This window comes from Argopecten irradians, chromosome 13 (genome assembly GCF_041381155.1).
Source record: "Argopecten irradians isolate NY chromosome 13, Ai_NY, whole genome shotgun sequence".
In the NCBI taxonomy this organism is placed as follows: domain Eukaryota; kingdom Metazoa; phylum Mollusca; class Bivalvia; order Pectinida; family Pectinidae; genus Argopecten; species Argopecten irradians.
Window position 1 is genome coordinate 37480339 of NC_091146.1, and position 72089 is coordinate 37552427.

At 35.7% G+C, this 72089-nt stretch overlaps 1 protein-coding gene across 1 annotated transcript; it reads right to left on the bottom strand.

The window, feature by feature from the left end:
- Positions 1-3719: 3719 nt before the first annotated feature.
- LOC138305860 (protogenin B-like) lies at positions 3720-52150 on the bottom strand. Its single transcript, XM_069246123.1, has 12 exons — positions 52031-52150; positions 49975-50118; positions 49191-49340; positions 39342-39530; positions 31205-31324; positions 29882-30076; positions 26269-26527; positions 23479-23606; positions 15671-15838; positions 10642-10812; positions 4979-5093; positions 3720-3723 (listed from the first exon to the last, which is right to left on the bottom strand). The coding sequence occupies exons 1-12, from the start codon at positions 52062-52064 to the stop codon at positions 3720-3722; spliced, it is 1677 nt and encodes a 558-aa protein (XP_069102224.1). The 5' UTR covers positions 52065-52150.
- Positions 52151-72089: the final 19939 nt, after the last annotated feature.

The window sequence follows — 72089 nt, forward strand, 5'->3', positions numbered from 1 at the left end:
GAACTGGTTCCGAGTTCCGTTTTACTTAAACGGAACTGGGAGATAGGAGTTGATCGAAAACTGAATTAAAGTAGATTCATCACTAGTAACCCATGAAAAAAGACAACTGGCAACATTTCTCATATGTCTTAGGCATATAGAATGATTTTATCTAAATAGATAGAAAATTTCCTTAAACGGAACTCGGAACTGGTTCCGAGTTCCGTTTTACTTAAACGGAACTCGGAAATGGGAGTTGATCGAAAACTAAATTAAAGTGGATTCATCACTAGTAACCCATGAAAAAAGACAACAGGCAACATTTCTCATATGTCTTAGGCATATAGAATGATTTTATCTAAATAGATAGAAAATTTCCTTAAACGGAACTCGGAACTGGTTCCGAGTTCCGTTTTACTTAAACGGAACTGGGAAATGGGAGTTGATCGAAAACTGAATTAAAGTGGATTCATCACTAGTAACCCATGAAAAAAAAGACAACAGGCAACATTTCTCATATGTCTTAGGCATATAGAATGATTTTATCTAAAATGATAGAAAATTTCCTTAAACGGAACTCGGAACTGGTTCCGAGTTCCGTTTTACTTAAACGGAACTGGGAAATGGAAGTCGATCGAAAACTAAATTAAAGTGGATTTACCACTAGTAACCCATTAAAAAAGACAACAGGCAACATTTCTCATATGTCTTTGGCATATTGAATGATTTTATCTAAAATGATAGAAAATTTCCTTAAACGGAACTCGGAACTGGTTCCGAGTTCCGTTTTACTTAAACGGAACTCGGACATGGCAGTTGATCGAAAACTGAATTAAAGTGGATTCATCACTAGTAACCCATGAAAAAAAAGACAACAGGCAACATTTCTCATATGTCTTAGGCATATAGAATGATTTCATCTAAATAGATAGAAAATTTCCTTAAACGGAACTCGGAACTGGTTCCGAGTTCCGTTTTACTTAAACGGAACTGGGAAATAGGAGTTGATCGAAAACTAAATTAAAGTGGATTCATCACTAGTAACCCATGAAAAAAGACAACAGGCAACATTTCTCATATGTCTTAGGCATATAGAATGATTTTATCTAAAATGATAGAAAATTTCCTTAAACGGAACTCGGAACTGGTTCCGAGTTCCGTTTTACTTAAACGGAACTGGGAAATGGAAGTCGATCGAAAACTAAATTAAAGTGGATTTGCCACTAGTAACCCATGAAAAATGACAACAGGCAACATTATTCATATGTCTTAGGCATATTGAATGATTTTATCTAAAATGATAGAAAATTTCCTTAAACGGAACTCGGAACTGGTTCCGAGTTCCGTTTTACTTAAACGGAACTGGGAAATAGGAGTTGATCGAAAACTGAATTAAAGTGGATTCATCACTAGTAACCCATGAAAAAAGACAACAGGCAACATTTCTCATATGTCTTAGGCATATAGAATGATTTTATCTAAAATGATAGAAAATTTCCTTAAACGGAACTCGGAACTGGTTCCGAGTTCCGTTTTACTTAAACGGAACTCGGAAATGGGAGTTGATCGAAAACTGAATTAAAGTGGATTCATCACTAGTAACCCATGAAAAAAGACAACTGGCAACATTTCTCATATGTCTTAGGCATATAGAATGATTTTATCTAAATAGATAGAAAATTTCCTTAAACGGAACTCGGAACTGGTTCCGAGTTCCGTTTTACTTAAACGGAACTGGGAAATGGGAGTTGATCGAAAACTGAATTAAAGTGGATTCATCACTAGTAACCCATGAAAAAAGACAACTGGCAACATTTCTCATATGTCTTAGGCATATAGAATGATTTTATCTAAATAGATAGAAAATTTCCTTAAACGGAACTCGGAACTGGTTCCGAGTTCCGTTTTACTTAAACGGAACTGGGAAATGGAAGTCGATCGAAAACTAAATTAAAGTGGATTTGCCACTATTAACCCATGAAAAAATGACAACTGGCAACATTTCTCATATGTCTTAGGCATATAGAATGATTTTATCTAAAATGATAGAAAATTTCCTTAAACGGAACTCGGAACTGGTTCCGAGTTCCGTTTTACTTAAACGGAACTGGAAATGGAGTTGATCGAAAACTGAATTAAAGTGGATTCATCACTAGTAACCCATGAAAAAAAGACAACAGGCAACATTTCTCATATGTCTTAGGCATATAGAATGATTTTATCTAAAATGATAGAAAATTTCCTTAAACGGAACTCGGAACTGGTTCCGAGTTCCGTTTTACTTAAACGGAACTGGGAAATGGAAGTCGATCGAAAACTAAATTAAAGTGGATTTGCCACTAGTAACCCATGAAAAATGACAACTGGCAACATTTCTCATATGTCTTAGGCATATTGAATGATTTTATCTAAAATGATAGAAAATTTCCTTAAACGGAACTCGGAACTGGTTCCGAGTTCCGTTTTACTTAAACGGAACTGGGAAATGGAAGTCGATCGAAAACTAAATTAAAGTGGATTTGCCACTAGTAACCCATGAAAAATGACAACAGGCAACATTTCTCATATGTCTTAGGCATATTGAATGATTTTATCTAAAATGATAGAAAATTTCCTTAAACGGAACTCGGAACTGGTTCCGAGTTCCGTTTTACTTAAACGGAACTGGGAAATAGGAGTTGATCGAAAACTAAATTAAAGTGGATTCATCACTAGTAACCCATGAAAAAAGACAACAGGCAACATTTCTCATATGTCTTAGGCATATAGAATGATTTCATCTAAATAGATAGAAAATTTCCTTAAACGGAACTCGGAACTGGTTCCGAGTTCCGTTTTACTTAAACGGAACTGGGAGATAGGAGTTGATCGAAAACTGAATTAAAGTGGATTCATCACTAGTAACCCATGAAAAAAGACAACTGGCAACATTTCTCATATGTCTTAGGCATATAGAATGATTTTATCTAAAATGATAGAAAATTTCCTTAAACGGAACTCGGAACTGGTTCCGAGTTCCGTTTTACTTAAACGGAACTGGGAAATGGAAGTCGATCGAAAACTAAATTAAAGTGGATTTGCCACTAGTAACCCATGAAAAAAGACAACAGGCAACATTATTCATATGTCTTAGGCATATTGAATGATTTTATCTAAAATGATAGAAAATTTCCTTAAACGGAACTCGGAACTGGTTCCGAGTTCCGTTTTACTTAAACGGAACTGGGAAATAGGTGTTGATCGAAAACTAAATTAAAGTGGATTCATCACTAGTAACCCATGAAAAAAGACAACAGGCAACATTTCTCATATGTCTTAGGCATATAGAATGATTTTATCTAAAATGATAGAAAATTTCCTTAAACGGAACTCGGAACTGGTTCCGAGTTCCGTTTTACTTAAACGGAAATAGATGTTATTTGAAAACGTATTTAAACTAGCTCTATCACAAATTATCCATGAAAAAAACACAACAGAAAACATTTGTAATATGTTCAAATTACATAAATTGAATTTTTTTTTAAAATTTTGTTTAAAAAACAAAATCCTTAACAGCAAACCACTTGGTGACAAATAGATATTTACTCATTTATCAATAGATATTTACTCATTTATCAATTGATATTCACTCATTTATCAATAGATATTTACGCATTTATCAATAGATATTTATTCCTTTTATCAATGGATATTTACTCCTTTATCAATAGACATTTACTCATTTATCAATAGATATTTACTCATCTATCAATTGATATTCACTCATTTATCAATAGATATTTACTCCTTTATCAATAGACATTTACTCATATATCAATAGACGTTTACTCATTTATCAATAGATATTTACTCATTTATCAATTGAGTTTTGTTTTAATTTGTTTCAGCATAGTTAGACAGTTTTGTTTTAGCAGAGTTAGATAGTTTTGTTTAAGCAGACTTAGACAGTTTTGTTTTAGCAGACTTCAACAGTTTTGTTTTAGCAGAGTTAGACAGTTTTGTTTTAGCAGACTTCAAAAGTTTTGTTTTAGCAGAGTTAGACAGTTTTGTTTTAGCAGAGTTGAAAGTTTTGTTTTAGCAGAGTTAGATAGTTTTGTTTTAGCAGAATTAGATAGTTTTTGTTTTATTAGAGTTAGACAGTTTTGTTTTAGCAGACTAAGATAGTTTTGTTTTAGCAGAGTAAGATAGTATTGTTTTAGCTGAGTTAGATAGTTTTGTTTTAGCAGAATTAGATAGTTTTTGTTTTAGCAGAGTTAGACAGTTTTGCTTTAGCAGAGTTAGACAGTTTTGTTTTAGCAGACTTCGACAGTTTTGTTTTAACAGACTTAGATAGATTTGTTTTAGCAGAGTTAGATATAGATAGATTTGTTTAAGCAGACTTAGACAGTTTTGTTTTAGCAGACTTAGATAGTTTTGCTTTAGCAGAGTGAGACAGTTTTGTTTTAGCAGAGTTAGATTGTTTTGTTTTAGCAGAGTTAGACAGTTTTGTTTTAGCAGAGTTAGATAGTTTTGTTTTAGCAGAGTAAGATAGTTTTGTTTTAGCAGAGTAAGATAGTTTTGTTTTAGCAGAGTGAGACAGTTTTGTTATAGCAGAGTTAGACAGTTTTGTTATAGCAGAGTAAGATCGTTTTGTTTTAGCAGAGTGAGACAGTTTTGTTATAGCAGAGTTAGACAGTTTTGTTATAGCAGAGTAAGATAGTTTTGTTTTAGTAGAGTAAGATAGTTTTGTTTTAGCAGACTTGGACAGTTTTGTTTTAGCAGACTAAGATAATTTTTTGTTTTAGCAGAGTGAGACAGTTTTGTTTTAGCAGAGTTAGATTGTTTTGTTTTAGCAGAGTTAGACAGTTTTGTTATAGCAGAGTAAGATAGTTTTGTTTTAGCAGAGTAAGATAGTTTTGTTTTAGCAGAGTGAGACAGTTTTGTTTTAGCAGAGTTAGATAGTTTTGTTTTAGCAGACTTAAGACAGTTTTGTTTTAGCAGACTTAGATATGTGACAAACCTCTGTTTAAGGAGAACAACAATAATACAGATGATGATGCTTGATAGACCCACACTACATCCGATGATAATCCCAAGCTTCTGGTCAGGAACACCTCCAAGGGGCGATTCTGTACCTAAAACAAACACAACTGTCTATAACACACCTTGATGTAAATACCTGTATGAAACACAAATTATATTACACACCTGTATATAACACAGCTGTATGTAATATACCTGTATATTACACACCTGTATATAACACACCTGTATGTAATATACCTTTATATTACACACCTGTATATAACACACCTGTATGTAACATAGCTGTATATTACTCACCTATATATAACTCATCTATATACAATACACCTGTATATAACTAACCGATATATAGCACACCTGTATGTAACATATACCTGTATATTACACACATATACACCTGTATATAACACATCTGTATATATAACACACCTGTACATTACACATCTGTATATATAACACACCTGAATATATAACACACCTGTATATATAACACATCTGTATATATAACATGTCTGTATATTACACACCTGTATATTACACACTTTACACTCCTTTACCTGTATTAACACACTGTGTATATATAACACACCTGTTATTTTACACCTGTATTTTCACACCTTTATATTACACACCTGTATATTACACACCTTAAACACACCTATATATACACACCTGTATATATAACACACCTGTATATATAACACACCTGTATATATAACACACCTGTATTTTACACACCTTTGCACATATAACACACCTGTATATATAACACACCTGTATATATAACACACCTGTATATAACACACCTGTATATATAACACACCTGTATATATAACACACCTGTATATAACACACCTGTATATATAACACACCTGTATATATAACACACCTGTATATATAACACACCTGTATATATAACACACCTGTATATATAACACACCTGTATATATAACACACCTGTATATATAACACACCTGTATATATAACACACCTGTATATAACACACCTGTATATATACACACCTGTATATATAACACACCTGTATATATAACACACCTGTATATATAACACACCTGTATATATAACACACCTGTATATATAACACACCTGTATATAACACACCTGATATATAACACACCTGTATATATAACACACCTGTATATATAACACACCTGTATATATAACACACCTGTATATAACACACCTGTATATATAACACACCTGTATATATATAACACACCTGTATATTAAACACCTGTATATAACACATCTGTATATATAACACACCTGCATATAACATACCTGTATATAACACACCTGTATATAACACACCTGTATATATAACACACTGTATATATAACACACCTGTATATATAACACACCTGTATATATAACACACCTGTATATATAACACACCTGTATATAATACAATACCTGTATATATAACACACCTGTATATATAACACACCTGTATATATAACACACCTGTATATATATAACACACCTGTATATATAACACACCTGTATATATAACACACCTGTATATATAACACACCTGTATATAACACACCTGTATATATAACACACTGTATATATAACACACCTGTATATAAACACACCTGTATATATAACACACCTGTATATACACACACACCTGTATATATAACACACCTGTATATATAACACACCTGTATATATAACACACCTGTATATATAACACACCTGCATATAAACACACCTGTATATATAACACACCTGTATATATAACACACCTGTATATATAACACACCTGTATATATAACACACCTGTATATATATAACACACCTGTATATATAACACACCTGCATATAACAACACACATATACACACTGTATATATAACACACCTGTATATATAACACACCTGTATATAACACACCTGAATAATAATTCACCTGTATATATAACACACCTGTATATAACACACTTGTATATATAACACACCTGTAATATATATAACACACCTGTATATTAACACCTGTATATATCATACATCAGTATATAACACACCTGTATATATAACACACCTGTAATAACACACCTGTATATAACACACCTGTATATATAACACACCTGTATATATAACACACCTGTATATAACACACCTGTATATATAACACACCTGTATATATAACACACCTGTATATATAACACACCTGTATATATAACACACCTGTATATATAACACACCTGTATATATAACACACCTGTATATATAACACACCTGTATATAACACACCTGTATATAACACACTGTATATATAACACACCTGTATATATAACACACCTGTATATATAACACACCTGTATATATAACACACCTGTATATAACACACCTGTATATAACAACTGTATATATAACACACCTGTATATAACACACCTGCATATATAACACACCTGTATATAACACACCTGTGTATAACACAACTGTATATATAACACACCTGTATATAACACACCTGCATATATAACACACCTGTATATATAACACACCTGTATATATAACACACCTGTATATAACACACCTGTATATATAACACACCTGTATATATAACACACCTGTATATAATACACCTGTATATAACACACACCTGTATATAACACACCTGTATATAACACACCTGTATATAACACACCTGTATATATAACACACCTGTACATAACACTTCTGTATAAAACACACTTGTATATATAACATACCTGTATATAACACACCTGTATATATAACACACCCGTATATATAACACACCTGTATATATAATACACCTGTATATATCACACCTGTATATTACACACCTGTATATATAACATACCTGTATATAACACACCTGTATATATACCACACCTATATATATAACACACTTGCATATAACACACCTGTATATAACACACCTGTATGTTACACACCTGAATATAACACACCTGTATATATAACACACCTGTATATATAAAAAACCTGTATATATAACACACCTGTATATATAACACACCTATATAATTATATAACACACCTATATATATAACACACCTGTATATATAACACACCTGTATATAACACATCTGTATATATAATACACCTGTATATACAGTGTATAATACACCTGTATATATAACACACCTGTATATATAACACACCTGTATATATAACACACCTATATAATTATATAACAAACATATATATATATAACACACCTGTATATATACACACCTGTATATATAACACACCTGTATATATAACACACCTGTATATATAAAACACCTGTATATATAACACACTTGTATATATAACACACCTGTATATATAACACACCTGTATATATAACACACCTGTATATAACACACCTGTGAATATAACACACCTGTATATATATAACACCTGTATATTACACACCTGTATATAACACACCTGTATATATATCACACCTGTATATAACACACCTGTATATATTACCTGTATGAGGATGTTTGGGGAGATCAGTCATGACCTGTATGAGGATGTTTAGGAGATCAGACATTACCTGAATGAGGATGCTTGGGAGATTAGACACTACCTTATGAGGATGTTTGGGGAGATCAGTCATTACCTGTATGAGGATGTTTGGGAGATCAGTAATTACCTGTATGAGGATGTTTGGGAGATCAGTCATTACCTGTATGAGGATGTTTGGGAGATCAGTCATTACCTGTATGAGGATGTTTGGGGAGATCAGACATTACCTGTATGAGGATGTTTGGGAGATCAGTCATTACCTGTATGAGGATGTTTGGGAGATCAGTCATTACCTGTATGAGGATGTTTGGGAGATCGGTCATTACCTGTATGAGGATATTTGGGGAGATCAGACATTACCTGTATGAGGATGTTTGGGAGATCAGTCATTACCTGTATGAGGATGTTTGGGAGATCAGACATTACCTGTATGAGGATGTTTGGGAGATCAGACATTACCTTATGAGGACGTTTGCGAGATCAGACATTACCTGTATTAGGATGTTTGGGAGATCAGACATTATCGGTATGAGGATGTATGGGAGATCAGACATTACCTGTATGAGGATGTTTAGGGAGATCAGACATTACCTGTATGAGGATGTTTTGGAGATCAGACATTACCTGTATGAGGATGTTTGGGATATCAGACATTACCTGTATGAGGATGTTTGGGGAGATCAGTCATTACCTGTATGAGGATGTTTGGGGAGATCAGACTTTGCCTGTATGAGGATGTTTGGGAGATCAGACATTACCTGTATTAGGATGTTTGGGAGACGAGACATTACCTGTATGAGGATGTTTTGGGAGATCAGACATTACCTGTATGAGGATGTTTGGGGAGATCAGACATTACTGATGAGGATGTTTGGGGAGATCAGACATTACCTGTATGAGGATGTTTGGGGAGATCAGACATTACCTGTATGAGGATGTTTGGGGGGAGATCAGTCATTAGCTGTATGAGGATGTTTTGGAGATCAGACATTACCTGTATGAGGATGTTTTGGGGAGATCAGTCATTAGCTGTATGAGGATGTTTTGGAGATCAGACATTACCTGTATGAGGATGTTTTGGAGATCAGACATTAATTGTATGAGGATGTTTTGGAGATCAGACATTACCTGTATGAGGATGTTTGGGGAGATCAGACATTACCTGTATGAGGATGTTTGGGGAGATCAGACATTACCTGTATGAGGATGTTTGGGAGATCAGACATTACCTGTATGAGGTGTTTGTGGGAGATCAGACATTACCTGTATGAGGATGTATGGGAGACCAGACATTACCTGTATGAGGATGTTTTGGGAGATCAGACATTTACCTGTATGAGGATGTTTGGGGAGATCAGACATTACCTGTATGAGGATGTTTGGGGAGATCAGACATTACCTGTATGAGGATGTTTTGGGAGATCAGACATTACCTGTATGAGGATGTTTGGGGAGATCAGTCATTAGCTGTATGAGGATGTTTTGGAGATCAGACATTACCTGTATGAGGATGTTTTGGAGATCAGACATTACCTGTATGAGGATGTTTTGGAGATCAGACATTACCTGTATGAGGATGTTTGGGGAGATCAGACATTACCTGTATGAGGATGTTTGGGGAGATCAGACATTACCTGTATGAGGATGTTTGGGGAGATCAGTCATTACCTGTATGAGGATGTTTTGGAGATCAAACATTACCTGTATGAGGATGTATGGGAGATCAGTCATTAGCTGTATGAGGATGTATGGGAGATCAGTCATTACCTGTATGAGGATGTTTTGGGAGATCAGACATTACCTGTATGAGGATGTTTGGGGAGATCAGACATTACCTGTATGAGGATGTTTGGGGAGATCAGTCATTACCTGTATGAGGATGTTTGGGGAGATCAGACATTACCTGTATGAGGATGTTTGGGGAGACCAGACATTACCTGTATGAGGATGTTTGGGGAGATCAGACATTACCTGTATGAGGATGTTTGGGGAGATCAGACATTACCTGTATGAGGATGTTTGGGGAGATCAGTCATTACCTGTATGAGGATGTTTGGGGAGATCAGACATTATCTGTATGAGGATGTTTGGAGAGATCAGACATTACCTGTATGAGGATGTTTGGGCAGACTGTCTGGACTACAGTCTAAGGAGCAGCCCTTCAGTATAACTTGTATAACTGGAGACGAAGGCCCTGACCCAGCTCGTGTACACGCCTTCAGTTTAAAATAGTAGGTGTCATCAGACAAGTCACGGATTACAGCTGACGTTGAGCTTCCTGTATATAAAACTTCACATTACAGAGATATTGGATTAAGTCTGTAGGGTCTCCCAAATCATCGCATTAGTTAACATACATATCTTAACGCAGTCAAATTTTAGTGCAAAAATTGTACATTAGCATTTATTATCACAGATTCAGTGTTTCAATACCAGAAATATCCTATAATTTATTATCACAGATTCAGTGATTCAATACCAGAAATATCCTATAATTTATTAGCAAAGATTCAGTGATTCAATACCAGAAATATCCTATAATTTATTAGCACAGATTCAGTGTTTCAATACCAGAAATATCCTATAATTTATTAGCACAGATTCAGTGATTCAATACCAGAAATATCCTATAATTTATTAGCACAGATTCAGTGATTCAATACCAGAAATATCCTATAATTTATTAGCACAGATTCAGTGATTCAATACCAGAAATATCCTATAATTTATTAGCACAGATTCAGTGTTTCAATACCAGAAATACCCTATAATTTATGAGCACAGATTCAGTGATTCAATATCAGAAATCCCCTATAATTTATTAGCACGGATTCAGTGATTTAATACCAGAAATACCCTATAATTTATTAGCACAGATTCAATGGTTCAATACCAGAAATGCCCTATAATTTATTAGCACAGATTCAGTGAATCAATTCCAGAAATTCTTTTATAGAATTTAGTGCTGTATGTGAATTAGCTCTTCAAAAGAGAGCACGAAAAATGCTGAAATAAAATTCATACCTGACAATTAAGTACATTAATTTTACAGTATCATCAGAAAGTTTTAGCTTTTTTTATCTTAAGATTGAGTTAAAATATGAAGCAAATGCATCCAAAGAAAATAATTTGCCATGTGCTCCCCTTATTTCTCACATCTCGGACATATCGTGTGATACCCAGATTTTCTACCTCATCTGGTACTTGATTTTTAGTGGAATTTTTACCTCATTCATGTAAAAGTCCATGCAAACGACATAAAACTCTGTAGTCCGCTAAACCTGCCTATATTATTAGGCTTTTTTAATTATTTTTTTTTTGCCTAATATATAGTCAGCTCGCAGTACCTCTTAAAAATGTGAAATCGTAGGCCAGATTTGGCCTACGCTACGTCAGCGGTATATTTCTAATATATCGTCCATGCAATGCCGGGAAAACATACACATACCTATATATTGGGATCTTATGTACTCCACTGCCCCCATGTTACATCCCATTTATGAAATTAAACAACTCTGCACAATGAAATACATCCAAGACCCTTCTATTTCACACATTTGTAATGGCCGACGTATACACATTTAGTAGAGCAAACGGCAGCCGATCAACTTCGCTTCCGGTTTTATTTTTAACAAGAGGCCCATGGGCCTTAACGGTCATCTGACTCATGGCACAAAAAAAAAATCTCAGTATAAAGTATTGGTTAACGATTAATATAAACAATACAAGGAACTCCTTAGTTGAATATGTAAGTTTCTGAAATAGGTAAATGTCATTTGTTGAACAAACTTGGTAGCCCTTCATCCATATATGGTTGTAACCAATTCAAGGATTAATATAAGGAGGACTCAGGAGTCAGATTTTAAAGCCAAATTTCAGCAAAGCTCCCATTTTGGACCTACGTCGTACTATTCCAATGGGTCTTACCTAGGTCCTTTATGAAATGTGATTGTCCTTACCTAAAGTTCCCCGTTCTGAATCAATTAAAACCCCTATTGACCAATTTTCATTGAGATCGGAGACTGAAAACAGGAAGTTGGCCAACGGCCATCTTGGAATACCAAAATCTTTACGAAAATGTTTGCATGTTGTTCGGCATCAATTAAAACCCCTATAGACCAATTTTCATTGAAATCGGAGACTGAAACCTTTAAAACAGGAAGTGGGCCAGCGGCCATCTTGGAATACCAAAATCTTTATGAAAATGTTTGCATGTTGTTCGGCATCAATAAAAAACCCTATAGACCAATTTTCATTGAAATCGGAGACTGAAACCTTAAAACAGGAAGTGGGCCAGCGGCCATCTTGGAATACCAAAATCTTTACGAAAATGTTTGCATGTTGTTCGGCATCAATTAAAACCCCTATAGACCAATGTTCATACAGATCGGAGACCGAAACCTGAAAACAGGAAGTGGGCCAGCTAAAATTAAGAAAATTTGCCCTTTTGGGGCCCCACCTCTTAGCCGCTAGGGGGCAGACCAGACTTATTTACATAAAATATATTGTGTTTCCCCAATGATGTTTCACACTAAATATGGATAAAATTCATCCAAGGATGAAGGAGGAGTAGGATTTTAAAGCTAAAATTAAGAAAATTTCCCCATTTGGGGCCCCACCCCTCAGCACCTAGGGGTCGAACCAGACTCATTTATATAAAATATGATTGTCCGTCCCCAATGATGTTTCACACCAAATATGGATGAAATCCATCCAAGGATGAAGGAGGAGTAGTATTTTAAAGCTAAAATTAAGAAAAATTACCCTTTTGGGGCACCAACCCTCCGCCCCTAGGGGTCCGTCCAGGCTCATTTATATTAAATATGATTGTCCATCCCCAATGATGTATCACTACAAATATGGATGAAATCCATCCAAGGATGAAGGAGGAGTAGGTTTTCAAAGCTAAAATTAAGAAAATTTGCCCTTTTGGGGGCCCCACCCCTCAGCCCATAGGGGTCGGACCACGCTCATTTATATAATATATGATTGTCCATCCCCAATGATGTTTTACAACAAATGTAGATGAAATCCATTCAAGGATTAAGGAGGAGTAGGATTTTAAAGCTAAAATTAAGAAAATTTTCCCTTTTGGGCCCAAACCCCTCAGCCCCTATGGGTCGGACCAGACTCATTGATATAAAATATGATTGTCCGTCCCTAATGATGTTTCACACCAAATATGGATGAAATCCATCCAAGGATGAAGGAGGAGTAGGATTTTAAAGCTAAAATTAAGAAAAATTGCCCTTTTGGGGCCCCACCCCTCGGCCCCTAGGGGTCCGACCAGGCTCATTTATATAAAATATGATTGTCCTTGGCCTTGGCCCCTAGGGGTCCGACCAGGCTCATTTATATGAAATATGATTGTCCTTAGTGGTTAAGGAGAAGTAGCGTTTTAAAGGAAAAAGTTAACGCACGGCGCACGGCGGACGACGACGGACGAATCATGATGACTATAGGTCATCCTGACCCTTCGGGTCAGATGACCTAAAACACCACGTGTAGTTGAAAGATAAACAAAATTCAACTGTGTATATGCTACATGTATATGCAACGTGAATATTGCGAAAGTGATGCGGTACCAGCAATAGTCGTGTTCAATTTGAATATTTGACAACATTTCGTGTATGTCGACTATAATTTCACTATAAAAACTCTAACTGGCTAGCATTTTGTTTATCTTTCAACTACACATGGTTTTTTTAAAATAAAACCGGAAGCGAAGTTGATCGGCTGCCGTTTGCTCTACTAAATGTGTATACGGCGGCCATTACAAATGTGTGAAATAGAAGGGTCTCTGTAGCATTGTGCAGAGTTGTTTAATTTCATAAATGGGATGTAATATGGGGGCAGTGGAGTACATAAGATCCCAATATATAGGTATGTGTATGTTTTCCCGGCATTGCATGGACGATATATTAGAAATATACCGCTGACGCTGACGCCAAATCTGGCCTACGATTTCACATTTTTAAGAGGTACCGCGAGCTGACTATATATTAGGCAAAAAAAAAAAAAAATTAAAAAAAGCCTAATAATATAGGCAGGTTTAGCGGACTAAAAACTCTGGAATCAGTGAATCAATATTAGTATAAATATGTGCATTCATTCAATTACTTAATGTTTGGCTGTTTTTTGTTTATTACTAAAATAATATGTACAGATTGATCATTGTTTTTCTTTGATATAACTGAACTATAGTTTTATGCGGAAAGACTGAATTCAAAGTGCAAATGAAGTGGTTAGTCGGTTTTTTTTGGGAGGCCCCAGAAGGGGTACTCTTACACTCTGATCTGGGAGGCCCCAGACGGGGTACGCTTACATTATGAATGCATATAGATGGGGTTTATTAAAATCCCATTTGCCTTAACGGCCATCTGACATAATCATAGTATACAGAAGTGGCTAACAATTATGGCAATACAAGAACTCCATAGCTGAAGCTGTAAGTTTTGAAATATTTGATGACTTAAAGAATAGGTAAAGCCAAAGGTCATTCACTTGAACAAACTTGATAGCCCTTCATCCCAGCATGCTACAGACCCAATATGAAGTTTCTAGGCCTCTTAGTTATTGCAGACATGTTAACCTCTAGTGACCAAAAAGAGGTAGATTTTTAACTCCAAAGCGGTAGCATTGCACAGGCATTTTTCACGGCGCGTTGGAGATATTTAAATATTAATCGTAGGTAAACTAATAACAAAAACCTATTTTGTTTACAACATTTTACTTTTGATTATCACCTTGGTGGCTCATTTAACAGTTTTGATAATGGTATTAAGACTTACATTTCATTTAGAAGACATGCCAATATAGATATTCTATACTTCTAGTTCAATACTATTCATCACCTTTTACATTTTTTTTTTTTTTTTTTTGAATATTTGTTAAAATACATACTGGACTCATTTCATTTTGATTTACCGGTATTAAAGATTAAGTTGTGTAAAGATTTTAGCCTATTTGACCCCTGTAACCTTGAATGACATTCTACAGGCCTAATATCAGGTCTCGGGGCCCTAATGAGCACATTTCGGCTAATTTAAAATTTGAATTAAGTCTTCAGATAGAAATAAGGAATCCCTCATATATATATACCACAGGGGAAACGATTTAACACAGTAATATCTCACCATTTTGGCTGACCGATGTCCAGCGGTCATCACTGTGTCCTGGTTCACGGTTGTAGAGGATGACGTAGGACACAATTTCTCCGTTGACCTTAGATGGTGCTGTCCAGCTGAGACGCACTCGGTCCTTGGACAGTGACTTGATCTGAATGTTACTGGGCGCTGTAGGAACTGGAAACAGACATCATTATACATTATACCTGTGATCGTGGTCACAATAGACAGATATCATTATACATTATACCTGTGATCGTGGTCACAATAGACAGACATCATTATACATTGTACCTGTGATCATGGTTCACAATAGACAGACATCATTATACATTGTACCTGTGATCGTGGTCACAATAGACAGACATCATTATACATTGTACCTGTGATCATGGTTCACAATAGACAGATCATTATACATTATACATTGTACCTGTGATCATGGTTCACAATAGACAGATATCATTATACATTATACCTGTGATCATGGTTCACAATAAACAGACATCATTATACATTGTACCTGTAATCGTGGTCACAATAGACAGACATCATTATACATTATACCTGTGATCATGGTTCACAATAGACAGACATCATTATACATTGTACCTGTGATCATGGTCACAATAGACAGACATCATTATACATTGTACCTATGATCATGGCCACAATAGACAGACATCATTATACATTGTACCTGTGATCGTGGTCACAATAGACAGACATCATTATACATTATACCTGTGATCATGGTTCACAATAGACAGACATCATTATACATTGTACCTGTGATCATGGTCACAATAGACAGACATCATTATACATTGTACCTGTGATCATGGTCACAATAGACAGAAGACATCATTATACATTGTACCTGTGATCATGGTTCACAATAGACAGACATCATTATACATTGTACCTGTGATCATGGTTCACAATAGACAGACATCATTATACATTGTACCTGTGATCATGGTCACAATAGACAGACATCATTATACATTGTATGCCCTGTGATCATGGTTCACAATAGACAGACATCATTATACATTGTACCTGTGATCATGGTCACAATAGACAGACATCATTATACATTGTACCTGTGATCGTGGTCACAATAGACAGACATCATTTATACATTGTACCTGTGATCATGGGTCACAATAGACAGACATCATTATACATTGTACCTGTGATCATGGTCACAATAGACAGACATCATTATACATTGTACCTGTGATCATGGTTCACAATAGACAGACATCATTATACATTGTACCTGTGATCATGGTCACAATAGACAGACATCATTATACATTGTACCTGTGATCATGGTTCACAATAGACAGACATCATTATACATTGTACCTGTGATCATGGTTCACAATAGACAGACATCATTATACATTGTACCTGTGATCATGGTTCACAATAGACAGACATCATTATACATTGTACCTGTGATCATGGTTCACAATAGACAGACATCATTATACATTGTACCTGTGATCATGGTTCACAATAGACAGACATCATTATACATTGTACCTGTGATCATGGTCACAATAGACAGACATCATTATACATTGTACCTGTGATCATGGTCACAATAGACAGACATCATTATACATTGTACCTGTGATCATGGTCACAATCACAATAGACAGACATCATTATACATTGTACCTGTGATCATGGTTCACAATAGACAGACATCATTATACATTGTACCTGTGATCATGGTCACAATAGACAGACATCATTATACATTGTACCTGTGATCATGGTTCACAATAGACAGACATCATTATACATTGTACCTGTGATCATGGTTCACAATAGACAGACATCATTATACATTGTACCTGTGATCATGGTCACAATAGACAGACATCATTATACATTGTACCTGTGATCATGGTCACAATAGACAGACATCATTATACATTGTACTGTGTGATCATGGTCACAATAGACAGACATCATTATACATTGTACCTGTGATCATGGTCACAATAGACAGACATCATTATACATTGTACCTGTGATCATGGTCACAATAGACAGACATCATTATACATTGTACCTGTGATCATGGTCACAATAGACAGACATCATTATACATTGTACCTGTGATCATGGTCACAATAGACAGACATCATTATACATTGTACCTGTGATCATGGTCACAATAGACAGACATCATTATACATTGTACCTGTGATCATGGTCACAATAGACAGACATCATTATACATTGTACCTGTGATCATGGTCACAATAGACAGACATCATTATACATTGTACCTGTGATCATGGTCACAATAGACAGACATCATTATACATGAGTGATCATGGTCAAATAGACAGACATCATTATACATTGTACCTGTGATCATGGTCACAATAGACAGACATCATTATACATTGTACCTGTGATCATGGTTCACAATAGACAGACATCATTATACATTGTACCTGTGATCATGGTCACAATAGACAGACATCATTATACATTGTACCTGTGATCATGGTCACAATAGACAGACATCATTATACATTGTACCTGTGATCATGGTCACAATAGACAGACATCATTATACATTGTACCTGTGATCATGGTTCACAATAGACAGACATCATTATACATTATACCTGTGATCATGGTTCACAATAGACAGACATCATTATACATTGTACCTGTGATCATGGTCACAATAGACAGACATCATTATACATTGTACCTGTGATCATGGTTTACAATAGACAGACATCATTATACATTGTACCTGTGATCATGGTTCACAATAGACAGACATCATTATACATTGTACCTGTGATCATGGTTCACAATAGACAGACATCATTATACATTGTACCTGTGATCATGGTTCACAATAGACAGACATCATTATACATTGTACCTGTGATCATGGTCACAATAGACAGACATCATTATACATTGTACCTGTGATCATGGTCACAATAGACAGACATCATTATACATTGTACCTGTGATCATGGTTCACAATAGACAGACATCATTATACATTGTACCTGTGATCATGGTCACAATAGACAGACATCATTATACATTGTACCTGTGATCATGGTCACAATAGACAGACATCATTATACATTGTACCTGTGATCATGTTCACAATAGACAGACATCATATATACATTGTACCTGTGATCATGGTTCACAATAGACAGACATCATTATACATTTACCTGTGATCATGGTTCACAATAGACAGACATCATTATACATTGTACCTGTGATCATGGTTCACAATAGACAGACATCATTATACATTGTACCTGTGATCATGGTTCACAATAGACAGACATCATTATACATTGTACCTGTGATCATGGTTCACAATAGACAGACATCATTATACATTGTACCTGTGATCATGGTTCACAATAGACAGACATCATTATACATTGTACCTGTGATCATGGTTCACAATAGACAGACATCATTATACATTGTACCTGTGATCATGGTTCACAATAGACAGACATCATTATACATTGTACCTGTGATCATGGTCACAATAGACAGACATCATTATACATTGTACCTGTGATCATGGTTCACAATAGACAGACATCATTATACATTGTACCTGTGATCATGGTTCACAATAGACAGACATCATTATACATTGTACCTGTGATCATGGTCACAATAGACAGACATCATTATACATTGTACCTGTGATCATGGTTCACAATAGACAGACATCATTATACATTGTACCTGTGATCATGGTTCACAATAGACAGACATCATTATACATTGTACCTGTGATCATGGTTCACAATAGACAGACATCATTATACATTGTACCTGTGATCATGGTTCACAATAGACAGACATCATTATACATTGTACCTGTGATCATGGTCACAATAGACAGACATCATTATACATTGTACCTGTGATCATGGTTCACAATAGACAGACATCATTATACATTGTACCTGTGATCATGGTTCACAATAGACAGACATCATTATACATTGTACCTGTGATCATGGTTCACAATAGACAGACATCATTATACATTGTACCTGTGATCATGGTTCACAATAGACAGACATCATTATACATTGTACCTGTGATCATGGTTCACAATAGACAGACATCATTATACATTGTACCTGTGATCATGGTTCACAATAGACAGACATCATTATACATTGTACCTGTGATCATGGTTCACAATAGACAGACATCATTATACATTGTACCTGTGATCATGGTTCACAATAGACAGACATCATTATACATTGTACCTGTGATCATGGTTTACAATAGACAGATATCATTATACATTGTACCTGTGATCATGGGTCACAATAGACAGACATCATTATACATTGTACCTGTGATCATGGTCACAATAGACAGACATCATTATACATTGTACCTGTGATCATGGTCACAATAGACAGACATCATTATACATTGTACCTGTGATCATGGTTCACAATAGACAGACATCATTATACATTGTTACCTGTGATCATGGTTCACAATAGACAGACATCATTATACATTGTACCTGTGATCATGGTTCACAATAGACAGACATCATTATACATTGTACCTGTGATCATGGTCACAATAGACAGACATCATTATACATTGTACCTGTGATCATGGTCACAATAGACAGACATCATTATACATTGTACCTGTGATCATGGTTCACAATAGACAGACATCATTATACATTGTACCTGTGATCATGGGTCACAATAGACAGACATCATTATACATTGTACCTGTGATCATGGTTTACAATAGACAGACATCATTATACATTGTACCTGTGATCATGGGTCACACAATAGACAGACATCATTATACATTGTACCTGTGATCATGGTTCACAATAGACAGACATCATTATACATTGTACCTGTGATCATGGTCACAATAGACAGACATCATTATACATTGTACCTGTGATCATGGTTCACAATAGACAGACATCATTATACATTGTACCTGTGATCATGGTTCACAATAGACAGACATCATTATACATTGTACCTGTGATCATGGTTCACAATAGACAGACATCATTATACATTGTACCTGTGATCATGGTTCACAATAGACAGACATCATTATACATTGTACCTGTGATCATGGTTCACAATAGACAGACATCATTATACATTGTACCTGTGATCATGGTTCACAATAGACAGACATCATTATACATTGTACCTGTGATCATGGTTCACAATAGACAGACATCATTATACATTGTACCTGTGATCATGGTTCACAATAGACAGACATCATTATACATTGTACCTGTGATCATGGTCACAATAGACAGACATCATTATACATTGTACCTGTGATCATGGTTCACAATAGACAGACATCATTATACATTGTACCTGTGATCATGGTTCACAATAGACAGACATCATTATACATTGTACCTGTGATCATGGTTCACAATAGACAGACATCATTATACATTGTACTGTGATCATGGTTCACAATAGACAGACATCATTATACATTGTACCTGTGATCATGGTTCACAATAGACAGACATCATTATACATTGTACCTGTGATCATGGTTCACAATAGACAGACATCATTATACATTGTACCTGTGATCATGGTTCACAATAGACAGACATCATTATACATTGTACCTGTGATCATGGTTCACAATAGACAGACATCATTATACATTGTACCTGTGATCATGGTTCACAATAGACAGACATCATTATACATTGTACCTGTGATCATGGTTCACAATAGACAGACATCATTATACATTGTACCTGTGATCATGGTTCACAATAGACAGACATCATTATACATTGTACCTGTGATCATGGTTCACAATAGACAGACATCATTATACATTATACCTGTGATCATGGTTCACAATAGACAGACATCATTATACATTGTACCTGTGATCATGGTCACAATAGACAGACATCATTATACATTGTACCTGTGATCATGGTTCACAATAGACAGACATCATTATACATTGTACCTGTGATCATGGTTCACAATAGACAGACATCATTATACATTGTACCTGTGATCATGGTTCACAATAGACAGACATCATTATACATTGTACCTGTGATCATGGTTCACAATAGACAGACATCATTATACATTGTACCTGTGATCATGGTTCACAATAGACAGACATCATTATACATTGTACCTGTGATCATGGTCACAATAGACAGACATCATTATACATTGTACCTGTGATCGTGGTCACAATAGACAGACATCATTATTACATTGTACCTGTGATCATGGTTCACAATAGACAGACATCATTATACATTGTACCTGTGATCATGGTCACAATAGACAGACATCATTATACATTGTACCTGTGATCATGGTTCACAATAGACAGACATCATTATACATTGTACCTGTGATCATGGTTCACAATAGACAGACATCATTATACATTGTACCTGTGATCATGGTTCACAATAGACAGACATCATTATACATTGTACCTGTGATCATGGTTCACAATAGACAGACATCATTATACATTGTACCTGTGATCATGGTTCACAATAGACAGACATCATTATACATTGTACCTGTGATCATGGTTCACAATAGACAGACATCATTATACATTGTACCTGTGATCATGGTTCACAATAGACAGACATCATTATACATTGTACCTGTGATCATGGTTCACAATAGACAGACATCATTATACATTGTACCTGTGATCATGGTTCACAATAGACAGACATCATTATACATTGTACCTGTGATCATGGTTCACAATAGACAGACATCATTATACATTGTACCTGTGATCATGGTCACAATAGACAGACATCATTATACATTGTACCTGTGATCATGGTTCACAATAGACAGACATCATTATACATTGTACCTGTGATCATGGTTCACAATAGACAGACATCATTATACATTGTACCTGTGATCATGGTTCACAATAGACAGACATCATTATACATTGTACCTGTGATCATGGTTCACAATAGACAGACATCATTATACATTGTACCTGTGATCATGGTTCACAATAGACAGACATCATTATACATTGTACCTGTGATCATGGTTTACAATAGACAGACATCATTATACATTGTACCTGTGATCATGGTTCACAATAGACAGACATCATTATACATTGTACCTGTGATCATGGTTCACAATAGACAGACATCATTATACATTGTACCTGTGATCATGGTTCACAATAGACAGACATCATTATACATTGTACCTGTGATCATGGTTCACAATAGACAGACATCATTATACATTGTACCTGTGATCATGGTTCACAATAGACAGACATCATTATACATTGTACCTGTGATCATGGTTCACAATAGACAGACATCATTATACATTGTACCTGTGATCATGGTTCACAATAGACAGACATCATTATACATTGTACCTGTGATCATGGTTTACAATAGACAGACATCATTATACATTGTACCTGTGATCATGGTTCACAATAGACAGACATCATTATACATTGTACCTGTGATCATGGTTCACAATAGACAGACATCATTATACATTGTACCTGTGATCATGGCCACAATAGACAGACATCATTATACATTGTACCTGTGATCATGGTTCACAATAAACAGACATCATTATACATTTTACCTGTGATCGTGGCCACACTATACCAAAGACATATGTAGCAAAATTTTGGGCATTTTTTTTAATCAATTTTAAATTTTTTTATAAACTGACCTCCTTCCTTGGTCCTTACTAAGACGGGGTTACTGTATGGGCCGTGAACACTTTTGGTGTGAGAGCGGACAGACATGTTGTACCAGGTGAAAGGGTCAAGGTCGTCCAAAACAATCCTGGGCAAATCACTGTCAGATACAAACAAATATAATCTTTATTTCCATTAGAGATATACAAATATCAAATTTCAGTTCAATCAAAAATATTCAAAACTCTCATCATAAACATCATCAAGTATTCTTGGAGTTAAGAATCTCAAATATCTGTTTGTAATATTTTGCTTTAATCATAAACTATGAAATATAACAATTATCAATATAAATGATGGAACATATTAACAAGAGGCACAGGGCCTTAACGGTCATCTGATTACCTTGGCTATAATCATATAGATAATTAATTAGATATCGTGTCATGGTAGCCATTTTCGATTTGGGATCAACCAGAGATGTAACAACACTTTGTCAGGACCATGTCAGGACCATTTCATGCAAGTTTCAGCCAAATCGCACCGGTAGAACTTGAGAAGAAGTTCAAAATCTGTTTTCAAGATGGCGGCTGTGGCGGCCATCTTGGATTTCGGATCGACCCGAAAAATAACAACACTTTGTCAGGACCATGTCAGGATCATTTCATGCAAGTTTCAGCAAATTCCACCGGTAGAACTTGAGAAGAAGTTCAAAATGTGTTTTCAAGATGGCGGCTGTGGCGGCCATCTTGGATTTCGGATCGACCCGAAAAATTGACAACACTTTGTCGGGACCATGTCAGGATCCTTTCATGCAAGTTTCAGGCAAATCGCACCGGTAGAACTTGAGAAGAAGTTCAAAATGTGTTTTCAAGATGGCGGCTGTGGCGGCCATCTTGGATTATGGATCGACCAGAAAAATTAACAACACTTTGTCGGGACCATGTCAGGATCCTTTCATGCAAGTTTCAGGCAAATCGCACCGGTAGAACTTGAGAAGAAGTTCAAAATGTGTTTTCAAGATGGCGGCTGTGGCGGCCATCTTGGATTATGGATCGACCAGAAAAATTAACAACACTTTGTCGGGACCATGTCAGGATCCTTTCATGCAAGTTTCAGGCAAATCGCACCGGTAGAACTTGAGAAGAAGTTCAAAATGTTTTTTTCAAGATGGCGACTGTGGCGGCTATCTTGGATTTTGGATCGACCAGAAAAATAACAACTTTTTGTCGGGACTATGTCAGGATCATTTCATGCAAGTTTCAGCCAAATCGCACCGGTAGAACTTGAGAAGAAGTTCAAAATGTGTTTTCAAGATGGCGGCTGTGGCGGCCATCTTGGATTTTGGACTGACCCGAAAAATAACAATACTTGGTCAGGACCATCTTTGGATCATTTCAGGTAAGTTTCAGCTCAATCCCACTGGTCAAACTTGAGAAGAAGATTGAAATGTGAAAAGTTTACGGACGGACCCTTCGGGTCAGATGACCTAAAAACATACTATAGAACAGAGAGGATTGGTATGAAGGGACTTACTGCATAACCAAGGGAGGTAGACTACTTTATAACCAAGGGAGGTAACTTACTGTAGAACAAATGGAGGTAAGGTGGCAGTGTACAGTAGATTTGAAAAATTCAGCAAAATAAAGTGCAGGCTTTAATTATGTACACACAGCTTTTTACCCTTAAATAACATCTATATAAAAGTACATATTTTTTTAATATACACATCATTTGTAATTGTTATGCAGAGCTCATTTTTTTGACAGGTCTGCTTTTTGTGGTTTTGTGAGCCTGTAAAAACTATGGTAACCAAATTTGTTTTTTCGGTCTTACTGTACCCTGCTACATAACCTACTGCATAACCAAAGAAGGTAACTACTGTATAACCAAGGGAGGTAAACTACTGTATAACAAAGGGAGGAAACTACTGTAAAACCAAGGGAGGTAAGTACTAAATAACCAAGGGAGGTAAAGTACTGTATAACCAAGGGAGGTAAACTACTATATAACAAAGGGACGTAACTACTGTATAACCAAGGGAGGTAACTTATTGTATAACCAAGGGAGGTAACTTATTGTATAACAAAGGGACGTAACTACTGTATAACCAAGGGAGGTAACTTATTGTATAACCAAGGGCGGTAACTTATTGTATAACAAAGGGACGTAACTACTGTACAACCAAGGGAGGTAAACTACTGTATAACCAAGGGAGGTAACTTATTGTAAAACCAAGGGAGGTAATCTACTGTATAACAAAGGGAGATAACTTACTGTATAACCAAAGGAGGTACATGTAACTTATTGTATAACCAAGGGAGGTAACTATTGTATAACCAAGGGAGGTGACTACTGTATAACCAAGGGAGGTAAACTACCGTATAACCAAGGGAGGTAACTTATTGTAAAACCAAGGGAGGTAATCTACTGTATAACAAAGGGAGATAACTTACTGTATAACCAAAGGAGGTACATGTAACTTATTGTATAACCAAGGGAGGTAACTATTGTATAACCAAGGGAGGTGACTACTGTATAACCAAGGGAGGTAACTACTGTAAAACCAAGGGAGGTAACTTACTGTATAACCAAGGGAGGTAACTTACTGTATAACCAAGGGAGGTAAACTACTATATAACAAAGGGACGTAACTACTGTATAACCAAGGGAGGTAACTTACTGTATAACCAAGGGAGATAGCTTATTGTAAAACCAAGGGAGGTAACTACTGTATAACCAAGGGAGGTTACTTATTGTATAACCAAGGGCGGTAACTTATTGTAGATAACTGTAGAACAACTAGAGCAGATGTTACTCACCTCCTGACGGTGACCTTGTGACTATTGTTGGCAGTGCTGTACTGGACAGTGTAGTAGATGATGTCCTGAGGAGTGCGGGGCGGACGCCAGGAGAAAGACACGGTAGATGAGGACAGGGGGTAGGGCTTCAGGTCTACAGGGGGAGGGGGCAGAGCAGGCATGTTAGGGTTGTGGGTCTGGAACAGTAGGGGTACCATGCCAACCACTTTCTCCTCTGTACTCAAAACCATCAACACAGCCTCATAGAACTTCTCTAGTTCTGGAATCAATACAAAATGTTTATTTATAAATTGGTTTTTATATGATATATAATTCAATAAATTGATCTATCTTGAGCCTTTCGGAAATATTTAGGCCTACAAAAATGTTCAAACCTGTTATTTAGTGATAAAATTGTTGAATTTCAGATATTGAGTACATCCCAGATGTGGTAGTAGTATTGATAATATACACAGTACTGACACCCTCTGATAATGTATAATCAGGTGATCAAAAATCAGGTGATCAAAACAAGTCGTGTCTACACTGGGACCTGATGATGTATAATCAGGTGATCAAAACAAGACGTGTCTACACAGGGACCTGATGATGTATATTCAGGTGATCAAAACAAGGCTTGCCTTAGTACACAGGGACCTGATGATGTATAATCAGGTGATCAAAACAAGGCTTGTCTTAGTACACAGGGACCTGATGATGTATAATCAGGTGATCAAAACAAGGCGTGTCTTAGTACACAGGGACCTGATGATGTATAATCAGGTGATCAAAACAAAGCGTGTCTTAGTACACAGGGACCTGATGATGTATAATCAGGTGATCAAAACAAGGCGTGTCTTAGTACACAGGGACCTGATGATGTATAATCAGGTGATCAAAACAAGGCGTGTCTTAGTACACAGGGACCTGATGATGTATAATCAGGTGATCAAAACAAGGCGTGTCTTAGTACACAGGGACCTGATGATGTATAATCAGGTGATCAAAAAGACGTGTCTACACAGGCTGATGATGTCAGTGATCAAAACAAGTACACAGGGACCTGATGATGTATAATCAGGTATCAAAACAAGCGTGTCTTATACACAGGACCAGGTGTCTTAGTACACAGGACCTGATATGTATAATCAGGTGATCAAAACAAGGCATGTCAGTACACAGGACTGATGATATATCAGTGATCAAAACAAGGCGTGTCTTGTACACAGGGACCTGATGATGTATAATCAGGTGATCAAAACAAGATGTGTCTTAGTACACAGGGACCTGATGATGTATAATCAGGTGATCAAAACAAGGCGTGTCTTAGTACACAGGGACCTGATGATGTATATTCAGGTGATCAAAACAAGGTATGTCTACACAGGGACCTGATGATGTATTATCAGGTGATCAAAACCAAGTGTGTCTTAGTACACAGGGACCTGATGATGTATAATCAGGTGATCAAAACAAATCGTGTCTACACAGGGACCTGATGATGTATAATCAGGTGATCAAAACAAGTCGTGTCTACACTGGGACCTGATGATTTATAATCAGGTGATCAAAACAAGACATGTCTTAGTACACAGGGACCTGATGATGTATAATCAGGTGACCAAAACAAGACGTGTCTACAAAGGGACCTCATGATGTATAATCAGGTGATTCAAACAAGGCGTGCCTTAGTACGCATGGACCTGATGATGTATAATCAGGTGATCAAAACAAGGTGTGTCTACACAGGGACCTGATAATGTATTATCAGGTGATTAAAACAAGACGTGTCTTAGTACACAGGGACCTGATGATGTATAATCAGGTGATCAAAACAAGTCGTGTCTACACAGGGACCTGATAATGTATTATCAGGTGATCAAAACAAGTCGTGTCTACACAGGGACCTGATGATGTATAATCAGGTGATCAAAACAAGTCGTGTCTACACAGGGACCTGATAATGTATAATCAGGTGATCAAAACAAGGCTTGTCTACACAGGGACCTGATGATGTATAATCAGGTGATCAAAACAAGTCGTGTCTACACAGGGACCTGATGATGTATAATCAGGTGATCAAAACAAGGCGTGTCTTAGTACACAGGGACCTGATGATGTATAATCAGGTGATCAAAACAAGGCGTGTCTACACAGGGACCTGATGATGTATAATCAGGTGATCAAAACAAGGCGTGTCTACACAGGGACCTGATGATGTAAAATCAGGTGATCAAAACAAGGCGTGTCTTAGTACACAGGGACCTGATGATGTATAATCAGGTGATCAAAACAAGTCGTGTCTACACAGGGACCTGATGATGTATAATCAGGTGATCAAAACAAGGCGTGTCTTAGTACAGGGACCTGATGATGTATAATCAGGTGATCAAAACAAGGCGCGTCTTAGTACACAGGGACCTGATGATGTATAATCAGGTGATCAAAACAAGGCGTGTCTTAGTACACAGGGACCTGATAATGTATAATCAGGTGATCAATACAAGTCGTGTCTACACAGGGACCTGATGATGTATTATCAGGTGATCAAAACAAGGCATATTTACACAGGGTTCGAAGACAACAGTGAAGTTTCATTAAAATTGACCAAATAGTTTTAGGAGATGTATGAGCAAAAACTATTTTATAATGAACTAGTTACCATGGCAACCAAAAGTCTGGAAAAATTAGGCTACTTGCCTACATATTCTCAGCAAATGTTAATTGTTAAGGAATGCGCTCTATTGTTTCTAAGCCAAAAACTAAAAACAAATGGTTCAATTTTCACATTTGTTTGATTCATGCATACTTGGTATGGTTACCATGGCAACTAAAATTTTATTTTTTACTATTTATAATGTTAGAAAACTTCTATTATATTCAAATCAGGGATGTACTAAACATTTTAAACACAACATCTTAACACTTACTAGTTAAAACAAGAGGCCCATGGGCCTTAACGGTCACCTGAGTTAGGATATATATATATATAATGAAACAAATAATGAAACAATTAAAGACAATTATAAACACTATACGCTGGGCCTTGAAGTTAGTCAGTGATTTATAAATTTAACTTTTTAGACTATGAAGAGTATTTGCTTCCATCAAACCTGTGAACTTCACAAGTATTTTTTTATATCTTAATCATTTTGACCCCTTTTGACCCCGCTCCTAAGGCCCCTGGGGGTCAGTCATAGAAAATTTGTTAATAGGATTAAATGGCCATCTCATACTGATAATTCTGACAACATTTGACTCGTTTCCTATTACAAATGACCAAATAATGCTCAAAAAAGGGTTTTCAGCAGTTTTGGAGAAGAAGTCCAAAATGTAAATTGTTTACGGACATACGTCGCACAACGGACGACGCACGACGATGGACAAAAGGCGCTTAGAACAGGTCACTTGAGACTTTGTCTCAGGTGACCTAAAAATTGATGGATTTGGTGGCTAAAAACTCTCTTATAACCATACATGGTTTTTACAATGAAAAGTCTTAAAATTACATGGAAAATAATTCAATTACAGAAGAAAATCTTGATATGCACAACATGGTCATTTTCTAGTTCACAGGGGTAATTGTAGAGAGTTATGTAACTGTCAGCTTTACTATAAGTAAAACAATCTTTACCAAGTCCTGACTTGTACAAAGTGGTTGTTGTAGCATTGACTTCTGTGACGTCGGCAGTCATGCCGTCTTGTTCTAAAATTTTGTGGATGGACAGACGGTATCCGAGTACAGGTTCAGAAATATTGCCCAGGCTCCAGTAAAAACGTACAGTATTATTGTTTATCATCAAAACCTCCAGATCAGGAGCAGGTAACTCTGTCAAACCAATACAAAGATATTAACATACAAGGGCAGGTAACCCTGTCAAACCAATACAAAGAGATTAACATACAAGGGCAGGTAACCCTGTCAAACCAATACAAAGAGATTAACATACAAGGGCAGGTAACCCTGTCAAACCAATACAAAGAGATTAACATACAAGGGCAGGTAACCCTGTCAAACCAATACAAAGAGATCAACATACAAGGGCAGGTAACCCTGTCAAACCAATACAAAGAGATTAACATACAAGGGCAGGTAACCCTGTCAAACCGATACAAAGAGATTAACATACAAGGGCAGGCAACCCTGTCAAACAATACAAAGAGATTAACATACAAGGGCAGGTAACCCTGTCAAACCAATACAAAGAGATTAACATACAAGGGCAGGTAACCCTGTCAAACAATACAAAGAGATTAACATACAAGGGCAGGTAACTCTGTCAAACCAATACAAGGAGTTAACATACAAGGGCAGGTAACTCTGTCAAACAATACAAAGAGATTTACATACAAGGGCAGGTAACCCTGTCAAACAATACAAAGAGATTAACATACAAGGGCAGGTAACCCTGTCAAACCAATACAAAGAGATTAACATACAAGGGCAGGTAACCCTGTTAAACCAATACAAAGAGATTTACATACAAGGGCAGGTTACTCTGTCAAACCAATACAAACATATTAAAATGTAGGGGCAGGTAACCCTGTCAAACCAATACAAAGAGAATATACAAGGGCAGGTAACTCTGTCGAACCAATACAATTAGATTTACATACAAGGGATGGTAACTCTGGCAAACCAAACAAAGAGATTAAAATACAGGGGCATGTAACTCTGGCAAATCAATACAAAGAGAATATACAGGGGCAGGTAACTCTGTCAAACCAATACAAAGATATTAACATACAAGGGCAGGTAACCCTGTCAAACCAATACAAAGAGACTAACATACAAGGGCAGGTAACCCTGTCAAACAATACAAAGAGATTTACATACAAGGGCAGGTAACCCTGTCAAACCAATACAAAGAGATTAACATACAGGAGCAGGTAACTGTGGCAAACAATACAAAGTGATTAAAAAACAGGGGCAGGTAACTCTGTTAAACTGACTTACCCGGATCTATACTAGGGGTTTGGTGTAAAGTCCAGCTCCAGCTGTGTTCCTCCAAACTTGGATAACCAACATCAGTCCCCGCCAAAACAAGTAGGTAGTAGTCTGTATCAGATCTCAGGCCTAGTCAACAGCAAGTCACAAGCAAGTTTCTTTTATACACAGGAAGTCACAAGGTTAACTCCCTTTAATACAGAACAAGTCACAAGGTTAACTCCCTTTAATACACAACAAGTCACAAGGTTAACTCCCTTTAATACACAACAAGTCACAAGGTTAACTCCCTTTAATACACAACAAGTCACAAGGTTAACTCCCTTTAATACACAACAAGTCACAAGGTTAACTCCCTTTAATACACAACAAGTCACAAGTTTAACTCCCTTTAAATACACAACAAGTCACAAGGTTAACTCCCTTCAATACACAACAAGTCACAAGGTTAACTCCCTTCAATACACAAGTCACAAGGTTAACTCCCTTTAATACACAACAAGTCACAGGGTTAACTCCCTTTAATACACAACAAGTCACAAGGTTAACTCCCTTTCAATACACAAGTCACAAGGTTAATTCCCTTCAACACACAAGTCACAAAAGTTAACTCCCTTTAATACACAACAAGTCACAAGGTTAACTCCCTTTAATACACAACAAGTCACAAGTTTAACTCCCTTTAATACACAACAAGTCACAAGGTTAACTCCCTTTAATACACAACAAGTCACAAGTTTAACTCCCTTTAATACACAACAAGTCACAAGGTTAACTCCCTTTAATACACAACAAGTCACAAGGTTAACTCCCTTCAATACACAACAAGTCACAAGGTTAACTCCCTTCAATACACAACAAGTCACAAGGTTAACTCCCTTTAATACACAAGTCACAAGGTTAACTCCCTTAATACACAAGTCACAAGGTTAACTCCCTTTAATACACAAGTCACAAGGTTAACTCCCTTTAATACACAACAAGTCACAAGGTTAACTCCCTTTAATACACAACAAGTCACAAGGTTAACTCCCTTTAATACACAACAAGTCACAAGGTTAACTCCCTTTACTATACACAAGTCACAAGGTTAACTCCCTTTAATACACAAGTCACAAGGTTAACTCCCTTTAATACACAAGTCACAAGGTTAACTCCCTTTAATACACAACAAGTCACAAGGTTAACTCCCTTTAATACACAACAAGTCACAAGGTTAACTCCCTTTAATACACAGGAAGTCACAAGGTTAACTCCCTTTAATACACAGGAAGTCACAAGGTTAACTCCCTTTAATACACAACAAGTCACAAGGTTAACTCCCTTTAATACACAAGTCACAAGGTTAACTCCCTTTAATACACAGGAAGTCACAAGTTTAACTCCCTTTAATACACAGGAAGTCACAAGGTTAACTCCCTTTAATACACAAAAAGTCACAAGGTTAACTCCCCTAATACACAACAAGTCACAAGGTAACTCCCTTAATACAAAAAAGTCACAAGGTTAACTCCCTAATACACAACAAGTCACAAGGTTAACTCCCTTTAATACACAGGAAGTCACAAGTTTAACTCCCTTTAATACAGTACTTAATGCGTCTAACATTCCCTCCAACGTGTTTTAGATTCGTTTGCGTTTCTTTCATTTAGTTTCTTTTGCATTTTGTTTCGTCGGGCGTTTTTCGTTTGCGTTTCGCGTTTTCGTTCGTTTGCGTTTTGATTCGATTTCGTTTGCGTTCGTTTGCGTTTTGATTCGTTTTGGCTGTCGTTCGTTTGCATTCCAATTAGTTTACCGGATGTTAATCATTGATATTTGATTAGGAATGCTTGACTGCGCATGTGTTGGCTAAACTAAAAGTCGAGTCAAACGACGGTGTAGGCCGATAAATTTATGTGTTCTGGACAATGTAGTAAACATACACAAATCAATTTTAAAAAAATCCTTTTGTATCTAGACATTAATTACATTTGATACATGTAACCTACACACATTGTCTGATAGTAAGGATCATTTGTATACCTTTCTGTAAGGACTTATATAGTACTAGCTATACACGTGTATGTGCTACAGGGGGACAGGTACAATATACACTTGTAACACCCGCAGGGCTGGATAAAGTGGACTGAAGGATTACAGACAGGTGTGAACTCACGCCACAGGACGCCGTACTGCTGGTCATAATATATATATATAACTCACTGGTGCATACATTATAAAAAAAATCATATCCGACTCATCAATGTTAGCATTGGATCACATTATTTTCTAGTGATACACACTATTCTAATAATAAAATAACACAATTAATAATATCTCAACCATAAAACGAATTCTTTTTTTTAAAAAATATTTTATGTGAAATTAAGAACGCACCGAAGTCAATAGATATCAAATCATAATTGACTTATATATATATATACATAATCGTCCAACACGAACTGACAGTTGATATATGTACATTCAACTGTATCTCTGTATTTACACGTATTCGCCATTGATGTAATTGATCATGTATTTTATTGGTATGTTGATGTAACAAAACACACGAGGAATAAAACACCATAGAGCTGGTTTTCTGTAATGACTAGAATAACACAACATTGTTGTTTTTGTGGTATGCTTTGGTACATGTACATGCACGGGGTCACGTACGCATAATATACATCGTATCCTAAATAAACATGTGAGGGGCCGTGCACGTCTGAGGCAATCAGTGAGCCATTGTTCATGGGTGACTGCACTTGACCAGGTGTGATACAAGTTGACACAAAATCAAAATATGCCGCTCTCAAATAACAAATGGTATAAATGAAAGCAAGTAAATCGAGAGGGGGAGTGGGGATGGAGAGGGGTAGAGTGTTGTACATGTGATGTCCGTGAATTATAAAGCTACAGGTGAGTGTCCACATTGATATCTATATAAAGTCACAAGGTTAACTCCCTTTAATACACAAGTCACAAGGTTAACTCCCTTTAATACACAAGTCACAAGGTTAACTCCCTTTAATACACAAGTCACAAGGTTAACTCCCTTTAATACACAACAAGTCACAAGGTTAAGTCCCTTTAATACACAGGAAGTCACAAGGTTAACTCCCTTTAATACACAAGTCACAAGGTTAACTCCCTTCAATACACAAGTCACAAGGTTAACTCCCTTTAATACACAAGTCACAAGGTTAACTCCCTTTAATACACAGGAAGTCACAAGGTAACTCCCTTTAATACACAAGTCACAAGGTTAACTCCCTTTAATACACAAGTCACAAGGTTAACTCCCTTTAATACACAAGTCACAAGGTTAACTCCCTTTAATACACAAAGTCACAAGGTTAAGACCCTTTAATACACAGAAGTCACAAGGTTAACTCCCTTTAATACACAACAAGTCACAAGGTTAACTCCCTTTAATACACAACAAGTCACAAGGTTAACTCCCTTTAATACACAACAAGTCACAAGGTTAACTCCCTTTAATACACAACAAGTCACAAGGTTAACTCCCTTTAATACACAAGTCACAAGGTTAACTCCCTTTAATACAACAAGTCACAAGGTTAACTCCCTTTAATACACAACAAGTCACAAGGTTAACTCCCTTTAATACACAAGTCACAAGGTTAACTCCCTTTAATACACAACAAGTCACAAGGTTAACTCCCTTTAATACACAACAAGTCACAAGGTTAACTCCCTTTAATACACAACAAGTCACAAGGTTAACTTCCCTTTAATACACAAGTCACAAGGTTAACTCCCTTTAATACACACAAGTCACAAGGTTAACTCCCTTTAATACACAAGTCACAGGTTAACTCCCTTTAATACACAACAAGTCACAAGGTTAACTCCCTTTAATACACACAAGTCACAAGGTTAACTCCCTTTAATATACAACAAGTCACAAGGTTAACTCCCTTTAATACACAACAAGTCACAAGGTTAACTCCCTTTAATACACAACAAGTCACAAGGTTAACTCCCTTTAATACACAACAAGTCACAAGGTTAACTCCCTTTAATACACAACAAGTCACAAGGTTAACTCCCTTTAATACACAGGAAGTCACAAGGTTAACTCCCTTTAATACACAACAAGTCACAAGGTTAACTCCCTTTAATACACAACAAGTCACAAGGTTAACTCCCTTTAATACACAGGAAGTCACAAGTTTAACCCCCTTTAATACACAACAAGTCACAAGGTTAACTCCCTTTAATACACAACAAGTCACAAGGTTAACTCCCTTTAATACACAACAAGTCACAAGGTTAACTCCCTTTAATACACAACAAGTCACAAGGTTAACTCCCTTTAATACACAACAAGTCACAAGGTTAACTCCCTTTAATACACAACAAGTCACAAGGTTAACTCCCTTTAATACACAACAAGTCACAAGGTTAACTCCCTTTAATACACAACAAGTCACAAGGTTAACTCCCTTCAATACACAACAAGTCACAAGGTTAACTCCCTTTAATACACAACAAGTCACAAGGTTAACTCCCTTTAATACACAACAAGTCACAAGGTTAACTCCCTTTAATACACAAGTCACAAGGTTAACTCCCTTTAATACACAACAAGTCACAAGGTTAACTCCCTTTAATACACAACAAGTCACAAGGTTAACTCCCTTTAATACACACACAAGTCACAAGGTTAACTCCCTTTAATACACAACAAGTCACAAGGTTAACTCCCTTCAATACACAACAAGTCACAAGGTTAACTCCCTTCAATACACAACAAGTCACAAGGTTAACTCCCTTTAATACACAAGTCACAAGGTTAACTCCCTTTAATACACAACAAGTCACAAGGTTAACTCCCTTTAATACACAACAAGTCACAAGGTTAACTCCCTTTAATACACAACAAGTCACAAGGTTAACTCCCTTTAATACACAAGTCACAAGGTCCCACAGGAAGTCACAAAAGTTAACTCCCTTTAATACACAACAAGTCACAAGCTGAGATTCCTTTCCCTTCAATACACAACAAGTCACAAGGTTAACTCCCTTCAATACACAACAAGTCACAAGGTTAACTCCCTTTAATACACAAGTCACAAGGTTAACTCCCTTTAATACACAACAAGTCACAAGGTTAACTCCCTTTAATACACAACAAGTCACAAGGTTAACTCCCTTTAATACACAACAAGTCACAAGGTTAACTCCCTTTAATACACAACAAGTCACAAGGTTAACTCCCTTCAATACACAACAAGTCACAAGGTTAACTCCCTTTAATACACAACAAGTCACAAGGTTAACTCCCTTTAATACACAAGTCACAAGGTTAACTCCCTTTAATACACAAGTCACAAGGTTAAACTCCCTTTAATACACAACAAGTCACAAGGTTAACTCCCTTTAATACACAACAAGTCACAAGGTTAACTCCCTTTAATACACAAGTCACAAGGTTAACTCCCTTTAATACACAACAAGTCACAAGGTTAACTCCCTTTAATACACAACAAGTCACAAGGTTAACTCCCTTTAATACACAAGTCACAAGGTTAACTCCCTTTAATACACAACAAGTCACAAGGTTAACTCCCTTTAATACACAACAAGTCACAAGGTTAACTCCCTTTAATACACAACAAGTCACAAGGTTAACTCCCTTTAATACACAACAAGTCACAAGGTTAACTCCCTTTAATACACAGGAAGTCACAAGGTTAACTCCCTTTAATACACAACAAGTCACAAGGTTAACTCCCTTTAATACACAACAAGTCACAAGGTTAACTCCCTTTAATACACACAAGTCACAAGGTTAACTCCCTTAATCACAAGTCACAAGGTTAACTCCCTTTAAGTTCCCTTCAACACAACAAGTCACAAGGTTAACTCCCTTTAATACACAAGTCACAAGGTTAACTCCCTTTAATACACAACAAGTCACAAGGTTAACTCCCTTTAATACACAACAAGTAACAAGGTTAATTCCCACAACAAGTCACAAGGTTAACTCCCTTTAATACACAACAAGTCACAAGGTTAACTCCCTTTAATACACAACAAGTCACAAGGTTAACTCCCTTTAATACACAACAAGTCACAAGGTTAACTCCCTTTAATACACAACAAGTCACAAGGTTAACTCCCTTTAATACACAACAAGTCACAAGGTTAACTCCCTTTAATACACAACAAGTCACAAGGTTAACTCCCTTTAATACACAACAAGTCACAAGGTTAACTCCCTTTAATACACAAGTCACAAGGTTAACTCCCTTTAATACACAACAAGTCACAAGGTTAACTCCCTTTAATACACAACAAGTCACAAGGTTAACTCCCTTTAATACACAACAAGTCACAAGGTTAACTCCCTTTAATACACAACAAGTCACAAGGTTAACTCCCTTTAATACACAACAAGTCACAAGGTTAACTCCCTTTAATACACAACAAGTCACAAGGTTAACTCCCTTTAATACACAACAAGTCACAAGGTTAACTCCCTTTAATACACAACAAGTCACAAGGTTAACTCCCTTCAATACACAACAAGTCACAAGGTTAACTCCCTTTAATACACAACAAGTCACAAGGTTAACTCCCTTTAATACACAACAAGTCACAAGGTTAACTCCCTTCAATACACAACAAGTCACAAGGTTAACTCCCTTCAATACACAACAAGTCACAAGGTTAACTCCCTTCAATACACAACAAGTCACAAGGTTAACTCCCTTTAATACACAACAAGTCACAAGGTTAACTCCCTTTAATACACAACAAGTCACAAGGTTAACTCCCTTTAATACACAACAAGTCACAAGGTTAACTCCCTTTAATACACAAGTCACAAGGTTAACTCCCTTTAATACACAACAAGTCACAAGGTTAACTTTCCCTAATAACACAAGTCACAAGGTTAACTCCCTTAATACACAATCACAAGTTTAACTCCCTTTAATACACAACAAGTCACAAGGTTAACTCCCTTCAATACACAAGTCACAAGGTTAACTCCCTTTAATACACAAGTCACAAGGTTAACTCCCTTTAATACACACAAGTCACAAGGTTAACTCCCTTTAATACACAACAAGTCACAAGGTTAACTCCCTTTAATACACAACAAGTCACAAGGTTAACTCCCTTTAATACACAACAAGTCACAAGGTTAACTCCCTTCAATACACAAGTCACAAGGTTAACTCCCTTTAATTCACAACAAGTCACAAGGTTAACTCCCTTCAATACACAAGTCACAAGGTTAACTCCCTTTAATTCACAACAAGTCACAAGGTTAACTCCCTTCAATACACAAGTCACAAGGTTAACTCCCTTTAATACACAACAAGTCACAAGTTTAACTCCCTTTAATACACAAGTCACAAGTTTAACTCCCTTTAATACACAAGTCACAAGGTTAACTCCCTTTAATACACAACAAGTCACAAGGTTAACTCCCTTTAATTCACAAGTCACAAGGTGAATTGTTGATAACCTTGTGTTATCTCCCATTAACATTTCACATTTATATCCCATTAACATTACACAGTTATCTCCCATTAATAATGCAGTTATCACCCATTAACATTACACAGTTATCTCCCATTAATAATGCAGTTATCTCCCATTAACATTACACAGTTATCTCCAATTAACATTTCACATTTATATCCCATTAATATTACACAGTTATCTCCCATTACTATTCAGTTATCTTCAATCTAATTAAAATACAGATCCTCATTATCACTACATTGATAAGACAACATCCCATTATGGGTCACATTCTGGTGACCTTTGAAAATGGCCAATCAAATTGCTGCTGCCAGAATCTTGGCTGGGGAGGAAATAGTTTGAAAAAGCTGTTAGAATTATTTTCTTGTATATAGTCATCATGCTCAAAGTGCAACAAAGCTAAATGTATATGTATACTGGGACGAAATGGAGTTATCAATTGACAAAGCAATGTGTAGAAAATGTATTTGATCTGAAGTACACGTGCCAAAAAGGTCATCTGAACATGACCCCTTATGGAATGTTATCAGATCCTTTATTGAACGTAGTGTTTATATGGATCTGTATTTGAATCAGATTGAGTTATCTCCCATGAATAAACAGGAATTTACGATACATTAGTGTATAACCTTGCTGTTGTTACCTGTGACCAAGTAGCTGGTGACGTTGGCCTTGACCTCGATGACCTTGGCCTGTGATGAGTGTGTTTTGTAGTATATCCGATGCCTTGTTATAATGCCATTTCTCAGCTCTGGTGGAATTTCTCTCCATGTCACTTGAATGTTTGTAGGAGATGTGCTGGTTGTTTCAATTTCAGGAATTGTGGCTGGCACTGGTAACAACAATAGAATAAGGTTCATTATCTTCTGCTACACATTCAGAAAACTTACTTTACATGTGTACAAAGTTAGTATGTTTACGTATAAGTTTATGATGTGAGAAAAAATCAAATTGCTGTAAATTAAGTAAACGTTCTTCTTGTGCATGAGGTAAATTTATGAATTACAAAAAACATATATTTCTTCAATATATTTGTTTAAGGAGATGGCCAGACTTGTAATGGAATGTTCATACAGGCTATTTCTATGCCAAAAAGTATTGTTTTAAATCTCTGTGTTTTTTTGTGTTTGTTTGTGTCTCATATTCATGTTCTTGCAGTTCTTTCTTCAATATATTCAATGTGGTCAGCTATTACTAAATGCTATATAACCATACTATGGAAGGTATCAAAATAATCTCTGCAAACTGTCAAGGGTTAGGGGATAAAAAGAAAAGAAAAGATGTTTTTACATTTTTAAAAAGTAAACAGTACAATATATGCTGTCTCCAAGACACGCATTTTACTACAGACATTGAAAATATTATCAGATCAGAATGGGGTTTTGAATGTTGTTTTAGCTCTTATAAGTCAAATTCTAGAGGGGTGGTTATTCTGTTCAATAATAATTTTGATTTTAAAATTTTGAGAGAGAAAAAAGACATGACTGGTAATTTTCTTTATTTAGAGCTAGAAATAGAGGGCACAAAAATAACTTTGCTGACACTTAATGGTCCAAACACAGATTCACCAGGTTTTTATAGCAATATATCAGACACTTTGAATGAGTTCCATGGTAATTTAATACTTGATTCGGACCTAGACTATGATGATAGCTACAAACAGGTAAATAATCCAAGGGCTAGGGAGAGGGTTAAAGAATTGATGGAGGAGCTTAACTTAGTAGATATTTATAGAGACAGTCATCCACATACTCGTAGATATACATGGAGAAAAAGGAACCCTAGAAAGCAGGCACGTTTGGATTTCTTCCTGGTCTCTGAAAGTTTATTACCTAGTATTAATCACTCAGATATCGAGCCTGGGTACAGATCAGATCATTCTAGTCCAGTTATATCATTCGAGTTTAATGATTTTACAAAAGGAAAGGGATTATGGAAATTTAACAATCTACTTCTTCATGACTTAGAATATCTTAAAACAATAGAGAAACTCATTTTAGACATAAAAAAACAATATGCTGTCCCAATATATAATTTAGATAAACTTGACCAAATTCCTGATGACCATATACAATTTCAAATTAATGATCAACTATTTTTAGAAACTCTATTACTTGAAATAAGAGGCAAAACTATTTCTTATTCGTCATTTAAGAAAAAACAACAGGATAAAAAAGAAAAACTATTATATGATGAAATTAAGCTTTTGGAAGACCAAGATAATATAGATTTTATGCGATTGGATGAAAAGAAAGAAGAAATGAAAAAAATAAGAGAAAAGAAAATCAAGGGGAGTATTATAAGATCAAAAGCAAAATGGCTAGATGAGGGGGAAAAACCAACAAGTTACTTTTTGAATTTGGAAAATAGAAATTTTACATCTAAAATCATTCCAAAAATAGAGAAAGATAATGGGACAATAGTTACAAAACAGGATGAAATACTTAATGAAGTTAGATCTTTTTTTGAAGAAATTTATTCATTTGGTAATAATGCAGATATTGAAGAAAAAAGCATAAATGATTTCTTATTTCAGTGTGAAGTACCCAGGTTAGATAAATTATATCTAATAAATTAGAAGGTCCTATTACATACAGTGAAGCAGCAAAAACTTTAAAAAACATGAAAAATAAGAAAAGTCCTGGTTCGGATGGCTTCACTGTTGAATTTTTTAAATGTTTTTGGAAATTCTTAGGTCATTTTATTGTTAGATCACTAAATTTTGGATATAGTAATGGAAAATTATCAGTAACTCAGAGACAAGGGATAATAACTTGCATACCTAAGGGAGATAAGCCCAAGCAATTTCTCAGAAACTGGAGACCTATCTCTCTTCTAAATGTTAAATACAAAATTGGGTCTGGTTCAATAGCAAATAGAGTAAAACTTGTTTTAGATAAGTTGATTAATAAAGATCAAACGGGTTTTTATATCGGGTCGATATATCGGTGAAAATTCTAGATTAATTTATGATTTGATGCAATTTGCAGACGAAAATGATTTATCGGGTATGTTACTTATCATTGACTTTGAAAAAGCATTTGATTCAGTTGATTGGAAATTTATGGACAATGTATTGAAATTTTTTAAATTTGGAGATAGTCTGAGAAAATGGGTAAATATTTTAAATAATAGTGCAATTTCAGCAGTCCCAATCAAGGGGGCTATCTCTCACCTTTTTTTGAAATCAAACGTGGTTGCCGTCAGGGAGATCCTATTTCTCCATATATATTTATTCTCTGTGTAGAAATCTTAGCCATCAGAATTCGAAATAATAATAACATAAAAGGCATCAGTTTAGAAAATCAGCCAATTTTAATATCGCAATATGCAGATGACACCTCTCTTATTTTAGATGGATCAAAACTGTCTCTTAAAGAAGCAATGAAAGAATTAAAAGAATATGCTAAATTATCTGATGGCCATCGGCCATCTTATGAAATTTGATATTTGTGAAGATCCCTTCAGTACTTTTTGAGTAATAGCGGTAACAAACTTTAACTGTCAAAATCCCAAGATGGCCACCTGTCGGCCATCTTGTTGACCGATCGGTCCCAAAATGCAATATGCACAACAAGGGTCCTAGGGGAACCTACATATGAAATTTGAGAAAGATCCCTTCAGTAATTTCTGAGAAATAGCGGTAACAAACTTTAACTATCAAAATCCAAGATGGCCCCCTGTCGGCCATCTTGTTGGACTCGATCGGTCCCAAAATGCAATATGCACAACTAGGGCCCTAGGGGAACCTATATATGAAACTTGAGAAAGATCCCTGCAGCACTTTTTGAGAAATAGCGGTAACAAACTTTAACTATCAAAATCCAAGATGGCTGCCTGTCGGCCATCTATGTAGACCGATCAGTCCCAAAATGCAATATGCACAACTAGAGTCCTAGGGAAACCTGTACATAAAATTTGAGAAAGATCCCTTCAGCACTTTTTGAGAAATAGCGGTAACAAACTTTAACTATCAAAATCCAAGATGGCCACCTGTCGGCCATCTTGTTCACCGATCGGGTCCCAAAATGCAATATGCACAACTAGGGTCCTAGGGGAACCGTTATATGAAATTTGAGAAGGATCCCTTCAGCACTTTTTGAGAAATAGCGGTAACAAACTTTAACTATCAAAATCCAAGATGGCCACCTGTCGGCCATCTTGTTGACCGATCGGTCCCAAAATGCAATATGCACAACAAGGGTCCTAGGGGAACCTACATATGAAATTTGAGAAAGATCCCTTCAATACTTTCTGAGAATTAGCGGTAACAAGAATAACGGACGGACGGACGGACGGAAGGACGGACGGACGACGGACCACGGACGAAAATTTGAATAGCCCGCCATCTGGGGTACTAAAAATATAGTGATGAAATTTTCTATCCTGAGTGGAATTTAAAATGGGGAAATACTAAGTTTACTCTCCTTGTTATAGAATTCCATGTTGACCTTCATCGTATACCAAAGCTAAATTTTGATAAAAAACTTGTTAAATTAAAATCTCTTATTCAGTCTTGGAAAAGAAGAATCCTTACACCCATAGGTAAAATACATGTTATTAAATCTCTACTAATGTCTCAATTCAATCACCTGTTCATCTCTTTAACTAATCCTAGTGATGATTTTATTAAAAAACTAAATTCAGAACTTTTCAACTTCATTTGGAATGGTAAAACTGACAAAATCAAAAGAGATGTGGTAATCAAGAAATATTATGAAGGGGGTCTTAATATGGTGCATGTTAATTCTTTCATTGCTTCTCTAAAACTAACATGGATAAGGAGACTTCTCACTGGAGATAGTAAATATAAGACCATTGTAAACACATTTATTGATTTGAATAAACTAGCATATTGTGGAAATGAATATATTTTTTATTGTGAAAAAAATTGTAAAAATCTTTTTTGGAAAGATGTTTTAAAAGCTTGGTATATGTTAGAACAAAAAAATACGTCACTGGAAAAAGGTGTTGAATCACTATTGAAAACACCCATTTGGCATAACAATTTATTCAAAATTGAAAACAAAAGTATTTTTTATCACGATTGGTACAGAAAAGGGATTTCTGTAGTTAATGATTTTATAAAAAAAGATAATATTTTATATACTTTCAACGAATTTTGTCAATGGTATGATTTAAAAATCAACTTTCTCCAGTTTGAAGGCATTGCTACTAGTGTTAGAAGATATATTGCCAATCATGATCTGACAAATGTAACTCTAAATTTCCCTTATATGCCAATATATCTTAGATTATTTTTTAAGAGTAAAAAAGGTGCAAAAGATTTCTACAATATACTCAGTTCAAATGATACTATTGCAACAGGACGGAACAAATGGGAAGACTTTTTTAACTTTGACAATGATAAATGGAAAATGATTTATAGAACCCCTTTTCTTGTGTCTCAAAATACAAAATTGCATTGGCTACAGTATAGAATAAACCATCATATACAGTTACAACAAATGTTCATCTTTTTAGATTAGGTATTACAGAAAGCCCTTTTTGTTCGCTATGTAATGATGAAATAGAAACTATTGAGCACGCATTTTGGAACTGTTATAAAATTCAAGAGTTTTACAACACTTTGGAATATTTTATTGATGCTCTGTTAATTCCCTTTAGATTTAATAAAGAAACATTGCTTTTCGGATTTCATAATAGAGTAACAAATAGCGAAATTGATAAGGAAATTGTTCTTATGATTAAATGGTATATATATAAGTCCAGATGTCTAAAAACACCATTATCCATCACAGCTTTCATAAATCAGTACAATATTCAGAAATTTAATATACAAATTAGAGATAATATACTGAAAGTTAAATTTGACAGGAAATGGGTAAAATGGCAAAGTTTACTAGAATTATCATGATTATTTAAAAAAAAAAAAAAAAAAATGTCACCATACCTTTCTTTCTTAATGCTTTACCAGGTATATTTTTCCAAGTAGTTGACCACCATAGTCTTTTTTTTAAAGCTATATAATTTAATCTAAATGCTTTTCTAATGTATATTGTTATGTTTTGTAAAATGTAGTTTTAGTGTTGTCTTTTGTGCAGTGTTTTGTTTATATGACTATATGTGTGAGGAGTATGTGCATCTTTGCATGTGTGTTTTTTTTTTCTGTTTGTTTGTGGAAGTATGATTGATATAATGTTGTGTATTATATATGTATGATAAAATGGAAAAATAAAAGAAATAAAAAAAAATTAAAAAAAAGAATAAGGTTTGTTAACAACAATAAAACAAGAGGCCCAGTGGGCCTGGATTTCTCTCCTGGTTTGTTTTTAGTAATTATCACAAAGTCTCTAACAATCAGAATAAATAGCAAAATTGACCCCACGATTTGTTTAATTTTGAATCGCAACCATATAATGATGCTATAAATACTATACGAACAAGGACATAGTCATTCAGATCCCCCGCCAATGGAGATATCAAAGCTGAAGTAAGTTTGATTGTGGAGACTTATGTGTATGAAAAAAAAACAGGAAAAAGGAAGTTGAGCTAAAGAAAGATGGAGTATAATTCAAGTAGAGCGGGGCTGCAATTGTTGAATCAGGTATACAGCCTTGACATTTATATTAGACTATATACACAAAGATGGGTGGAGTTTTGCAAAGTAACATTTACCATTTACCATGATATTTTCAGCAATGTTTCCATGGTAACGGAAAAAGTGCAAAAAATGAAAACCTAAAAATAGCAAAAGGTACTACTAGACCATAAAAAGAATAAGTCTATGAAGTTTCGTGGAAATATCTCTGCTGGTTTTAGAGTTATGCTCCGGAAATGAACCTGCTACAAAAATATGATATTTTCAGCAATGTTTCTATGGTTACGGAAAAAGTGCAAAAAATGAAAACCTAAAAATAGCAAAAGGCACTACTAGACCATAAGAACAATGTGTCTATGAAGCTTCATGGAAATATCTCTGCTGGTTTTAGAGTGTGCTCCGGAAACGATTCTTACACAAAAATCTGCCATTTTCAGCAATGTTTCCATGGTTACAGAAAAAAGTACAAAAAGTGAAAACCTTAAAATAGCAAAAGGCACTACTAAACCATAAGACCAATGTGTCTATGAAGTTTCGTGAAAATATCTCTCCTGGTTTTAGAGTTATGCTCCGGAAATGAACCTGCTACAAAAATATGATATTTTCAGCAATGTTTCCATGGTTACGGAAAAAAGGCAAAAAATGAAAACCTAAAAATAGCAAAAGGCACTACTAGACCATAAGAACAATGTGTGTATGAAGTTTCGTGGAAATATCTCTACTGGTTTTAGAGTTATGCTCCGGAAACCATTCGTACGGACAGACAGACAGACGGACGGACGGACGGACGCAACCCATTTGTATATCCCCCGCCAACTTCATTGGGCGGAGGATAATATGCTATCCAATACATAGTTTCAGAGAGGAAGTAATTTATTTGAAAATAGTAGCCTAATTGACCCTTTTAGCCCCGCGCCTAAGGACCTGGGGGATCAGCCCCATCATTTGTACAATATGAATCCCCACCCCACAAGGATGCTACCATTGTATTATGAGTGCTATCCCATGCTTAGTTTTTGAGAAGAAGTCATTCATATGGAAATAGTCATATTAACCCCTTTTGACCCTCCCCCCCCCCCCTTAGGCCCCCTGGGGGGTCAGCCCCATCATTTGTACAATTTTGAATCCCAGCCCTATAGGAATGTTACCATAGCGTTATGGGTGCTATCCCATGCTTAGTTTCAGAAAAGAAGTCGTTTATATGGATATAGCCAAATTGACCCCTTTTGACCCCCGCCCCTCAAGCCCCCAGGGAGTCAGCCCCATGGACCATTTCTACAATTTTGAATCCCCACCCTATAAGGATGCTACCATTGCATTATGAGTGCTATCCCATGCTTAGTTGCAGAGAAGAAGTCGTTTAAATGGAAATAGCTAAATTGACCCCTTTTGACCCCACCCCTCAGGCCCCGGGGGATCAGCCCTATCATTTGCACAATTTTGAATCCCCACCTTATAAGGATGCTACCATTGCATTATGAGCGTAATCCCATGTTTAGTTACAGAGAAGAAGTCGTTTATACGGGAATAGTCATATTGACCCCTTTTGACCCCACCCTCAAGCCCCCAGGGGGTCAGCCCTATCATTTGCACAATTTTGAAACCTCACCCTATAAGGATGCTACCATTGCATTATGGGTGCTATATTTATATATATATATATATATATCCCATACTTAGTTGCAGAGAAGAAGTCATTTATATGGAAATAGCCGAATTGACCCCTTTTGACCCCACCCCTCAGGCCCCGGGGGATCAGCCCTATCATTTGCACAATTTTGAATCCCCACCTTATAAGGATGCTACCATTGCATTATGAGCGTAATCCCATGTTTAGTTACAGAGAAGAAGTCGTTTATACGGGAATAGTCATATTGACACTTTTGACCCCACCCTCAAGCCCCCAGGGGGTCAGCCCTATCATTTGCACAATTTTGAAACCTCACCCTATAAGGATGCTACCATTGCATTATGGGTGCTATATTTATATATATATATATATATATCCCATACTTAGTTGCAGAGAAGAAGTCATTTATATGGAAATAGCCGAATTGACCCCTTTTGACCTCGCCCCTCAGGCCCCGAGGGGGTCAACCCCATCATTTGTACAATTTTGAATCCCCACCCTATAACGATTTTTTTGTTTATTTTTTTATTTTTACGTCCTATTAACAGCCAAGGTCATGTAAGGACATGCCAGGTTTGTTGGTGGAGGAAAGCCGGAGTACCCGGAGAAAAACCACCGGCCAACGGCCAGTACCTGGCAACTGCCCCACATGGGATTCGAACCCGCTTCCCAGAGGTGGAGGGCTTGTGGTAGTATGTCGGGACATCTTAACCACTCGGCCACCGCGGCCCCCACCCTATAACGATGCTACTATTGCATTATGAGTGCTATCTCATGCTTAGTTTCAGAGAAGAAGTCGTTTATATGGAAAAGCCAAATTGACCCCTTTTGATCCCGCCCCTCAGGCCCCCGGGGGGTCAGCCCCATCATTTGTACAATTTTGAATCCCCACCTTATAAAGATGCTACAATTGCATTATGGATGCTATTCCGTGCTTAGTTTCAGAGAAGAAGTCGTTTATACGGAAATAGCCGTATTGACCCCTTTTGACCCCGCCCCTCAGGCGCCCAGGGCCCATCATTTGTACAATTTTGAATCCCCACCCTATAAGGATGCTAGCATTGCATTTTGGGTGCTATCCCATGCTTAGTTTCAGAGAAGAACTTGTTTAAATGGAAATAGCCACGGTATGGCATAAGCTCACCTTGGTCCTTCGGACTAGGTGAGCTAATAATGTTTGATAATAACAATAGAATAATGTTTGATAACATGGCTGTGTGTTTTGCTTGCTCCTGATTGGCTGAAACCACACTTTCCTGTCATGATACAACACGATATTCACCCGAAAATTCCACACCATGCATTGTGACATCATCCCAGGTTGATATACGAATACTAAAGATCAAGGTTGTACCCAAATATAGAAATCTAGCATTGTGACATCTTGTAATATGACGTCACAATCACTTTCGGGGTTGATATAAGATTCCAATAAGTCCAGGTCATGCCCAAATATAGCCAAAAGGGACTTTCCATGACGTCAAGATAAGTAATTGTGACATCATCATTCAGCAAGGTGTGATGGAGGGAGGCAGGTTAACTGCAATCAATGTGACCCTGCCAATATTTGTGCATACATTTTTGTAAGATTGTTTAAAATCATAGTAAGTAAAATGTATATGATGTTCTCTCTATTTTAGTAGTAATACCAGCCTAATTTTTTTTTCAGAATTATTCAACAGGACTACTCAATATCATGAAGAAGAGCTACATGTATGTACATGTAGTCAATACCTGGTATAACAAAACAAATATCAATCTGTTTTCAGGTGGATACTGTGATTTATCAACTCTTGAAAGTGATATAACCCTTTGGTCTCGGGTGATATCGCTTCCTCTTGTTGATAAATCACCATATCCACTTGAAACCAGGCCAATATCTGTTTTATTATATGGTATTTACATGATGTAAACCATTTGACTATAAATACTATTTAAGTTGAATGCAACCTTAATTTGCATTCTAGACTTCTGACCTTGATCAATTCTAATGACCTTGATCAATTCTAATGACCTTGATCAATTCTAATGACCTTGATCCATATTTATGACCTTGAGTTGATCCATGTTTATGACCTTGAGTTGATCCATATTTATGACCTTGAGTTGATCCATGTTTATGACCTTGAGTTGATCCATGTTTATGACCTTGAGTTGATCCATGTTTATGACCTTGAGTTGATCCATGTTTATGACCTTGATCTATGACTTTGATCCATATCTATATTCTCACAAATCATAATGACCTTGAGAAAACACACCTGTGACCTTGAGAAGTCACACATGTGAACTTGATATACCTGATTCCATTGTTGTAACACGTATTTTCCTTGACTCCTTCCCAGCGCCTTCCTTTGCGTAAGCCTTCACATAAAACTCATACTCAGAATACTCGTCCAGTCTGCTCAGGTTCACCGAGGTCCCGGTCACAATCTCTTTTTGTTCATTATCTGAAACAACACGAATGGTAAACTAGCTGTGACATTATTATTTGGGAGTGAAAACTCGCAACATTTTCTCTAAACAGCATGACAATCAACATCTGATTTTACAACAAAAATTAAAAGCCGTTTCGAAAAGGTAGTAGGCCTTTAACTATATCATGTACACCATAAATGAACCGCATCCTATGTAGTATATCAGGATTGGACTGGGTTGATCATCAGTAACCAGGTATTACTCAGTGGTAGAATATCCCGCAAGTGTTCGGAGGTCCCAGGCTCAAATCCTGGGCTGGGCGCTACATTTTCTCTGCTCCTCTTACAAAATCGGCCCCAACTAAAATACCTATGGTCCCTAGTATCAGGGTCATGTATGTCTTTGAGGGCAACGACATTGAAAAAGAAGAGAAGATTGTAGCAGGACTGGACTGGGTCCATCATCGGTGACTAGGTAGCTCAGCAATAGGGCATTAGGCTAGTGTTTGGAGGTCCGGGTTTGAATTTCGGTCTGGCAGCTACACTCTCTTCACTTAAGCATTGATTGATTGCTACACAGATTCATACATTTTCTCCTCTCCCATTACAAGTACTGTTATCCATTCCATTTGTTATACAATAAATTATTTTGAAATGAGTACAGTACCTGAGCCATGGATCTTGCGGTAGTGAAGTGTATAGGCTAGAACAGGACAGCAGATTGGGGAGTCAGCACCGACCCACTCCACGTAAACCTCTGTAGCTGACAGCACGATCACTGTAAAGTTCTGGATCATACCAGGACTATTGTCTGTAAATAATGGATTTTTATTTGATTTCATATTTAATCTTTCTGATTCAATTTGGCAGATTCTTTTTCTTCATACCACAATGAAATAATCCAATGTTACCATGACATCACAATAGAGGCGTCGACGTTGGTTTAGAAAAAAAATAATCCATTGGAAAATTAATGGAATCGTACATTTAGATGAATTATATTTTATCAAGTAGCCTGAAAAATAAATTACAAGCATAGATGTCATAATTTGTTAATTTCATCAGGTTATAAAATGAATTTTGTTTGCAAACTTTTGTGAGAATCTGTATACGGATTCAAACAAAATTTCTTTCATAACCTGACGAAGTTAGAAAATAGTCTCTTTGATGCTTAATAAAATAGCTTATCATCATGAAGACCACCACATTAATTGATAGGTTTATATCACTATAACAAAGGTATAACTATAACAACATTAAATAATTGTTGTAATTGTATAACAATCATGCTACATCACATATTGATTACGATATTAATTACCTGTCACAAGTGTATAATTACACATGTGTCTCACAATATTTACTGCGCCACAGGATGAAGGACCAGTTACCTGTGTGAGACGTTAGTAACACGGTCGCCATCACTTGTATGACCTCTATATTCAGTGACCATGACTTACCTATTTGTATGACCTCTATGTGCGGTGACCATGACTTACCTTTTTGTATGACCTCTATGTGTGGTGACCATGACTTACCTTTTTGTATGACCTCTATGTGTGGTGACCATGACTTACCTTTTTGTATGACCTCTATGTGTGGTGACCATGACTTACCTTTTTGTATGACCTCTATGTGTGGTGACCATGACTTACCTTTTTGTATGACCTCTATGTGCGGTGACCATGACTTACCTTTTTGTATGACCTCTATATGTGGTGACCATGACTTACCTTTTTGTATGACCTCTATGTTTGACCTCTATGTGTGGTGACCATGACTTACCTTTTTGTATGACCTCTATGTGTGGTGACCATGACTTACCTTTTTGTATGACCTCTATGTGCGGTGACCATGACTTACCTTTTTGTATGACCTCTATATTCAGTGACCATGACTTACCTTTTTGTATGACCTCTATGTGTGGTGACCATGACTTACCTTTTTGTATGACCTCTATGTGTGGTGACCATGACTTACCTTTTTGTATGACCTCTATGTGCAGTGACCATGACTTACCTTTTTTTGTATGACCTCTATGTGTGGTGACCATGACTTACCTTTTTGTATGACCTCTATGTGTGGTGACCATGACTTACCTTTTTGTATGACCTCTATGTGTGGTGACCATGACTTACCTTTTTGTATGACCTCTATGTGCGGTGACCATGACTTACCTTTTTGTATGACCTCTATGTGCAATGACCATGATTTACCTTTTTGTATGACCTCTATGTGCGGTGACCATGACTTACCTTTTTGTATGACCTCTATGTGCAGTGACCATGACTTACCTTTTTGTATGACCTCTATGTGCAATGACCATGATTTACCTTTTTGTATGACCTCTATGTGCGGTGACCATGACTTACCTTTTTGTATGACCTCTATGTGCAGTGACCATGACTTACCTTTTTGTATGACCTCTATATGTGGTGACCTTGACTTACCTTTTTGTATGACCTCTATATGTGGTGACCATGACTTACCTTTTTGTATGACCTCTATGTGCAATGACCATGATTTACCTTTTTGTATGACCTCTATGTGTGGTGACCATGACTTACCTTTTTGTATGACCTCTATGTGAGGTGACCATGACTTACCTTTTCGTATGACCTCTATGTGCGGTGACCATGACTTACCTTTTTGTATGACCTCTATGTGCAGTGACCATGACTTACCTTTTTGTATGACCTCTATGTGTGGTGACCATGACTTACCTTTTTGTATGACCTCTATGCGTGCGGTTGCCATGACATCACCTGCAGGGTTTGATGCATGACATTGGTAGTATCCAGAATCACTGGGTGTACTCTCTATAAGTAGTATGTCTTGATTGGTAATCTGTAAAAGGTAATTAGACAGATGGGTACTCTTGCTTGAGGAAATCAACGTCAAAACTATTTTCCTTATTAAACCTTGCCCTTCTGGCCCACTATTGCATCAGGGTTACCATTTTCCTTATTCTAAGGCCCCTATTTCTCCATTATTGTGTCAGAGTCACCATTTATACAAGGTCTCTGTTCCCTTAGGATATTTTTTTTATCTTTTGGTTGAAATCATAAGTGAGAACTCTATGATAATTCTGGTTAGAGCTAAAGAAAAAGAATGATGGAAAACATACAGACAGATGATGGACAACATACAGACAGATGATGGACAACATACAGACAGATGATGGACAACATACAGACAACATACAGACAGATAATGGACAACATACAGACAGATAATGGACAACATACAGACAACATACAGACAACATACAGACAGATAATGGACAACATACAGACAGATGATGGACAACATACAGACAGATGATGGACAACATACAGACAGATGATAGACAACATACAGACAGATGATGGACAACATACAGACAGATGATAGACAACATACAGACAGATGATAGACAACATACGATGAAACATGACAACATACAGACAGATGATAGACAACATACAGACAGATAATGGACAACATACAGACAGATGATAGACAACATACAGACAGATGATGGACAACATACAGACAGATGATAGACAACATACAGACAGATGATGGACAACATACAGACAACATACAGACAACATACAGACAGATAATGACAACATACAGACAACATACAGACAGATGATGACAACATACAGACAACATACAGACAGATGATGGACAACATACAGACAGACAACATACAGACAGATGATGACAACATACAGACAGATGATGGACAACATACAGACAGATGATGGACAACATACAGACAGATGATATGACAACATACAGACAACATACAGACAGATGATGGACAACATACAGACAGATGATGGACAACATACAGACAGATGATGGACAACATACAGACAGATGATGGACAACATACAGACAACAATACAGACAGATGATGGACAACATACAGACAGATAATGGACAACATACAGACAGATGATAGACAACATACAGACAGATGATGGACAACATACAGACAGAAGATAGACAACATACAGACAGATAATGGACAACATACACGGATAGCACAACATACAGACAACATACAGACAGATGATGACAACATACAGACAACATACAGACAGATGATGACAACATACAGACAGATGATGGACAACATACAGACAGATGATGGACAACATACAGACAGATAATGGACAACATACAGACAGATGATAGACAACATACAGACGGATGATGGACAACATACAGACAGATGATAGACAACATACAGACAGATGATAGACAACATACAGACAGATGATAGACAACATACAGACAGATGATAGACAACATACAGACAGATGATGGACAACATACAGACAGATGATGGACAACATACAGACAACATACAGACAGATAATGACAACATACAGACAACATGACAGACAACATACAGAGAGATAATGACAACATACAGACAACATACAGACAGATAATGACAACATACAGACAACATACAGACAACATACAGACAGATAATGACAACATACAGACAGATGATGGACAACATACAGACGGATGATGGACAACATACAGACAGATAATGACAACATACAGACAACATACAGACAGATGATGACAACATACAGACAATAATGGACAACATACAGACAGATGATGGACAACATACAGACAGATGATGGACAACATACAGACAGATAATGGACAACATACAGACAGATGATGGACAACATACAGACAGATAATGGACAACATACAGACAGATGATGGACAACATACAGACAGATAATGGACAACATACAGACAGATGATAGACAACATACAGACAGATGATAGACAACATACAGACAGATGATGGACAACATACAGACAACATACAGACAGATGATAGACAACATACAGACGGATGACAGACAACATACAGACAGATGATGACAACATACAGACAGATGATGGACAACATACAGACAGATGATGGACAACATACAGACAGATGATGGACAACATACAGACAGATGATGGACAACATACAGACAGATGATGGACAACATACATACAGACAACATACAGACAGATAATGACAACATACAGACAGATGATGGACAACATACAGACAGATAATGACAACATACAGACAGATAATGACAACATACAGACAACATACAGACAGATGATGACAACATACAGACAACATACAGACAGATGATGACAACATACAGACAGATAATGACAACATACAGACAACATACAGACAGATAATGACAACATACAGACAACATACAGACAGATGATGGACAACATACAGACAACATACAGACAACATACAGACAGATAATGACAACATACAGACAACATACAGACAGATAATGACAACATACAGACAACATACAGACAGATAATGACAACAAACAGAAAGATAATGACAACATACAGACAACATACAGACAGATGATGACAACATACAGACAACATACAGACAGATAATGAAAACATACAGACAGATAATGACAACATACAGACAGATAATGACAACATACAGACAGATAATGACAACATACAGACAACATACAGACAGATGATGACAACATACAGACAACATACAGACAGATGATGGACAACATACAGACAACATACAGACAGATAATGAAAACATACAGACAGATAATGACAACATACAGACAGATAATGACAACATACAGACAGATAATGACAACATACAGACAACATACAGACAGATGATGACAACATACAGACAACATACAGACAGATGATGGACAACATACAGACAACATACAGACAGATAATGAAAACATACAGACAGATAATGGGCAACATACAGACAGATAATGACAACATACAGACAACATACAGACAGATGATGACAACATACAGACAGATGATGGACAACATACAGACAGATGATGGACAACATACAGACAGATGATGGACAACATACAGACAGATGATGGACAACATACAGACAGATGATGGACAACATACAGACAACATACAGACAACATACAGACAACATACAGACAACATACAGACAACATACAGACAGATGATAGACAACATACAGACAACATACAGACAACATACAGACAGATGATGACAACATACAGACAGATAATGGACAACATACAGACAGATGATGGACAACATACAGACAGTTGATGGACAACATACAGACAGATAATGGACAACATACAGACAGATGATGGACAACATACAGACAGATGATGGACAACATACAGACAGATGATGGACAACATACAGACAGATGATGGACAACATACAGACAGATAATGGACAACGTACAGACAGATGATGGACAACATACAGACGGATAATGGGCAACATACAGACAGATGATGACAACATACAGACAACATACAGACAGATGATAGACAACATACAGACGGATACAGACAACATACAGAGAGATGATGACAACATACAGACAGATAATGGACAACATACAGACAGATGATGGACAACATACAGACAGATAATGGACAACATACAGACAGATGATGGACAACATACAGACAGATGATGGACAACATACAGACAACATACAGACAACATACAGACAAATGATGGACAACATACACAACATACAGAGATGATGGACAACATACAGACAACATACAGACAGATTAATGACAACATACAGACAACATACAGACAGATAATGGACAACATACAGACAGATAATGGACAACATACAGACAGATGATGGACAACATACAGACAGATGATGGACAACATACAGACAGATAATGGACAACATACAGACAACATACAGACAGATAATGACAACATACAGACAATACAGACAACATACAGACAGATGATGGACAACATACAGACAGATGATGGACAACATACAGACAGATGATGGACAACATACAGACAGACAAATGATGGACAACATACAGACAACATACAGACAGATGATGGACAACATACAGACAACATACAGACAGATAATGACAACATACAGACAACATACAGACAGATGATGGACAACATACAGACAGATGATGGACAACATACAGACAGATGATGGACAACATACAGACAGATGATGGACAACATACAGACAGATGATGGACAACATACAGACACATACAGACAACATACAGACAGATGACAACATATAGACAACATACAGACAATGGGCATACAGACAACATACAGACAGATGATGGACAACATACAAACAACATACAGACAGATAATGACAACATACAGACAACATACAGACAGATAATGACAACATACAGACAATCATACAGACAACATACAGACAGATGATGGACAACATACAGACAGATGATGGACAACATACAGACAGATAATGGACAACATACAGACAGATAATGACAACATACAGACAAACATACAGACAGATAATGACAACATACAGACAACATACAGACAGATGATGACAACATACAGACAGATGATGGACAACATACAGACAGATGATGGACAACATACAGACAGATGATAGACAACATACAGACAGATGATGGACAACATACAGACAACATACAGACAGATGATGACAACATACAGACAACATACAGACAGATGATGGACAACATACAGACAACATACAGACAGATGATGGACAACATACAGACAACATACAGACAGATGATGACAACATACAGACATGATGATGGACAACATACAGACAGATGATGGACAACATACAGACAGATGATGGACAACATACAGACAACATACAGACAACATACAGACAACATACAGACAGATAATTGGCAACATACAGACAAGATACAGACAACATACAGACAACATACAGACATTCAATGTACTGTACATACAAAGATACGTACGTACTTTGACAAGCTGCTGCTCCATTCCTGTACCAGTGATGTTTGGTTTTGGCTGTCCAGCCACGGGGCACTCGAGTCGTATTCGCTGGGGCACTCTGAACCTTGTGGCTGATCAGGTGTCTTATTAACATTGGGGGCACTGTAACATTAAATAGTCTATCTAAATCTGGACACCAAAATGTAACATTAAATAGTCTATCTAAATCTGACACCAGAAATGTAACATTAAATAGTCTATCTAAATCTGACACCAGAAATGTAACAGTAAAACAGTCATACTATCTAAATCTGACACCAAAAATGTAACATTAAACAGCCATACTATCTAAATCAGACACCAGAAATGTAACAGTAAACAAACATACTATCTAAATCTGACACCAGAAATGTAACATTAAATATCTAAATCTGACACAGAAATGTAACAGTAAACAGTCATACTATCTAAATCTGGACACCAGAAATGTAAACAGTAAGACACAGTTACTAAACAGACACCAGAAATGTAACAGTAAATATCTATCTAAATCTAACACCAGAAATGTAACATAAACAGAAATGTAACAAAAATAGTCTATCTAAATCTGACACCAGAAATGTAACAGTAAAACAGTCATACTATCTAAATCTGACACCAGAAATGTAACAGTAAACAGCACATACTATCTAAATCTGACACCAGAAATGTAACAGTAAACAGTCATACTATCTAAATCTGACACCAGAAATGTAACAGTAAAACAGCCAATCTATCTAAAATCTGACACCAGAAATGTAACAGTAAATAGTCTATATCTAAATCTGACACCAGAAATGTAACAGTAAAAAGCCATGTACTATCTAAATCTGACACCAGAAATGTAACAGTAAACAGTCATACTATCTAAATCTGACACCAGAAATGTAACAGTAAACAGCCATACTATCTAAATCTGACACCAGAAATGTAACAGTAAACAGCCATCTATCTAAATCTGACACCAGAAATGTAACAGTAAACAGCCATACTATCTAAATCTGACACCAGAAATGTAACAGTAAAACAGCCATACTATCTAAATCTGACACCAGAAATGTAACAGTAAACAGCCTTACTATCTAAATCTGACACCAGAAATGTAACAGTAAACAGCCATTAACTATCTAAATCTGACACCAGAAATGTAACAGTAAACAGCCATACTATCTAAATCTGACACCAGAAATGTAACAGTAAACAGCCATACTATCTAAATCTGACACCAGAAAATGTAACAGTAAACAGTCATACTATCTAAATCTGACACCAGAAATGTAACAGTAAACAGCCAACTATCTAAAACACAGAAATGTAACAGTTCTATCTAAATCTGACACCAGAAATGTAACAGTAAACAGCCATACTATCTAAATCTGACACCAGAAATGTAACAGTAAACAGTCATACTATCTAAATCTGACACCAGAAATGTAACAGTAAACAGTCATACTATCTAAATCTGACACCAGAAATGTAACAGTAAACAGCCATACTATCTAAATCTGACACCAGAAATGTAACAGTAAATAGTCTATCTAAATCTGACACCAGAAATGTAACAGTAAACAGTCATACTATCTAAATCTGACACCAGAAATGTAACAGTAAACAGCCATACTATCTCATACTATCTAAATCTGACACCAGAAATGTAACAGTAAACAGCCATACTATCTAAATCTGACACCAGAAATGTAACAGTAAACAGCCATACTATCTAAATCTGACACCAGAAATGTAACAGTAAACAGCCATACTATCTAAATCTGACACCAGAAATGTAACAGTAAACAGTCATACTATCTAAATCTGACACCAGAAATGTAACAGTAAACAGTCATACTATCTAAATCTGACACCAGAAATGTAACAGTAAACAGCCATACTATCTAAATCTGACACCAGAAATGTAACAGTAAACAGCCATACTATCTAAATCTGACACCAGAAATGTAACAGTAAATAGTCATTCTATCTAAATCTGACACCAGAAATGTAACAGTAAACAGTCATACTATCTAAATCTGACACCAGAAATGTAACAGTAAACAGCCATACTATCTAAATCTGACACCAGAAATGTAACAGTAAATAGTCCATACTATCTAAATCTGACACCAGAAATGTAACAGTAAACAGTCATACTATCTAAATCTGACACCAGAAATGTAACAGTAAATAGTCAATCTAAATCTGACACCAGAAAATGTAACAGTAAACAGCCATACTATCTAATCTGACACCAGAAATGTAACAGTAAACAGTCATACTATCTAAATCTGACACCAGAAATGTAACAGTAAACAGTCATACTATCTAAATCTGACACCAGAAATGTAACAGTAAATAGCCATGTCTATCTAAATCTGACACCAGAAATGTAACAGTAAACAGTCCATTACTATCTAAATCTGACACCAGAAATGTAACAGTAAAACAGCCATTCTATCTAAATCTGACACCAGAAATGTAACAGTAAACAGCCATACTATCTAAATCTGACACCAGAAATGTAACAGTAAACATCAGTCTATCTAAATCTGACACCAGAAATGTAACAGTAAACAGCCCATACTATCTAAATCTGACACCAGAAATGTAACAGTAAACAGTCATACTATCTAAATCTGACACCAGAAATGTAACAGTAAACAGCCATACTATCTAAATCTGACACCAGAAATGTAACAGTAAACAGCCATACTATCTAAATCTGACACCAGAAATGTAACAGTAAACAGCCATACTATCTAAATCTGACACCAGAAATGTAACAGTAAACAGCCATTCTATCTAAATCTGACACCAGAAATGTTAACAGTAAACAGACCATACTATCTAAATCAGTCTGACACCAGAAATGTAAACAGTAAACAGCCATACTATCTATCTAAATCTGACACCAGAAATGTAACAGTAAACAGCCATACTATCTAAATCTGACACCAGAAATGTAACAGTAAACAGTCATACTATCTAAATCTGACACCAGAAATGTAACAGTAAACAGCCATACTATCTAAATCTGACACCAGAAATGTAACAGTAAACAGCCATACTATCTAAAATCTGACACCAGAAATGTAACAGTAAACAGCCTACTATCTAAATCTGACACCAGAAATGTAACAGTAAACAAGCCATACTATCTAAATCTGACACCAGAAATGTAACAGTAAACAGCCATACTATCTAAATCTGACACCAGAAATGTAACAGTAAACAGCCATACTATCTAAATCTGACACCAGAAATGTAACAGTAAACAGCCATACTATCTAAATCTGACACCAGAAATGTAACAGTAAATAGTCTATCTAAATCTGACACCAGAAATGTAACAGTAAACAGTCATACTATCTAAATCTGACACCAGAAATGTAACAGTAAACAGCCATACTATCTAAATCTGACACCAGAAATGTAACAGTAAACAGCCATACTATCTAAATCTGACACCAGAAATGTAACAGTAAACAGTCATACTATCTAAATCTGACACCAGAAATGTAACAGTAAACAGTCCTACTATCTAAATCTGACACCAGAAATGTAACAGTAAACAGTCTATCTAAATCTGACACCAGAAATGTAACAGTAAATAGTCATCTATCTAAATCTGACACCAGAAATGTAACAGTAAACAGCCATACTATCTAAATCTGACACCAGAAATGTAACAGTAAACAGTTCATATGTCTATCTAAATCTGACACCGAAAATGTATCAGTAAACAGTCCTTCTATCTATCTGACACCAGAAATGTAACAGTAAACAGCCATACTATCTAAATCTGACACCAGAAATGTAACAGTAAACAGCCATACTATCTAAATCTGACACCAGAAATGTAACAGTAAACAGCCATACTATCTATCAAATCTGACACCAGAAATGTAACAGTAAACAGCCATACTATCTAAATCTGTAACACACCAGAAATGTAACAGTAAACAGCCATACTATCTAAATCTGACACCAGAAATTGTAACAGTAAACAGCCATACTATCTAAATCTGACACCAGAAATGTAACAGTAAACAGTCATACTATCTAAATCTGACACCAGAAATGTAACAGTAAACAGCCATACTATCTAAATCTGACACCAGAAATGTAACAGTAAACAGCCATACTATCTAAATCTGACACCAGAAATGTAACAGTAAACAGCCATACTATCTAAATCTGACACCAGAAATGTAACAGTAAACAGCCATACTATCTAAATCTGACACCAGAAAATGTAACAGTAAACAGCCATAACTATCTAAATCTGACACCAGAAATGTAACAGTAAACAGTCATACTATCTAAATCTGACACCAGAAATGTAACAGTAAACAGCCATACTATCTAAATCTGACACCAGAAATGTAACAGTAAACAGCCATACTATCTAAATCTGACACCAGAAAATGTAACAGTAAACAGCCATACTATCTAAATCTGACACCAGAAATGTAACAGTAAATAGTACTATCTAAATCTGACACCAGAAATGTAACAGTAAACAGCCATACTATCTAAATCTGACACCAGAAATGTAACAGTAAACAGCCATACTATCTAAATCTGACACCAGAAATGTAACAGTAAACAGTCATACTATCTAAATCTGACACCAGAAATGTAACAGTAAACAGTCATACTATCTAAATCTGACACCAGAAATGTAACAGTAAACAGCCATACTATCTAAATCTGACACCAGAAATGTAACAGTAAACAGTCCATATCTATCTAAATCTGACACCAGAAATGTAACAGTAAATAGTCATACTATCTAAATCTAACACCAGAAATGTAACAGTAAACAGCCATTACTATCTAAATCTGACACCAGAAATGTAACAGTAAAACAGCCATACTATCTAAATCTGACACCAGAAATGTAACAGTAAACAGTACTATCTAAATCTGACACCAGAAATGTAACAGTAAACAGCCATACTATCTAAATCTGACACCAGAAATGTAACAGTAAACAGCCATACTATCTAAATCTGACACCAGAAATGTAACAGTAAACAGCCATACTATCTAAATCTGACACCAGAAATGTAACAGTAAACAGCCATACTAACTGCCAAAATAACTGACACCAGAAATGTAACAGTAAACAGCCATACTATCTAAATCTGACACCAGAAATGTAACAGTAAACAGCCATACTATCTAAATCTGACACCAGAAATGTAACAGTAAACAGCCATACTATCTAAATCTGACACCAGAAATGTAACAGTAAACAGCCATACTATCTAAATCTGACACCAGAAATGTAACAGTAAACAGCCATACTATCTAAATCTGACACCAGAAATGTAACAGTAAACAGCCATACTATCTAAATCTGACACCAGAAATGTAACAGTAAACAGTCATACTATCTAAAATCTGACACCAGAAATGTAACAGTAAACAGCCATACTATCTAAATCTGACACCAGAAATGTAAACAGTAAACAGCCATACTATCTAAATCTGACACCAGAAATGTAACAGTAAACAGCCATACTATCTAAATCTGACACCAGAAATGTAACAGTAAACAGCCATACTATCTAAATCTGACACCAGAAATGTAACAGTAAACTAGTCTAAATGAACTATCAGTAAAATTAAATCTGACACCAGAAATGTAAACAGTAAACAGCCATACTATCTAAATCTGACACCAGAAATGTAACAGTAAACAGTCATACTATCTAAATCTGACACCAGAAATGTAACAGTAAATAGTCTATCTAAATCTGACACCAGAAATGTAACAGTAAACAGTCATACTATCTAAATCTGACACCAGAAATGTAACAGTAAACAGCCATACTATCTAAATCTGACACCAGAAATGTAACAGTAAACAGCCATACTATCTAAATCTGACACCAGAAATGTAACAGTAAATAGTCTATCTAAATCTGACACCAGAAATGTAACAGTAAACAGTCATACTATCTAAATCTGACACCAGAAATGTAACAGTAAACAGTCATTCTATCTAAATCTGACACCAGAAATGTAACAGTAAACAGCCATACTATCTAAATCTGACACCAGAAATGTAACAGTAAACAGCCATACTATCTAAAATCTGAACACCCAGAAAATGTAACAGTAAACAGTCATAGCTATCTAATATATCTAAATCTGACACCATAAATGTAACAGTAAACAGCCATTACTATCTAAATCTGACACCAGAAATGTAACAGTAAACAGCCATACTTAATCTAAATCTGACACCAGTAAATGTAACAGTAAATAGCCGGAATACTATCTAAATCTGACACCAGAAATGTAACAGTAAATAGTCTATCTAAATCTGACACCAGAAATGTAACAGTAAACAGTCATACTATCTAAATCTGACACCAGAAATGTAACAGTAAACAGCCATACTATCTAAATCTGACACCAGAAATGTAACAGTAAACAGCCATACTATCTAAATCTGACACCAGAAATGTAACAGTAAACAGTCTATCTAAATACTATCTAAATCTGACACCAGAAATGTAACAGTAAACAGCCATACTATCTAAATCTGACACCAGAAATGTAACAGTAAATAGTCTATCTAAATCTGACACCAGAAATGTAACATTAAATAGTCTATCTAAATCTGACACCAGAAATGTAACAGTAAACAGCCATACTATCTAAATCTGACACCAGAAATGTAACAGTAAACAGCCATACTATCTAAATCTGACACCAGAAATGTAACAGTAAACAGCCATACTATCTAAATCTGACACCAGAAATGTAACAGTAAACAGTGACACCCATACTATCTAAATCTGACACCAGAAATGTAACAGTAAACAGTCCATAACTATCTCACATCAGACACCAGAAATGTAACAGTGTAACAGTAAACAGAAAACATCCTACTATCTAAATCTGACACCATAAATGTAACAGTAAACAGCCATACTAATCTAAATCTGACACCAGAAATGTAACAGTAAACAGTCATACTATCTAAATCTGACACCAGAAATGTAACAGTAAACAGACACCATAACTATCTAAATCTGACACCAGAAATGTACAACAGTAAAACAGTCATACTATCTAAATCTGACACCAGAAATGTAACAGTAAACAGTCATACTATCTAAATCTGGACACCAGAAATGTAACAGTAAACAGCCATACTATCTAAATCTGACACCAGAAATGTAACAGTAAACAGTCATACTATCTAAATCTGACACCAGAAATGTAACAGTAAACAGTCCTTTACTATCTAAATCTGACACCAGAAATGTAACAGTAAAACAGCCATACTATCTAAATCTGACACCAGAAATGTAACAGTAAACAGCCATACTATCTAAATCTGACACAGAAATGTAAACAGTAAACAGCCAACTAATCTCTAATCTGACACCATAAAATGTAACAGTAAATAGTCATCTAAATCTGACCATCAGAAAATGTAACAGTAAACAGCCATTCTATCTAAATCTGACACCAGAAATGTAACAGTAAAAATCCATCCTATCTAAATCTGACACCAGAAATGTAACAGTAACTGCCATACCTATCTAAATCTGACACCAGAAATTGTAACAGTTAAACAGCCAATACTATCTAAATCTGACACCAGTAACAGTAAACAGCCATTCTATCTAAATCTGACACCTCAGAAATAACTGTATGATCTACATAACATTCCATACTATCTACAAATACTGACACCAAGCAAGTGTCACAGTAAAAAGTAGATTCTATCCTAAATCTGGACAACCAGAAATGTAACGAGTTAAAATAGTCTTATCTAAATTCTGACACCAAGAAATGTAAACAGTAAACAGCAATACTATCTAAAATCTGACACCGGAAATAGCAAGACAGTGTAAACTATGCCACACCTACCTATTAAATCTGACACCAGGAAATGCTAAACAGTAAATAAGTCGTATCTAAATCTGACTCACCCAGTAAAATGTAACAGGAAACAGTCATACTATCTAACATTCTGACACGCAGAAATGTAACAGTAAAACAGCCAGATACTATCTAAAATCTGACGACCAGGAAATGTAACAGTTTAAGAACAGCCATACTAATCTAATATCTTGACACCATACATGTAACAGTAAACAGTCAACTAGTCTAAATCTGTGAACCAGAAATGTCTAACAGTAAATAGATCTAGCTAAATCTGACCACAGTAATGTGAAGTAAACAGTCATTCTCTATACTATAAATCTGACACCTGAAATTTAACAGTTAATGTCTATCTAAAATCTGGAAACAGTGAAATGATAACAGTGTGTAATCAGTTAATTCATAGATACAATCTAAATCGACCAACAGACAATGCATCTGTAAACGAGCATACTATCCTAAATCTAACACCCTGACATGTACCAGATAACAGCCATGCGAACTGTCTAAAATCTGACACCCAAGAATTAGTCTACAGTAAAACAGTCAAAGTAATCTAAATCTGACTACCAGGAAATGGTAACTCAGTTAAAGTCTAAGGCCTACTATCTAGTAAATTATAACACCAGATAATGAACATAAACAGTAATTACTCTTTCTAAATCTGACACCAAAATGTAATCTAAAATATCAATACTAAAGTCAGACACCAGAAATGTAAAAGTAAACAGCCAAATTATCCTAAAACTGACCCCAGAAAATGTAACAGTAAATAGTCATTCCTACCTAAATCCGACACCATGTAACGAGTAAACAGCTGCATACTAATTCTGCTCGATATTCTGACATCCAGAAATGTAACAGTAAACAGCCAATTCTATACTAAATCTGACCCCAGAAACTCACTTCAAAGGGAACAATTGATTCTAATGATTACAATAAAAGTAGATTAGATTAGTTTTACTGTGATGTTGCCATTAAAATAACGGCCGCAGTGGGTGGAGATTTATGGAATGCCCCCGAAATCGCTCACCTGCCGCCATATTCACAAACATTGTGGTCAAACGTCTTTTATCTCGAGTATGCATGGGTACTGGGTTCCTTTTTATATCTGCTAAATCTGTACACGCCATTATGGAATTTCAGCTGTATCAATCAAATACTTAACATGCCAATTTAAACTATAACACAATTTTTGTGTTTACATTTTTTCTATGTAACGTCTAACAATATCGTATAACCCAATATAAAGATGATACCTTATTTATAAGGAATGTAGACCCCTACCCTTTAATGAGAGTACATCATTTATTATAACTGTAGAACAAGTCAGTTTTGTTGATTACAATTTATGAATATAAGGGAATGTAAACAATACATTTTGTGACATGCTATATCATGCATGTAGACCACTATCTTTTGTGTTCCAAGTATAATTGAAAGGAATTCGAACAAACCATTTTATGTTTCAATGTTATTCAAATGACTGTCGAACAATTCATGATAATAGTGTTAACCATGTTTAACTAAGGACATTTCGACCAAAATGATTATGTAGCCTACAAGAAATATCAGTGAATCTAGATCAATCAGAATTAGTAATCCATGTATATTATAAGTGCATGTCGAACCATAACATTATGTGTGACATGTTTTCTAAGGCATTTAAGAACAATGTAATTTATGTTTAACAATGTTTTTATAAGTGTTATCTACAGAACATTATTCATGATTGTTAAACCACATGTCTCAACATCTGAAGTGTTATCTAAGAACAATATGAATGTACATTATATCATGATTAAATTGTGTTACATGTTCAATTCTACACACTGGAGTGTTACTCTACAAACATTATATCATGATTGTGTACATTCTACACACTCGAGTGTTATCTACAAACATTATATCATGATTGTGTACATTCTACACACTGGAGTGTTATCTACAAACATTATATCATGATTGTGTACATTCTACACACTGGAGTGTGTTATCTACAAACATTATATCATGATTGTGTACATTCTACACGAGTGTTATCTACAAACATTATATCATGATTGTGTACATTCTACACACTCCAGTGTTATCTACAAACATTATATCATGATTGTGTACATTCTACACACTCCAGTGTTATCTACAAACATTATATCATGATTGTGTACATTCTACACACTGGAGTGTTATCTACAAACATTATATCATGATTGTGTACATTCTAAACACTGGAGTGTTTATCTACAAACATTATATCATGATGTGTGTACATTCTACACACTCTGGAGTGTTATCTACAAACATTATATCATGATTGTGTACATTCTACACACTGGAGTGTTATCTACAAACATTATATCATGATTGTGTACATTCTACACACTGGAGTGTTATCTACAAACATTATATCATGATTGTGTACATTCTACACACTCCAGTGTTATCTACAAACATTATATCATGATTGTGTACATTCTACACACTGGAGTGTTATCTACAAACATTATATCATGATTGTGTACATTCTACACACTGGAGTGTTATCTACAAACATTATATCATGATTGTGTACATTCTACACACTCGAGTGTTATCTACAAACATTATATCATGATTGTGTACATTCTACACACTGGAGTGTTATCTACAAACATTATATCATGATTGTGTACATTCTACACACTCCAGTGTTATCTACAAACATTATATCATGATTGTGTACATTCTACACACTGGAGTGTTATCTACAAACATTATATCATGATTGTGTACATTCTACACACTTCAGTGTTATCTACAAACATTATATCATGATTGTGTACATTCTACACACTCCAGTGTTATCTACAAACATTATATCATGATTGTGTACATTCTACACACTGGAGTGTTATCTACAAACATTATATCATGATTGTGTACATTCTACACACTCCAGTGTTATCTACAAACATTATATCATGATTGTGTACATTCTACACACTGGAGTGTTATCTACAAACATTATATCATGATTGTGTACATTCTACACACTCCAGTGTTATCTACAAACATTATATCATGATTGTGTACATTCTACACACTCCAGTGTTATCTACAAACATTATATCATGATTGTGTACATTCTACACACTGGAGTGTTATCTACAAACATTATATCATGATTGTGTACATTCTACACACTGGAGTGTTATCTACAAACATTATATCATGATTGTGTACATTCTACACACTGGAGTGTTATCTACAAACATTATATCATGATTGTGTACATTCTACACACTGGAGTGTTATCTACAAACATTATATCATGATTGTGTACATTCTACACACTGGAGTGTTATCTACAAACATTATATCATGATTGTGTACATTCTACACACTGGAGTGTTATCTACAAACATTATATCATGATTGTGTACATTCTACACACTGGAGTGTTATCTACAAACATTATATCATGATTGTGTACATTCTACACACTCCAGTGTTATCTACAAACATTATATCATGATTGTGTACATTCTACACACTCCAGTGTTATCTACAAACATTATATCATGATTGTGTACATTCTACACACTCCAGTGTTATCTACAAACATTATATCATGATTGTGTACATTCTACACACTCCAGTGTTATCTACAAACATTATATCATGATTGTGTACATTCTACACACACTGGAGTGTTATCTACAAACATTATATCATGATTGTGTACATTCTACACACTCCAGTGTTATCTACAAACATTATATCATGATTGTGTACATTCTACACACTGGAGTGTTATCTACAAACATTATATCATGATTGTGTACATTCTACACACTGGAGTGTTATCTACAAACATTATATCATGATTGTGTACATTCTACACACTGGAGTGTTATCTACAAACATTATATCATGATTGTGTACATTCTACACACTCCAGTGTTATCTACAAACATTATATCATGATTGTGTACATTCTACACACAGTGTTATACAAACATTATATCATGATTGACATCACTAGTGTTATCTACAAACATTATATCATGATTGTGTACATTCTACACACTGGAGTGTTATCTACAAACATTATATCATGATTGTGTACATTCTACACACTGGAGTGTTATCTACAAACATTATATCATGATTGTGTACATTCTACACACTGGAGTGTTATCTACAAACATTATATCATGATTGTGTACATTCTACACACTCAGTGTTATCTACAAACATTATATCATGATTGTGTACATTCTACACACTGGAGTGTTATCTACAAACATTATATCATGATTGTGTACATTCTACACACTCCAGTGTTATCTACAAACATTATATCATGATTGTGTACATTCTACACACTCGAGTGTTATCTACAAACATTATATCATGATTGTGTACATTCTACACACTGGAGTGTTATCTACAAACATTATATCATGATTGTGTACATTCTACACACTGGAGTGTTATCTACAAACATTATATCATGATTGTGTACATTCTACACACTCCAGTGTTATCTACAAACATTATATCATGATTGTGTACATTCTACACACTGGAGTGTTATCTACAAACATTATATCATGATTGTGTACATTCTACACACTCCAGTGTTATCTACAAACATTATATCATGATTGTGTACATTCTACACACTGGAGTGTTATCTACAAACATTATATCATGATTGTGTACATTCTACACACTGGAGTGTTATCTACAAACATTATATCATGATTGTGTACATTCTACACACTCCAGTGTTATCTACAAACATTATATCATGATTGTGTACATTCTACACACTGGAGTGTTATCTACAAACATTATATCATGATTGTGTACATTCTACACACTGGAGTGTTATCTACAAACATTATATCATGATTGTGTACATTCTACACACTCCAGTGTTATCTACAAACATTATATCATGATTGTGTACATTCTACACACTCCAGTGTTATCTACAAACATTATATCATGATTGTGTACATTCTACACACTCGAGTGTTATCTACAAACATTATATCATGATGTTAATGTACATATCTACAAACATCATGATTGTGTACATCTACAACTGGAGTGTTATCTACAAACATTATATCATGATTGTGTACATTCTACACACTCCAGTGTTATCTACAAACATTATATCATGATTGTGTACATTCTACACACTCCAGTGTTATCTACAAACATTATATCATGATTGTGTACATTCTACACACTCCAGTGTTATCTACAAACATTATATCATGATTGTGTACATTCTACACACTGGAGTGTTATCTACAAACATTATATCATGATTGTGTACATTCTACACACTGGAGTGTTATCTACAAACATTATATCATGATTGTGTACATTCTACACACTGGAGTGTTATCTACAAACATTATATCATGATTGTGTACATTCTACACACTGGAGTGTTATCTACAAACATTATATCATGATTGTGTACATTCTACACACTGGAGTGTTATCTACAAACATTATATCATGATTGTGTACATTCTACACACTGGAGTGTTATCTACAAACATTATATCATGATTGTGTACATTCTACACACTCCAGTGTTATCTACAAACATTATATCATGATTGTGTACATTCTACACACTGGAGTGTTATCTACAAACATTATATCATGATTGTGTACATTCTACACACTCCAGTGTTATCTACAAACATTATATCATGATTGTGTACATTCTACACACTGGAGTGTTATCTACAAACATTATATCATGATTGTGTACATTCTACACACTCAGTGTTATCTACAAACATTATATCATGATTGTGTACATTCTACACACTCAGTGTTATCTACAAACATTATATCATGATTGTGTACATTCTACACACTAGTGTTATCTACAAACATTATATCATGATTGTGTACATTCTACACACTGGAGTGTTATCTACAAACATTATATCATCATGATTGTGTACATTCTACACACTCCAGTGTTATCTACAAACATTATATCATGATTGTGTACATTCTACACACTGGAGTGTTATCTACAAACATTATATCATGATTGTGTACATTCTACACACTCCAGTGTTATCTACAAACATTATATCATGATTGTGTACATTCTACACACTGGAGTGTTATCTACAAACATTATATCATGATTGTGTACATTCTACACACTCCAGTGTTATCTACAAACATTATATCATGATTGTGTACATTCTACACACTGGAGTGTTATCTACAAACATTATATCATGATTGTGTACATTCTACACACTGGAGTGTTATCTACAAACATTATATCATGATTGTGTACATTCTACACACTCGAGTGTTATCTACAAACATTATATCATGATTGTGTACATTCTACACACTCACAGTGTTATCTACAAACATTATATCATGATTGTGTACATTCTACACACTCCAGTGTTATCTACAAACATTATATCATGATTGTGTACATTCTACACACTCCAGTGTTATCTACAAACATTATATCATGATTGTGTACATTCTACACACTCCAGTGTTATCTACAAACATTATATCATGATTGTGTACATTCTACACACTGGAGTGTTATCTACAAACATTATATCATGATTGTGTACATTCTACACACACTCAGTGTTATCTACAAACATTATATCATGATTGTGTACATTCTACACACTGGAGTGTTATCTACAAACATTATATCATGATTGTGTACATTCTACACACTCCAGTGTTATCTACAAACATTATATCATGATTGTGTACATTCTACACACTCCAGTGTTATCTACAAACATTATATCATGATTGTGTACATTCTACACACACTGGAGTGTTATCTACAAACATTATATCATGATTGTGTACATTCTACACACTGAGTGTTATCTACAAACATTATATCATGATTGTGTACATTCTACACACTGGAGTGTTATCTACAAACATTATATCATGATTGTGTACATTCTACACACTCCAGTGTTA

What these genes read in the sequence shown, in the direction of transcription:
- LOC138305860 (XM_069246123.1), bottom strand. Translation starts at nt 52,064, where the DNA reads ATGGCAACCGCACGCATAGAGGTCATACAAAAAG. An exon ending in CACCAGCTACTTGGTCACAG is followed by an intron (nt 31,325 to 39,341) that starts GTAACAACAGCA and finishes GCTGTTGACTAG; the next exon opens with GCCTGAGATCTGATACAGAC. An exon ending in AGTAAGGACCAAGGAAGGAG is followed by an intron (nt 15,839 to 23,478) that starts GTCAGTTTATAA and finishes GTCTGTTTCCAG; the next exon opens with TTCCTACAGCGCCCAGTAAC.